This window comes from Rhipicephalus microplus, chromosome 8 (genome assembly GCF_043290135.1).
Source record: "Rhipicephalus microplus isolate Deutch F79 chromosome 8, USDA_Rmic, whole genome shotgun sequence".
NCBI lineage: Eukaryota > Metazoa > Arthropoda > Arachnida > Ixodida > Ixodidae > Rhipicephalus > Rhipicephalus microplus.
This window is the reverse complement of record NC_134707.1, coordinates 111503120-111575208: the sequence shown is the minus strand read 5'-3', so window position 1 is coordinate 111575208 and position 72089 is coordinate 111503120. Positions and strand designations below refer to the sequence as shown.

Here is a 72089-nt window from a genome sequence, read left to right as displayed (position 1 = left end):
GTGGGACTGGGAAGTTTGTTACAGCGCGTACTTTCGCCGGGTCTGGCCGTACGCCGGCAGCACCAACAAGGTGACCCAATATGGTATTCTGATGAAGACCGAAGTGGCACTTGCAGGAATTGAGCTGCAGGCCGGCCTGTCGATAGAATGGTCCAAAGGCGTTCACGGTGGGTTGCAAAGGTAGGTGAGAAAATGATCACTTCGTCGAGATAACACAAACATGTCGACCATTTAAATCCTTGTAGGAGCCAAACGTGGACCCCCGTCGTTATTCGCCCAGCCGTGCCGGCGCACCTAACAGCCGCTCTACCACGCGTTCACCGTCACCGCAACGCCGCCGTTCTCCGTCACCTAAACCCCGCCGCTATCCATCAACGACTAACTATGGATCTTCCTGGACAAAAAAATAGACTGTGCAGCTTCTGGAGGTAGTGCTGCATCAAGTGCGACTGACCCAAATCCTCCGTTGACACTACCTACTAATAAAAACTTGCTAAAAGTGCATGTGGACGGTCTGTCTTTGACGGCTTTAGTTGACACTGGAGCTCAGGTGTCTATAATGAGTGCTGGTCAGTGTCGCCGCCTCAAAAGTAGTGCTCATGCCTGCCGTAACAGAAGCTGCCCGTGTCGCCGATGGTGGAACTGTAGCCATCATTGGAATGTGTCATCATCATCATCATCAGCCTGACTACGTCCACTGCAGGACAAAGGCATCTCCAATGTTCCGCCAGTTAACCCGGTCCTGTGCCTGCTGCTGCCAATTTATACCCGCAAACTTCTTAATCTCATCTGCCCACATAACCTTCTGTCTCCCCCTAACCCGCTTGCCTTCTCTGGGAATCCAGTAAGTTAACGTTAACGACCAGCGGTTATCCTGTCTACGCGCTACATGCTCGGCCCATGTCCATTTCTTCTTCTTGATTTCAGCTATGATATCCTTAACCCCAGTTTGTTCCCTAATGCACTCTGCTCTCTTCTTGTCTCTTAAGGTTACACCTACCATTTTTCTTTCCATTGCTCGCTGCGTCGTCCTCAATTTAAGCTGAACTTTCTTTGTAAGTCTCCAAGTTTCTTCTCCTTAGCTAAGTACCGGCAAGATACAGCTGTTATATACCTTCCTCTTGAGGGATAGTGGCAATCTACCTGTCATTATTTGAGTGTGCTTGCCAAATGTGCTCCACCCCATTCTTATTCTTCTAGTCACTTCAATCTCGTGGTTCGGCTCCGAAGTTATTACCTGCCCTAAGTAGACATAGTCTTTTACAACTTGAAGTGCACTATTACCTATCCCGAAGCGCTGCTCTTTTCCGAGGTTGTTGTACATTACTTTCGTTTTCTGCAGATTCACTTTAAGACCCACTTTTCTGCTCTCCTTGTTTAACCCTGTTATCATGAGTTGCAATTCGTCCCCCGAGTTACTCAGCAATGCAATGTCATCGTGAAGCGCAGGTTACTAAGGTACTCTCCATTAACTCATATTCTTAACTGTTCCCATTCTAGGCTTCTGAAAACTTCCTGTAAGCACGCGGTAAATAGCATTTGGGTAGATTGTGTCCCCCTGCCTTACACCCGTCTTGATTGGTATTTTGTTGCTTTCTTTATGAAGCACTATGGTAGCAGTTCATCGCCTGTAGATTTCTTCCAGGATGTTTATATACGCTTTATCGACACCCTGATTCCGCAGTGTCTGCATGACGGCTGATATTTCTACTAAATCAAACGCCTGCTCGTAACCTATGAAGGCTAAGTATAGTGGTTGGTTATACTCTGAGCATTTCTCTATTACCTGGTTGATAGTATGAATGTGGTCGATTGTTGAGTAGCCTGTTCGAAATCCTGCTTGTTCTTTTGGTTAATTGAATTCTAATGTTTTCTTTACTCTGTTAGCAATTACCTTTGTAAATAGCTTGTATACTACAGAGAGCAAGCTAATCGGCCTGTAATTCTTCAAGTCCTTGTCATCTCCTTTCTTGTGTATTAAGATAATGTTAGCGTTCTTCCAAGACTCTGGTACCCTTCCCGTCAGGAGACACTTCGTAAACAGAGTGGCTAGTATTTCTAACACAATCTGACCTCCATCTTTCAGCAGATCTGATGTTACCTGATCCTCACCAGCAGCTTTGCCTCTTTGCATGCTCTCCAAAGCTTTTCTGACTTCTATCATTACTGGTGGGGTGTCATCTGGGTTGCTAGTTCTTATAGTATTAAGGTCGTGGTTCTCTCGGCTACTGTATAGAGCTCTGTAAAACTCCTCCGCTATTTTAACTATCCTATTCATATTGGTAGTTATTTTGCCTTCTTTGTCCCTTAGTGCATACATCCGACTTTTGCCTATCCCAAGTTTCCTCTTCAATGCTTTGACACTTCCTCCGTTTTTCAGAGCGTGTTCAATTCTCTCCATGTTACACTTTCTTACATCGCATACCTTACGTTAATAATTCAGCTTAGAAAGCTCTGCCAGTTCTATTTTGTCTGTTGTACTTGACACTTTCATGATTTGACGCTTCTTAATTAGGTTCTTTGTTTCCTGGGAAAGCTTGCCAGTGTCCTGTCTAACTACCCTGCCTCCAACTCCACTGCACACTCCGTAATGATACTCGTCAGATTATCATTCATTGTATCTACGCTAAGGTTGGTTCCTTCACTAAGAGCCGAGTACCTGTGCTGCAGCGATACTCTGAATTCCTGTACTTTCCCTCTCAGTGCTAGCTGATTGATTGGCTTCTTGCGTATCAGTTTCTGTTGTTCCTTCTTCCAGTCTAGGCGAATTCGAGACCGCACCATTCTATGGTCACTGCATCGTACCAGTCGTCAACATCTTTATAAATGTCTCCATGAAATGAGCGTGGTGTTTGCGGCGCATAAAAAACATGCGGGAGAAAAGAATAGGCGTCGTTGGTTTGACTCGCCTGGTTGTTAGTTGAAGTTGCCATCTCGTCTTGAGAGAGGGGACCGTACTCGGGAGATAGTCCTCGCAGTCGGCGACTGCTTCTTGCCATGGGAGCTGTAGCTGTCTCCAAGTAGCTCGCTGTGTCGGCTGAAAATCTGCAGCCGAGGCGCATTTACCCAGCAACTCCACCAGTGCCGCGAACCTAATAACAGACAGCGACGAAACGACGTCTTGCTTGCCCTCAGATCAGGACGCAAAAGCCCTCTTCTTTCTTCACTTCCAAGGGATCCCACCTACAGATGATGGCTCATACCCATTACCTGTGACAATATACACAACTCCACACAACTCCACACACAAATGAAACATACACGGGAACATACAAATAGAAATAAAAAACAAATAGGAACACCAGCGAATATCAGCGCTTCTCCACATCCCCACATAGATTTCTTTCGTCCTAGATGCTGCATTATTTTTAATTTTTTGTGGAGTAGTGGTGAGTAGTGGTAGTTTCCTCTGTGTCAGTGGCACATACCTGGTAGTAGCTACCTACAACCTAGTAATAGCTGCGTGCGCTCCGTAGGCGTTTCGACACTCTCAACTTGAAATGCTCTCATTCAACGATGAGCGTGATAAGATAACTTGATAAAGCTGAAGACATCAGCGCGTTGAGCGTACCTGTAAAGTACTGTACATTGAAACGTTCGAAAATATTAGTTAAGTGCTGTAGCAGCTTCCCGTAAGCTGTTAACGTGTAGCATTTCTTCTTCTCTCTCTTGCATTAGTCCAGTAAGTGTCTCGTCAGATGTTGTCTACAATTTACGAGGATTATAAAGGTCGCCACAGCTTTCACGTGCGCCGTGTTTTTCGTACTTTGAATACGCCAATTCGAAGTGCCTTGTTCGGGAATCGGCCATGAGGTATTCGGATCATGTTCTTCTTTTCTACTATTGCTGTATTATTTACATGAAAAGATTTGTTTACCTTTGGATCTGTCACCCTCTCTCTATCTTCCTTTTAATTATTTTCTATGCACCTGAATATGTCAATGATGGGCGGATATACTTGTCGCGTAGTGCTAGAAAGAGAAGATGACCGCCGGTGGCTTGTGGCGCGTGCCACGCAGAACGTTCGGAAGCTTCTGGCTGGCTGGACGCCATGGTCTCCACTCTACTTGGGCAGCTCGCTTCCTCCCTGAGTCGTACTTTTATTAAACCAGCGACAACGGCACGTCTACGTCGGACGCCTTCACGTCGCTAGAAAATAAATGGTGCTTTCAGGGCGAATTACTCAACGCAAGTAAAGCTTCTAAAAATTCGGTGCTGCTTGCACTCGTAGCGCAAGGCTGGGACCAGCACTGGAGCAACTTTTTTGAAGAAGCTGCCTCCTAATCCCGGTCAGGATATGTCATCTGGCTTGCCACGGGCTCCGCGAGAGCTATTCGGGTAAACATCGGAGTATATGGTGTTGAGAGTCACAGGACCGGGTATCACGGGCTCTAGGTGTGCGGCTCGCTGGGCCCGAAGTTCACGAAGGAAAATGAGTGAAACGCACTCCGCTGAAGTTTCATGTATAAAGACCGAATCCTTGCCGTCCAGTGTGCCCATGATCGTACCGCCCGGCACGTTTCATATCGTTGCGCTGGACCCAATAAATGTTAATTCACACAGTCATTTGACCAATGTTACGTCATTGTGGCACGAACATGTGACTTGACTAGGGGAACGTGACTTAAGTGTTAGAGGTATTTCGCGTAATCATGTCGCATGACAATTATTTTGATTTTGATTCACGTGGCCAGTGTACGTCGTTCAGAGGGAACTGCGATAAATACTGTGAAAAACTGGATGAGCTAGACTAACTTCATAACATTCAGCGAGAAAAGAAGAAGACATCGAGATGAAGAAGTACACAGTACAGGCGCTAAACTAACAACCGTTGGGTGTATTGCACAAAGGCTGAAATAAAATCAAAGAATGTTTCCGTGATCCCCCCTATGTCTTTGGGCTATCACGTAGGTTCAAGGAGATTCCTCAAGACTACGACGTAAGTATTGTTTTTCTGTGCATGGTAAATTTGGAAAAGCATGTGCCGTGATAGATAGGAAGAATAGCCAGTAACGGAGGAATATCGTACCCGTTATTCATCGCACCCGTGATGTATCTGGTGCATCTGCTGTAGTGTACAACATCCAACCAACTTGCGAAAAAATAAATATTCGACAGAATGTGCCTGCCTTAACGAGAACTCGCCACGGTGGCTTAGCAGTTATGGTTCATGACCGTTGAGGCACAGGTCGCGAGATCGAATGCCGGCCGTGGCTGCCGCATTTGTGATGAAAGCGAAAATCCCTGAAGCCTGTGCCCGTTGAAAGATCCCGGGTGTTCAAAAAACAGGAGTCCTCCACTACGGCGTCTCTCGTAACCATATCATTGTTTTGCTACGTAAAAAACCCAATTCTTCTTATATGCGTACGGAAAGACTGCGCCAGCCTAACAGCAAATTAAAAGGCACACCCACCACTCGTTTGTCATGGCAAGTGTCGCTCCTTGGTTTCAAACCATTGTTTCATACTACGCATGCCACTTCCGACACGATCATGAAAGATGACATTGAATTACAGAGGCTTTCTACATTTGAAAAAGCCACTGCTTTGCCGGAAAGGCGAAGCAATGAACGCGATAGCAGCGAATAGAAAGGTCACGCGCAGAATTAAAAGCAGATCGAAGAATGCCCCGCATTCTTTCCGCCCAAAACGTCTTCACAGCTACAGGTGCACGTGAATAAGCGTTTCATTTGTTATTTCGCTGTGTCTGAAAAGCGCGCGCTTTTCGCAAACGGAGACTAGAATGAAAAGTAACTACAGCAGAATCGTTCCACGTAAAGCCTGAGGCCAGCCAAGGCGTACGACCTTCCCCTCATCGCTGGGCAAAGTACGCTTAGGGCATGCAGGGACGTCTGCGTAAGTAGGCGTTTGGTGTGTAGCGACACCACGGACCCGAGCTAACGGGAGAAATTTTGAATCCCTCCCACGCCTAGCCGTGGGTGGCTTTGCCGTGTCCGGGGAAAAGGGGATGTGGGGGTTGAGCTGACGCCGGGTGATTGGACCTTTAAGGCTCCCCAGCAGAGTCAACACACCCCATTGGCCCCGGCTTCACGTAGACGGCACCCCTGGGCTTTTCCTGTCGCCTTTTCCTGTCTCTCTCTCCCTACATTTTCGTCTTTATCTCTCGCTTTTTATCTGTCCTGTAATATTCTCTTTTCCGTGTACTTCCAAATTTCCTGGCTGCAAGGGTTAACCTTGTGGGGATACCCAGTCTTGGCTACTACATATTATGTTGTAGCAGCGCTGTACAGCTGGCGTTGACAGGACTTGCCCAACATCTCCTACCACGTCCCCTGGTTGAGCTTGGTGGTGGGCAGCTGGCACGGCTGCCGAACTTTGTTATGAATTTATTGTAAATGCTTTTCCTCCCCCTCCCTGATCGCTTCCTGGAAAGGTGGCGCTCCAAAGACACTTTCATCCTCAACATACCAAAAACTACCTTCCCAAAGTACCATGTTATTCATAACTGGAACGAAAAGAAGACAATACGTACTATTTCACCCTTTCTTGTGTCCAAAACTCTCACCAAAGCAATAAGTTCAGGCTATAAAGTCACAAAGATGGGAAGTGGTGATCTCTTTTTGTAGGTTCGTGACAAAGCTCAATATGAGAAGCTGTCTAAACTTGTAGCATTTGGAGAAATCCCTGTTTTTTGTGGGTTCACACAGGTCCATGAACACTTTACTCGGCGTCATTTCTGATGACGATCTTCTTCAACTCTCAGAAAGTAAACTATTACAAGGCTGGCAAGACCAGAATGTAGTCAAGGTACAGAGAATCATTATACGACGAGGCAACAAAGAAACGTCCATAAAACACATAATTCTCACCTTTGGTACTAGAGACTTAAGAGAATCAATGGAAACTGGCTATTGTAAGCTCCGTGTCAGATCATACATCCCTAATCCTCGTCGATGTTTCTATTGTCAACGTTTGGGGCACGGATCGCAGAGTTGCAGAGGGCGATCCACTTGCGCAAAGTGTGCATCCACCCAACACTTGTCAGACGACTGCACCTCAGAAGCAACTTATTGTTCAAACTGTGAAGAAAATCACCCTGCCTACTCACGTTGATTCCCCACATGAAAAAAAGAGAAACAAATAGTAGAACTCAAGTTCAAGCTCAGTCTGTCATTCCAAGAGGCACGTAAACGTTTTGCCCTTCGTTTGCCGATGTGACGCGCCGGGGCACCGCACCACCTGTCTCTGCACCCGCGAATACGGGTGCAGAAACAGTGTGGCCGCGGTCTTGCAAATAGTGCCACCGGCTGGAGTAGCCTGTGCTGCTCCGCCACCTGACAAACAGGGCCGGCAGACCACCGTGTCGGCTGAACCTCGGACCACTGCAAGCGCAGTTAGGTACGAAAGTTCCGTGAACGTGCCTATCGAGCAGGCACCATCCACCACCTCACAAGAGGCGATGGATACAAGTACGACTGCTCGGCGCCTCCGACGCCGAAGGATAGGCGCAACTTTTTGGAGCGCACCACGAATGAAAAAAAGCTAAATTACAGGGCCCCCAAAAGGCCCTGTAACCTAAGCCAACACTTTTGTACACACAGCCCCACACAACATTAAAATGACACAAATTTTACAGTGGAACGTCAGAGGACTGCTGAGAAACCTCGACGATATCCAGGATCTTTTACACGAACATACACCAAAAGTGCTATGTGTGCGAGAAACACACTTGAAACTAAAACACAATAACTTTCTACGCAATTTAGTTATCTTCCGAAAGGAATGAAGTGATGCCAATGCGCCATTCGGTGGTGTTGCCAATATAGTCATTCAAGAAATTGCATCCACACACTTACCACTACAAACATCCCTTGTAGTGGTGGCTGGTCGAGCAGCGCTTTAAATAAGCTAGTGATCATCTGCTCTCTATACAAAGCTCCACAACACCGTCTTGAAAAGCATGAATTCCAGTCCCTCAAAGACGAACTTTCAGAACCCTACCTTGTCCTAGGGGACTTCAATGCACATGGTAGCCTCTAGGGTGACTCTCGCTCCGATGCACGAGCTTGCCTGATTGAACAGTTCCTTTTTTCTTCCGGTGCGTGCCGCCTGAATCGGAAAGAGCTAACATAGTACAACATCGCTAAAAATACATACTTCACCATAGACCTCAGCATAACATCCCCGTCACTCCTGCCTCATATTAAATGGGAAGTCATTAATAATCGATACGGTAGAGACCATTTTCCAATCGTTATCAGCACATGAATAACAAATACAAGTTCTTCACAGGTTCCCAAATGGCTTACCGACAAAGCCGATTGGGGAAAATATCAAAAAATCACTATCCTAACTTGGACTGACATGGGGGTGTTAAGCATAGAAGCTGCTCAGAGCTACCTGACAGCCTTTTTGATTGATGCTGCAACTAAATGTATACCACGAATAGTCAGGCAGACGACGAGACCCATGGTGGAATAATGAGTGCCGTAATGCGTGAAAAGAACAAAATAATGCATAAAAGTTGCTTAGAGACTCGCCTACAGCCGAGACTCTTATAAACTTTTAGAAGATCAAGTCGCAAGGGAGGAGGGTGCGCCAACAGGCGAGAAGAGAAAGTTGGAATAAATTCTTAGCAGGCATTAATTTCATATACGGATCAGGCGAGAGTGTGGAACATAGTTAGTAGGGTAGCAGAACGAGAAGTACACACACTTCCTCTAGTGAACACACAAAGGCAGAGCTTGGAAGACCAGACGAACACTCTTGGGGCACACTTCCAGCAGGTATTCAGCTCATCACACTATAGTGAAGCGTTCCGACGATACAAAATTAGAATAGAAAAACAGAGATAAGAGCGCAAACCAACAACACGAGGCATACAATGAACAATTCTGTTTGGCTGAACTACAAGCCTCACTTACCTGCTTCAATAAATCTACCCCAGGTTTGAACCGTGTGGCGTATGAAATGTTAAAACACCTGCCCACTGAAACCCAGAACGCTCTCCTCTCTCTGTACAATGCGATATGTTCTTCCGGCGAGCGATCCTCAGCCTGGAAGGAAGCTATCGTTATCCCAATTTTAAAACAAGGCAAGGACCCGGCTTCAGTTTCCAGCTACAGGTCAATAGCGTTAACCAGCTGTCTTTGCATGGTCTTAGAGAAAGTGATTAACAGGCACCTGATGCATTTTTTTTAATTTAACGGCCGACTTGACCAATACCAGTATGGGTTTCAAGAAGCTCGGTCCACCACTGACCACCTTGTCCGTATCGAGGCACAAATTCGCGACGCTTTTGTTCATAAGCATTTTTTTCTCTCTGCGTTACTCGATACGGAAAAGGCATATGACACTACATGGTGCTTTGGCATATTGCGAGACCTGTCACATTTAGGTGTGCGGGGTAGAATGCTGACAATCATCGAGAGCTACATATCCAACAGGACATTCCGTGTCCGAGTTGGCACTGTCCTCTCTCGAATATTTGTCCAAGAAATAGGAGTGCCACAAGGAGGTGTATTGAGCTGCACGCTTTTCATAGTTAAAATGAATTACTTGCACCTGTCTCTCCCACGTAATATCTTTTACTGCATATATGTCGATGATGTACAGATTGGTTTCAAGTCGTCCAACATCTCAACGTGCCAACGTCAAGTTCAACCAGGCTTTAACAAGGCAACTCGATGGGCAGATGAGAATGGTTTTACACGTAACGCGCAAAAGAGCACATGCGTCTTGTTCTGCCAAAAGAGGGGCCTCCGTCCTGACCCCGACATTGAACTGCATGGCTAACCTCTGTCAATGAAGACCGAGCACAAGTTTCTTGGACTAATAATAGACACAAAACTAACCTTCATTCCACACATCAACTTTTTAAAGGCAGGTGCTTTAAAACAATGAATATTGTGAAAGTATTGTCAGGCACTAAGTAGGGCAGTGACAACAAATGTCTGATGAATTTCTATAAAAGCCTCGTACGCGCACGCCTAGATTACGCTGCTATAATCTGTCAGCCGGCAACACCATCGGCCTTGAAGATTCTCGACCCTGTCCACCATCTAGCCATTCGCCTCGCTACGAGTGCTTTCTGAACTAGCCCTGTGGAGAGCCTATACGTGGATTAGAATCAATGGTCGCTCCACCTACAAAGATGCTACCTGCCCTTTTTGTACTTTTTGAAGGTGGAGGCAAACAAAAAACACCCCTCTCATCTCACAATTAATGATTTGTCTTGTTCTGGCTTGTTCGAGAACCGTCCTTTGTTTAGGCAGCCCTACTCGCTCCGTGTAAGAGCCCTGGCCGAAGAAACAGGTGTGCCTCTTCTCGGACACAGTTTGATGGCTCCTGCAGCATATCTGCCACCGTGGCAGTGGCAGCTTAAAGACTGTGATGTCTCTTTTTTTGAAGTCACAAATCACGCACCACTTGCACACATACATACATACTTCCTAGAACTACAACATAAATACACATGCCCTGAGTTGTTTACCGATGTGTCCAAGTCCAACACTTCTGTGTCATATGCAGCGGTAGACCAATTCTTTTTCGAGGCCGGCGTTCTTTATCCTGATGCAAGCATTTTCACAGGAGAAGCTTACGCAATACTGGCGGTTGTAAAACACATCAAACAGATAAAATTACAAAAGGCGGTAATATACACAGATTCCCTAAGTGTGGTCAAAGCCCTAAAAACTCCTAAAAAACATAAGAACCCCGTGCTGGTTTCACTTTACTCACTTCTGTGCGCACTGTACACATCAAAACAGCATGTCGTTGTCTGCTGGGTTCCAGGTCACCGTGAGATACAAGGGAACGTTTTGGCCGACAAGCTGGCTGCTTCCGCCAACGACACTACTTCCAATGCATCCATACCAATCCCTGCACTTGACTTCAAACATTTTCTAAAACAAAAGCTCAGAGTGTATTGGCAGAGCACGTGGGATAGACACACAGATAATGAACTTCATGCTATTAAGCCGCTACTAGGTTATTGGCCGCCACAATCAAAATCACGACACACAGAAGTAACACTAACAAGGCTTAGAACAGTACATACACACTCTACACATTTATATCTTGTATCTACCGGCAATCCACCATATTGTGAGAGATGTGGAGAACCACTTACGGTTCTCCACATTCTCGTCCAGTGGAATGAGCTAGATGCTCTAAGAAAAAAGTACTTTTTACTGCCCTACTAAAAGCAGCTCCCACTACACCCTGGGATGCTCATCGGTAGGGATCCGCTTTTAAAACTGCAATCACTTTTCACGTTTTTAAAAGATGTTGATAGTTTTCACCCCATATTTCGAGGTTATCCGTAACATGGCCTTTGTACCGTGATCATGGCTGCGGTGGCTACATCTCTACCTTGGTTTAATTATCATGACATTTTGCCATCCACTTTCGGTGCACATATCTCATGGCACAGTCATGTTTTTATTACTTCCAAGTTCTTACCCACGTTAGCGCGAGGACTTTTAAGGTCCCTTTACAGCCACGCATCATATCATTGTTCATATATCTAGTTTTTTGAAATGGCGCTCTTTGGCCATCAATTGGCCCTTGCGCCATTAAAAAAAGCCACCAAAGTACGCTTAGAAGACTAGAGCGTGCTTCGCCACGCGATGTAACGACGCGCGCTATTTGCGCCATCTTGCTGGTAATGCTGAAAACACAATTCCCTCGGAGATACTCGTGAGCAGCGGTAAGTGCTAGAACGCTCCTGAATCTATAGGTAACATAGAACACCTGGATGGTTTCAGCGATCACCATGTGCTTCAAGTGACAATAAACATAACACCACCCACGGCAGGACTCATAACAAAGCTAATTCGAGACTACCATAAACGTAATTTTGCTGCAATAAATACGGAACTAAGAACATTTTTTCAAAACACAATGTGGTTCTCATTTCACAATAGATCTGTGGAAGAGAACTGGTTGATGTTTAAAAATGCTTTGCGCGCGTTGGTAGACAAATATGTCCCACTCGTTTCTATAACAAACAATAGATTAAACCCATGGTTTACAAAAAACGCTCAAGCAAAAGAGGAGCAGAAAGAAACGGCTGTATAATATCGCCAAGAGCCTTCGAACATCATCCTCATAGCAGAATTGCAAATGCTATCTTAAAACATATTGCTCAGATTTACGGGAAGCTAAGGACAAATATTTCTCTAATGAGCTTTTTGAACTACTTAAAAACAATCCAGCTAAGTTTTGGAAAGTAATAAGCCCCAACCACGAATCTAATGATATTTGCTTACACAGCAGCAGCAATATTTCTCTTCCAAATAGCGAGTGTTCAGCGGCTCTTAATTCATTCTTCAGTTCCGTATTCACAAATGAGGACACTTCAAGCGTACCTTACGTTTCTGATTCAAGCTACCAATACATGGAACCTATACATGTCACAATAGAGGGTTTATCATCACTCATAAATAACCTTAAGATGTCTTCTCTTGTGGCACAGATGGCATAAACTAAAAAATGTTACAAAATACAGTAAGAGTGTCAAGCAAAATTCTTCTTCGCATAATTAAGCAGTCACTCGCGACTGGCCTCCTTCCTATGGACTGGGAAATGGCAAAAATCATACCGGTATTTAAAAGTGGCAATAAATCATCATGCGAAAATTACCGACCGATCTCCTTGACATGCATTTCTTGAAAGTTACTGGAACACATTATTGTCTCACAGATCTACAGACACCTTGAAACTCAGAAGTTCTTTTTTCATAATCAGCATGGTTTTAGAAAAGGCATATCATGTGAGACACAGTTGCTTGAATTCGCTACAGACCTGCACTCTAACTTGAACAACAACCAACAAACTGACTGCTTTTTTTTACTTTTCTAAGGCGTTCGATTGCGTCGAACACTGTCGCCTTATTTAAAAACTTTCAGCTCTTAAATTAGACTGTTTCACTTTATCACGGCTCTGGAAGTTTCTTTCGGAACGTTACCAGTTCACTAGTGCAAATAACTTCTCGTCCTTCTTAACTGAAGTATCTTCTGGTGTACCACAGGGAAGCATCCTCAGTCCTTTGTTCTTTCTCATCTTTATTAACAATCTTCCACATAACGTGTCCTCCACTATAAGAATATTTGCTGACGACTGTAATGTCTATCGCACAATAGTTAATACAGACGACCATCTGGCACTTCAGCTTGATCTCGAATAAACTAGTAACTGGTGCAGTAAATGGCGAATGTCATTGAATACGTCAAAATGTAGATTAAAGTCATTTACTCGGAAATCTATACCTTCCCTACATTCATACAATATAAATAAAAACATTGTTGCAAGAGCAACACAATATAAGTATCTAGGCGTTATATTCACTACAAATCTTTCTTGGTCAGAACACATCACCTTCGTTTCAGCCAAAGGCTCCCGCTCTTTGGGTTACTTGCGACGAAGCTTAAGAAATGCTCCTTCTAATGTTCGCAAATTAGCATACCTTACCCTCGTTCGCCCTCAACTTGGGTACGCTTCCCCCATTTGGTCCCCTCACCAAAAATACCTTACTGACATGTTGGAACGAATTCAGAACAGGGCAAGCCGCTTCATTTCTAACGATTACAGCTATCAATCTAGCGTTGCACTAATCCAATTTAACCTTTCATTGCAATCATTGAGTACTTGACGTGACATGGCCTTGCTGACAATGTTTCACAAAGTCAATCATTCATCTCGAACAACACTAGCATGCTTGAAAAGACCCTACTTTACGTCACACAGGCTTCATAATCACCTTAGCTATACCCGCATTTACGGATCAACACGTTCATTCAACTGCTCTGCGCTTCCACGTGCAGTCTGATGTTGGAATTCCCTGCCGGATAGCATCGCATGTCTGATAAACAGTAATGCTTTTCGTGACGTATTGACCAGTTATCTGGCCAACGAGGTGCAAAAATGCTTGCCATTACCGCAGTGTGCTCTTTTCGTTGTAACCTTTTTTGCAGCATCTTATTGTAATGCACCGTAGTGTCACCTATATATTTCCTTATTATCTGTTTTATCTTTGCTAGTGTTTTTGATTTCTTTTTGTTTTGTATTGCTCTTATTATTATGTGATCTGCTACATGACCGCTGTTCACGAACTTTGTGTTTTTTAACTACTACGGATGTCCACTTTTTTGTACTGCCCCCTAACACAATGCCTCAACGGAGGCCTGTAAGGTATATCTAAATCAATAAATAAATAAATAAATAAATAAATAAATAAATAAATAGGTAGCTTGCCGTTTGAACGGTGACGGATGTGCCCGGGGTGGCTCAGTCATCATGATAAAACCGAAAGTTAATCCATTCTCAATCTCTATTGCCAAATACCTGATCCCATGAGTCTAACGGGTACTCTTTTTTATCACGATGACTGCCTTGCACAGTGTATGGCGCTCTAGAATGGCTGGATTTCACTGTGACCCTGCCAGGAGACCAGCAAGAGAGTATTTTAAAGAATTTATTTCAAGATTTCTCGAGGTAGTGAGAACAGACGAATGTCTACCTTTATGGGTAAAAAGGGTTGAAGCCCTACGGACCATGAAGGAATTCTAGGGCGTGATGAGTTGAAGTAATGCCTGACGGCTATAGTTATTCCTAAATTTGTTGTATGGTTCGTTGTGTATTGTAATATCTTTATCTTGGCACGTGTGTACAGTTTAAGCACAAACAAAGAAAAAAACCGGGGTGGCTCAGTGATTGACGCCTCACTTGCACGACGCAGAGGTCCCACGTTCGATTCCGCGCGCCAGAGTGTTTTTTCTGGATATTCTGGAAATCCAGACGAAAGGGTAGATATAATTGCTATCGCAATAAAACGACCCTTGGTTGCAATGCAGGATAGCCCGTGCTTTTCGGGCAGCCGAGTTTGCTCGCTTGCGCTGGCCGTGGCGCGAGACAGTGCGGGATAGCAGCGCTGACAAAGAAATGAATACACGAAAGTGCTTGGCGTTGGAAACGCGTTTGCGGGGGTTATCAGAAAAAAAAAATTCGCAAGCATTTCCCCGAGGGTGAACATGGTTAAGTGCGAATGCACGGGGTGATGCTATGAGTGGTATTTATTAATTCGCTCTATTATATTTATTAATCACACTATTGTGCCTTTATGGTGTAATGGTTCCTGGGAATCACAATTTGATCACACGGGGGAGTTTACGTTGACTCACTGGCGAATGCCAACGAATTTTAACTTTACTCCCCCTCATATCATCACCCCGTGCATTCGCACTTAACCATGTTCACCCTCGGGGAAATGCTTGAGAGTTTTATTACTGATGGTGATGAGTAAAGTGTAAATAATGAATTTAAGTGGTATTTGTCGTGAAGCATTTGTACAAAGATACATTATATACGAAGTATTATTTATTTACACTTCACGACGCGTCTGGACGAGCAAAGTCCAGGGCTCGCGCCCTCTCCCGCGCGGCACGTTCACTGGCTGGAACGGCTTCGGGAACGTCCACTCGCCGTTGACGATTTCGAGCGGCGTCTTGACGCCGGCCTTCATCGCCCTTCTCCGCCTGACGCTTGCGTTGTCGTTCCGCTTCTTGGGCCGCGTTCGCGGCTCGATGCTGACGCCTCATCTCGGCCTCGCTAGGACGCAGCTCATCATCCGCTGCACGCTTCGCCCGCTTGTCCTCGGCCTCGCGAGCGCGCAGTTCTGCATCCGCTGCACGCTTCGCCCGCTTGCACTCGGCCTCGCGAGCACGCAGTTCGGCATCTGCTGCACGCTTCGCCCGCTTACGTTCGGTTTCACGAGCCCTTCGAAGTGCCGCCTTGTCTTCCAACGTCGGCGAAACCACCGCGGTACCGTCACCTCCAACGACGGGTACAGTGCTGGCATTCGGTTGTACTGCATTCGTTGTTGATGGTAGCGTTGCCTCCGGGACATCCATCGCACAACCCGCTCTCGACGGGAGACTGAGAGAGAAGGCGGGCGCGCGAGAGAGAGGGGTGCGCGCGCAGCTGCAGCGAGCGAGTAGAGCGGAGGAGCGAGCGTAGGGGGAGGGTGTATAAGGCACGTTACTGACACCGATATCAGCGTCGCGTCCGTGGCTTATTCGGTAGAGCGTCACGCTGCGGCCCGCCAAGTCCTCTTTCTTTTTAAGATAGAGAGAAGACTGCGGACGCCGCCGACGGCGGTGGATGATTTGGGGTCGCTTATAAAGTGTATTCACACTTAAAACACCGCGTGCAAGCGCCGCCACTCACTGAACATTTTAGCAGTGCAGCGACGTCAGCGTGATTGTCGTGCACTAATTTTGCCAACTTAGCACGTGCCTCCCACAGACGTGGGCGTATGTCCTCTTTCGCACAGGTTCTTTCGTTCCACCTGCAGCATAGAAATTTCCACTCTTGAAGGCAAGCAGGGTGTACACGCCGCACTTTCGTGCCACTCGTTTTGCTTCTACCAAGTATTAAAGATAAATACAGGGACAGGTGGTCACCAGGGGCGCTCGCATTGTGGTGGCAATAGGTGGCAACGCGCCTCTGAATGGCCAAGTCGTGAGCGCGCTGAAATTCAATACAGAACATTGTAGCCGCGTGGTGATATAACTTTTACTTCTGCGTGCGTGTGTGCATAGCGTGCGCGATAAAGCTGATAGATTAATCGTGCCGCTAGACGTGAATACTGCTCCTCGGCATGAGCAAACATGGTGGGCGTGCCCGATCTTCGCCACGGGCTTCTGTTAATCAAACTGATGGAGGCGGGAACTTGGATGCAAGCTCATTGATTCCGAGGAGCCTCTAGTTTAACTCGTGACTGTGACGCTGCCGGTGTGAATGTCAAGCGTTTGATGCGGTGAATGCTAAGCAGCAGCTTCTTTACATATAAAATAAATGGCGAGCTTACACTACTTCTGCAAGGCTGAAGCCACAGAGGAGTTTGTGATAACGTTGCTTCTCGCAGGTTATTAAGTTAGTCGTCCCCTCATGTGCGTGGTCGGCTACGAAGAGAAGACCACATTAGCTTTGTCTTAATTTTATTGTACTAATTGGCTGAGACCTAACGTTCATTACACTAAGCTGTCTTGCCTTCATTGATTAGGCATAATTAAAAGGCCATTTTCTCGAGAGCAATTACCATGGCCACGATTAAACGTAACTCTGATTAGCAGAATACTAAATCTCATCATATTGCCACGTTCCATTTCTCAAGCTTTGTTATCGCCGCAAAACACTACACAATTCTCAGCGCAAAACGCGCGTGCAGTTTTTGAGAAGCTTCCAGGCTTCAGTAGATCATTTCGATAAGATCACACCCACGCTGCAAACTGTAAAGATAATTCCGGAACCCACGCCACCGCTAGCGTTAACGCTAGAACATTTGATGGCAAGAGTATAAATGCCGACGCACTTCGCCGCTTGACAGTAGTTGATCCACGGCCGACGCTCCGTTCACTGCAATCTGTGGAAAACTTCTACTGTAATCGGACTTTCCGTTCGCCGGGCACAGGTTCGCTCAAATAAACTGTTAAATCCCAACACAAAGTATCCTGTCTTCGGCCACGTCACGACCTCGTGGCAATATCAGTAAAGGCTGATTAGCATGGTTTTGCTTAGCCTGCTCATGATCAACGCCGTGTTATTTATCATATTTTAGTTAGCTCCTCAACTTGCGTGCTTTAGTTAGCCCGATTCTAGCTTTAAACGGCTTCATTACACGGTTTTTTCAAGATGTGGCTTAATTACCTCAGCCTTACCAGGACTTGGCGTAATTAGCTTGGTCATAGCATGTCCTTACCTACCAACGTCCATCCGAAATACCGTCCTTCCGAAAAAAAAACACAGCATATCCACGAAGTGAATAATGATAGGTGCGGCGAAGCTTCGGAAGGTTAACGATATAAACTGTGAATCGTCTGCCTGTCTGTCTGCCTTTCTGTCCATTCGTCCGTCCGTCCCTCTGTCCGTCCGGCCGTCTGTTTAATTGTGCGTCCTCATGTCCATCCATCTACAGCTGCTTAGTGAGTCTTTAGCTAGGTGGTCGCGTCCCACGAGCCAGAAGAGACAGACCCACGGCTGTAGGAGCTTCGCCCCTAACAGCTCTTTTACCCGCCGCACGTGCTCGGGTGCTAGCGGGCGATGACAACAAAGACGACGCACACCAGCCGAGCAGTGCGCTAGTATGTACAGGCTGACCATGATGATTAACAGGTGGCCTCGCGTTTAGCTGCGGTCGCGATGTTGTAAAACGCTCGGCCGGTACCTATCTCGGAGGCCACCTCGTTGATTATTCCGAAACAGACTTAGTGCCGGCAATAAATGCTTCAAAAGTTTTTAAACACCCCGCTCTTCGAAAAAATATTACCACACCAGGAACTGTTTCTGACACTTTTATTGCATGTGAGCACTTCTTCACTCAGTGAAAGGACATACAAATGAAAGAGATGGCCCTGCTTTGAAAACACCGCCCAACTTAGTTGATCGTCCTTGACGCAATGACTGGTTCCATGGTATATAATCAATGAAACGCAGCGCGCTGAGGAGTTGACTTGACTTTTTGGTACTGTTGGCTTGTTCTTGAGGGGCCAGAGCTCGGAAAGATGCCGAGTTTCGCGAAACTCGGGCGATCCTGCATACCGCCCCTGATCTCTGCACTTCCGCCCAATGTATCTGCCTTCGCGACTGTGGACTTCACCTGCTCTGAAAACGTTACGAGTAGCTGTTCTAATGGTGCACGCGCAGTCAGACTACATGTATGCATTTCATTTTACACAATAAACCCAACACTTGTAAGTTCAGAGCCTGTCCTTTGCTTTAGGGGTGAAGCTCTTGAAGTCATGGAGCTATCCACGAATGTCTGTGACCGGTTTGTAAGCACCTAGTTTTATGACTCGCTCAGCAGGTGGCGCTTGTGTAAGTGACAGACAGACAAACATACGCACGGATGGACAGACAGGCAGAGATTTGAACTAACGGACGGACAGACACAGACTGACAGTGGATGGACGCGTGGATGAACGCGTGGTTGGACGGAAGCATGGACGCACGGACGAACGCTTCGGCCCACTCATCGTCATTCACGCCATGGATATGTTGTGATCTTTTTCTTGTTTCCGTGTCTATCTTTTTGCGTTGATTTACTAAGAATTTAGAGGAAGCATGCTTCGTGACTAGTAATATGTGATTTTGGCAAGAACGGGTCGCGTCAATAGTCTAACGTGACTCTACGCCACATCTAAATTGTAAATTCGGCGGAAACATATCCTGTGACAAGTGTGGCGGGACTTAGGGTTACATGACTAGGGTTAGGTAAGCTTAGCGGTGGCATGTAACATCACTAGTCCAACGTAACATTGACAGCAATATAACAGTTATACCATGCATATCCAACTAGCCCAACTTTCGATTCTGTAGGCAATATAATATATGATCAGTGTACGTGAATCGGGCAGGAACATGTCGCACAAAGACTGTTAAATCTAATTTGTAGCACCACAAGCTGGACAAATCAGTAGTGCATGTGTTGTGGGAGCGAAGCAGAAGATGAGGAGGAAGACATACAGAGAGCGTGATGGTTCATGACAATCAACGTTTCTGTTTACACTACTGTTGATTGAGTGATATGTGGGTTTGCACGTCTCAAAACCACGATGAGAGACGCACGCCGTGGTGGAGGGCTCCCAAAACTTCGACCACCTGGGGTTTTTTGACGTGCACCCAAATTTGAGCACATAGGCATACAGCATTTTCGCCTCCATCGAAAATGCAGCCGCCGTAGCCGGAATTCGATCCCGTGACCTGCGGGTAAGTAGCGGAAAACCTTAACAACTATAGAGCAGTGCGGCAAGGGTGTTACCACTACTGGCGCTACGAAAAGCTTGAACAGCTCTCCTGATAGAACATAACTTACTAGACTGAGAGATGGTACAGGGATGCCCTATAAGATGAAGGCAGAGGTATATCGAGAGTGGGGCAATTGCTGTTTTCCCGAAGCTTATGTCAACCTTCCCCGCTTTTTTCCACCTCCTATTGAAGATTGGGATGTATGTGCGGAACACTGTGAACATATTTAACAGTATTTCTGCTGTGATGGGGATCTCTTTATGATAGTAACTGCTAAATAGAAAAGGGTCAGTACACACACCCCTCCCGGCACGCCAGTTTTAACTGGATTCACCCTTGGCTCAAGATACTAACCATGACGCACAGCACTCTGTCGAAGCTTACAGACTCTTTAAAGATCTCCAGCGAGACAGGAAAAGGCTAGAGAGGGCCTCATTTTATTGAAAGACGCCCTTTTGGCACGTATAGTTGAGTACCTTCAGCCCATTATGAACCGTGGCCGGACGGGGCTGTTATGCACACGCAATGGAAGTCCTTGTCGCAGTAGCCCGTGCGTTTAGGGTCGGCTAGACTGCACCTATTTTTTGCAGACGAAAACCATTCCCCGCTCACAAGAGAGTTCAGGAGGACCTGCGGCAAGTGGCAGAACTGACTTAACACAGTGGCAACATGTTTGGCGTCACAAATTGTCAGTCGGAGCAAAGCAAGACCCCTGTGCATGGAGAACGCAATTCGAGGTCCAGGAAATTGCCGGTTATGCATCCCATCAGGTCGCTTTATATGTCCTTTTGTTGATAATTTCCATCGCCGTTACTGTCATATTCGGCAAGTGACAGCAGGCATTGAATCACTGATACGGCATCACACGCGCACCCACAAAACACATATTCATCGCACCATAGATACAAAGGCAAGGAATCTCTACCTACAATCAGCCTATATTTAAATGAATGAAAGAGCGCATTAAGGCCTCTTTTCTTTTTCTTGAACACATTATTAAAATTATTTTGTGACATTATTGCCAGAGGACGCTTACGGGGTGTTCCTTGTAGCAAGTGTAATATAAACGTCAAGCAAGTAAAGTGGACGAAAAGACAGCTTGTCGCTCCCAGAGACCTGCGACCTCCGAATTTGAAAGTAGCAGTTTCAGTCTCTGCCAATCGCGAAATTTCTTTTCATCCGCTTTACTTTCTCCACACATATGTCACGTGTACACTTAATACAAATGACACCCTTTATCGAAGTAAACAGCGTGAAAAACGAAGACAGAGAAAAGGAAGGACAAAAGCCAAGCACTGCGGCTGGTCTTGTGCGTTTCCTTTACTCTGTCTTTGTTTTAGTGAGGTTTACATCAACCAGCTATGCATCATTAACAACTTGCCCAGTTTCAATACTACTACGCCCTTGATATCTTCATCGACAATATTGTGTGTAAGTTCTCGTAATTCCGTCCATATAAAACATCCTGTCTGAGTAAGCGTGACTGCGATTGCTAAAGGGTCAGTATATCACCTGGCTCAGCCACTAATACGCGCGGGCTCTCTTGAAAATTCGCAAAGATAAGGTGAGGAGCTGGGCCGAAGAATAGAAACAAGTTATTGTGCACTGGACCTCCTGAAGAGTTAAAGTGGCGAAATAAAACTGGTCAACGTTTGCTCAAAATCGTGTTGGGACAAAGCTGATGCTGGCCGCACGGAGCCAAACAGAGACATATGGACGATGTATAAACAAGGTCGTGTACTACTCATAATTCCTACACCGGCTGAAGTGCCATGCGTTGCATCTTACAGAGATACTAGCACCAAAGTTTCTTTTAGTAAATGTTGGAGAAAAAACTCTATGCTAAACCCTATGACATAGCCTTACGAGTGCAATATGTCAATTTTGCGAAAATCGTAGTTCTTTCCGAGTACAGTTGTTTAATAGCGTACTGTCACAAAATTTTGTGGCCGAGATGGCCTGCGTAATTAATTCCCTGTGAACACGCGTACACCGTCTACGAAATATCGACAGCGAATGTAGCTTCGAGGGAATTTTAAATGATTTCTGAACTTTTAGTGAGTGATCGACTACATCACGCTATTGACCCCCTCAAAGGGACCCTTGTGGACCTCCTACTTCCCTCACGTGACCCGCGACAGCAAGTTGAAATGGCCTTATAGCCACCATTTTTGTTTGGTCGCGTTTCCTCCCAGCAGATTATCACGCAGCGGCTGCTCGTTTATCCATAGCTGCGGCGCACGAGTGTTGTGTTTGATGATATTGCTGGCCCGGTTATTGGTCACAGAAAATTCTTGGTGTGAAGCACGCGGAAGAGCATCACACTTCAGTATGCGGACATAGTCGAGCGTTGCACCCGCTAGGCGGTGATAGCTGCACCTTGTACCTTGTCGTTTTGGACACCAAAATTTACACTGGTCGGTATTAACGAGCGTGTAATTATTTATCGATGACGCGCTGCTGAAATTGCTGTGTCGTGTTATCACTAACAGGCCCCAAGGAACACACTGGAACAAAAAGAAACGCGAGGCCAACACATTTGTGTCAGTATCCCTTTACAATGCAGATGAACTAGTAAAGGCGAAACCGCGGAGACGTGATGGCAAAGCAGGATAGTCTGACAGCTAGAGGAGAACTTGGAGTCATCACTACTTTTCTTCTCCTTCTAATTTTCGGTTGCTCCTGTACCCTACGTCACAAAGGGGTATGACTTCCTCGTCACGTGCTCGCGTAAGGCATCGTGACGTTTTCACGGCCGCTGCGAATTGGACTCTATTCACATCGCACAAGCATCAGTTTGGATGTTTTGATGCATGACGCCATTACAACTAGCCAGAGTGCTGTGTGAAGTCACCAGAACTAGTACTTCAGTGTGACGTCAAGCGAGTGTGGATGTTGGAGGGTTCGCTTTATTATAAAGATAAAATGTCTTATCAGCATTTGCTGAGGTACGCACTTGCTCATAACTACCTGTGTATACAAGATAGTTGTGTGGCAATGTAAACACACCTCCGAACAAAGGTGTCGCTACCCCTTTAAAGCCATTCGCCCCCGCGGAAAGCCGTCCGTTCCATAGATGTAGCACTACTTTCATGCATGTTGCCCTGCTACGTTACGTGGAAGATATGAGATGGGTTCATGTAAAGTAAATAATAAAGAATACCCAAAACGGCGTGAGGGCAGCGTGCAAATGAAAGTCGCTTAGTGCCGTTCCAGGCAGGGACTCACCTCGAGGCTTGTGGGCTTCCTCGCAAACGACGGCCGTTGCCCATCCTGAAATGAAATTTCCTTTTGAAAATATACTTTCACTGAAATAATAACAATGCATGCTGAAGAAATCAAATACCTTCCCTAAGAAATCATCGTTTCGCCTTCACATTGATGTTTTCTCCTTTTAGTTTTTGACCATTTTTATAGCAACTGCTATTTTGTTTTCGCTCTTTTTGTGCTGTGAATTTCGTTTTTGCCTTTCCAACATATAATTCATGTAAAAGTGTTTTATTATGCATCATTCTTTAGCATTCTGTACTGATCGTTTATTTTTCGTCTTTAAAACAGGTTCGAAAGTTCTTTATTATTTTTTCTTATTTTCATTTATTTATTCTTCCAATTTAGTGTTTCCAATATTCTTTTTTTATCGCCACTTGTCTGCCTTGTAATAAATCAATAAAATATCTATAGGAAGGTCCCTCTGACAGTGTCTCTTAAGGGCATTATCCTGTAATATTTATTAACCATGTCACTTGTATTTTCATGGTGTTACAATCAAACTCAAACTTCAGAACATTTCGTAGAAGTCCATCATCAAATGGAAAAAAAAAACGCCCGGCTTGCGTGGAAGGCGCAGCACAGTCACGGCGAAAGCAAAAAGAGCAGTCTTTTTGGCTAACTGCTGCAAGCACACTTGCTTGACACCAACTACGGCATTATTAATAAATTTTTGGGTAGTAGGCTGGCAATCGCTATGCTATTTCTCGTCATTCTTCTCAGAAGCATGGTATCCGGTAAACACTTTCAATGAATTTTATGCCAATCGTTCATGCAGTGGGTGACCACGATGAGGAATTATGCCTGATGTGGGTATGGGCCACAGTTAATAGGTGAACAAGAACAAGCTTTTGTAATGGGTTGGAGCATTGGACGACCCAGTCGTTACGATATTCGCAATTCCCGACGACTTGTTGTTCTTTCGCTGTATTAATATTCTTTATAGGTCGCATTAACGCGATTGCTTTCCTGAAATCAAGCCTGCCTACGGCAATTTTGCCAACAAGTCACAAGCACCGACGTGCTCCAGCACTCTTGTCATCGCGACTAAGCCCGGTACGACCGCATGAATTAGCCACACTTGAAATCGCCCATGTGCACAATATTACGGTCAGGATCTAGCAAGGTAGCCAAATTTTTGAAGAAGCTGGTGCGCCGTGGTGCATCGCTAAAAGAATGCGGGACTAGTTCTTGTAAGATTGCTGAATAACCTGCCTTGGTATTATCACGCCCAAGGCAGTACCCATATGCGCCTTGATCGCATTTACGTTTCAGCACCACTTATTTCCCGCGACGTTTCATGCAAAACGGAGTCCATTTCCCTTTTTAGATCACTCCATTGTTGTGGGGCAGATAGGTAGCAACATTTGATGTAACTTCAGACCTCAGTGGCACATTGGAAACCTAACTGTTCATTTGTAAGCCGCCAGGAGTTTACTGCACACATCCGCATAGCACTGAAGAACTGTATTCTGGCAAAAGTGTCTTTAGTCGCCTCTTGCGAATTATTCAAACAAAAACTTTAAGCGACAGCTATAGAAATTGGATCTGTGAGGGACTTTTACAGAAATGTAGAACTAAAAATGCTAAATCAAAATCTTCAAAGCCTAGATGAATTCGAGCGTGAGGCTCCTGGTCGCTCCACAGCAGAAATCGTTAATGCCAAAATCGCACTCCAAAGGTATGACGCTTTACGTTACAGAGGTGCCCGTGTACGATCCCACAATACCCGTATTTTGCATTCAGAGGAGCCCACACGTCAAGCTTTACTCGATGAATATCGCAATGATAAATCAAACTTATACCAGGCTATATCACTCGGGAGGATTATTGGTCATTAATTTAAGTGAAATTATATCAGCATATAAAGCTTATTATTACAAAGAATTGTTCAGCCCCTCTTTGGAAAATGAAAATCAACATCTGGTGACGCAGTTTTTATCATTCGTGACTTCTCTAACTGACGAGGAATGTGAAATTATTAGTGGGCCATTCACTATACAAATAATAGAGTCTGCCTTTGAACAGTTACCATTGTCAAAAACGCCAGGACCCGATGGAATATCCGGCGAGTTTTACAAGACATTTAAATCATTACTGTATCTGTACTACTCGAGATTTTCGAGCGGAGTTTTAATCTAGAGACGCTTCCTCGCTGTTTTACTGAAGGCAACGCTGTTTTCATCCCAAAATACTGAGAGAAAAAAAACTTCGTCGCGTTGACGGCTACCGACCAATTACATAACGCAACGTTCACTACAAAAGTTTTGCAAAGGTACTTTCAAACAGACATCAATTTGCAATGTCGATACTCTTTGGTACCCATCAGACCTGCAGTCTATAAGGTCGATCAATACAAACTAACATAGACGTTGCTCGCACAGTATTGAAACATTGTTCACACTCATATGAACAACTGGCATTACTACAATAGACTTAGCGAAAACATTTGATCGGGTTCGCTATTCTTTTCTGTATTCTCTTCTCAAACATACCAACGCTGCCTCCACTATATTTAAAGGTGTGAAACTAGGCTAAAAAGAATGCTCAACCTGTTTATTAGTTAATGGCTGTCTTTCAAAGCCCGTCTTTCTTAACTCGTCTGTGAAACAGGGCTGTTTGTTGTCGCCAATGCTTTTTGTTCTTTACTTGTAACTACTCTGCTGAAGTGAAATTCGATCTAGTAACGTCCACTGTTTAGGTGCTTATAGGAATGAGGTAAAGGTAGTGGCGTATGCGGATAACCTAGCGTTCCTTTTTACAGATATTTCCAGTATGCAAATGGTGGCGTCAACAATCAGGGAATTCGGAAAAGTTTCAGAGGCACGAATGAACTTTGCTAAAAGCTCGGGACTGTGGTTTGGCCCATGGACATATAAACCAACCCCTTCCCAGGGTATACAATGATGTTATGTTCCGCCTAAATACCTACACTCTTAAAAAAAATGGAGTGACGTACTCTCCATTTAGGGAGAAACGGCGATGTCCCCAATGTTCGTCTTCAGAATGAGCAAAATTGCTCTATCCGCCACGGAGAAACGTGTTCCTCCATCGTCAAAATAAGCATGGCGGACGCCAAGCCAGTGAAGCGAGCGCTAGATTTAGGCCTATCAACGACATCGAATCTCGACAAATAAACAGCATGCGCGACTGGGCAACGTAAAAACGATACCGTTCAGCATTATATGAAATTATATCGAAAATAAGACGAAGCGGCCAGACCCGTGGTGACAAGAACCACGCGTAACAACAACGCTGATCGCGCATTTCACTCGCCCGTGCATTTACACGGCATGCAGTCACAAGAATACCGGAAATACTGCAAAATGATTGTCACACAACAAGTAAACGTAAGGCTGTCTATTTCTCAAAGCATCAGCCAGTGTAGCGGCGTTGTGCGCGTGTTTACGAGGGCAATTGGCGATGACAACTTTTGTCGACAACGAGCTGTCGAGAAGAACGGTCCCACTTTCGCGTTTCAGCTCACCTTCATTCATGCGGCTCATAATCCTTCGCAAATTTGCACTTCACACACACACGGTCGCACAGGGCATCATCGCTGCTTTCGCAGACACAATTTTCTCTAAACGTGTACGCTCCATGTGAATAACTTATTGCAGCAGAAATGCACCAGCACATGCATGGGTGACTACATAGATAAATGTACGTCGTTATGTATACGATGTGGATCTCTGATAGCACTATACCCTTGAAGTAGAAAGTAGCTAGCGCCACCTGGAGAATAGTTACATTACTGAAAGGAGTAATTCACTAGATGGATGTTTCACAGTATAACATCACCACCACAGCCATGAAGTAAAATGGTAACTCGCGCCACCTAGAGGAAAATATTGATACTAAAAAAATTCACGATGCAAAAAAAGGGATAAGGTTTTACAGAGAATGCTTATTTAACAAAGATTACAAACAAAGTTGGGTGTTATTTTGCGTCTTACAACGTTGACAGCAGTTTACTCGACCTGTTGTATATATATGTACCACACACAATTAACCACACTCAGTGATAGTTTCATACATGTGAATACACAAAATTCAACACTCAATAGAAGTTGCATACACGTTAATACACATTATTTAAACACGATAATACAACATCGCACACGTATACAACATAAATACATCGAACAGCCAAGCACAGCCACCAACGCACTATATAAGTACTCGAAGCGTTCCGGTTTATATAGGCAGGAATTACGACTGCCATAAAGGTGCCGGTGGGGCGCATGTTTTGTGTCTATTATTCTTGTTTAATGAATATGTTAAGGGTAAGTTGATATCACTTCTGCCATTATTCTGCAAGCGGCACATACTTTTTAATTAAAAAGTGATTTGTACTACATGGTGTAATTACGGAGCTGTTACATCATGTTCACGCAACCGATGGGTGAGCGCTTTATTTGAGGATAAACTATCTAGTGGATCGAGTTAATGTGCGTACTTTGAGATATGCACAGAACTAACGACATGAGCACACATCAAAGCGTTACACTAAAAGCATCTATATGCGTACATTCATGGTTTTATTTGGCCGCTATGCGTCAGGTCGTTATCGTGAGTGAAAATGACTCACTCCCACGTACCTCGCGTGAATCCAAGCTGCAAATAGTCGCCCGCAACTCGCTACGTCGAGTGTTGCAGATTGATTCAGAGCGCTGGCTAGGCATAAAAAGCGATGTAATATCATCCGCCAGCAGTGCCGATCATTTATCGAACGACTTGCGGCGCGCAGAAGGTGCTTGAAAAGCGGTACTGTGTTACTTCGACTGTGCTTCGTCATTGTTAATTGAGAGAATTGCGAAAGTAATCGCAAAATTGTGTTACCTAGAAATGAAGGGCACACCTGTAAGAACAAATAGACGCACAGCTATAGGCGTGCGTAAGGTTTTCATTCATGGAGAACGGGGGCGAAGGTTCGTCGCAGCGTCCCTCCCCCTATTATGTCAATGTATGAGGCTGACTTTGCACCCCCCACTGAGTCGCAGCGCCCCCGTCCCTACTACCCTACTACATAAACATATGGTGTTGACTTTTGCATCCCCCCCTTTTGCGTGACAAGGGAGTGGGCACCACCCCCTTCTGAACCGCCCCCTCCCCCTGGGCGCATGCCCACGCGTACAGCTAAAACTATATCTGATTGGGCAATAATACCTTACCAGAGTGTTGCACAGATTTTGCTAAGCTAATGAGATTTCAGTGAGAGAAACCAATGGGCTGTAAGATTACCGTACAAGACTGGGAGCACATTGATGATTTTGCACAATTAAGGCAAAGGAAGGCAGCTAGTAATGCGATTCTCCTTGGTCTTAAGGTCTGAAAAAACAATCCTGTACCGAAACCATTTTTTTATATATTGGGAGAAGTGGTGGGGCAGGTGATTGCACGCTGAAGAGTTACCACTTTGAAAAATTAATACTGGCTTATTTTCATGTTTGTATGAATAACAATGCTATACATGAAATAATTAAAAATTAATAATATTCAATTGATTATGTTAACTTACACCTAAAACTAGACGTGGAAGTGCTGACCGTGCTTGAATTATTGAATTAACTAGGAAAGCAGAAATTTAAGGGCTCATATTTTTTATTAGACACAATTAGACACAATATTAGTTCTCAATATTATTTGTTAAGTCAGGAAATTTGTAAAATCCTGAGAGAAATTTTTTGGTCCTTGTATATTTATAACTGTAACGCAGTTTTTATTTTTTTCGCTGCAGTGCATTATTTACGAGCTCATTGCGGCAATGGCAGCAATAGCAGGAATGCGAAACTGCAACCGAAACAGCCATACGCGATCAGCTGGAAAGCAACGTCGATTAGCTGACTGCCATTAGGGATTCGTTTTTTTCGACAAATTAACGGTTACTGCCGCCTTAATAGCTTCCGTCGCTGTGCAAATCTCCGGTCAACGATTCAGACAGTTCAGCGGTCATCGATCACGACAAAGTGAAACTGACATCACGATAACAGCAAACAAACATACCAACTTGCTGCGCGTCGAGAGTTTCACGATTACTATTGTGTGCCTGTGTTTCGTTCACAGTTTGGAGCTGGTACATCTGTGGCTGTGTGTGCTGTCCCTGTTTTCAGTGTGGTTCGCCGATCGCTTTGCTGCTCGAGCGCCGCAAGTGGAACATATGACACACATACTTCATTGATTGTGGCAATCCTAAACTGCAGCCGGAGCAGTATTATGCGGTCAGCTGACTGTCATGAGTGACGTGCTTGTTCCAGCAAATCGGCTGTCACAGCCACCTTAGTTATTGCCGTTACTGCACCCATCTTCGCTCAACGATTGCGTCAGCTTGCTGGCACGAATACACTCGACGGTCATCGATCACGACGAAATAAAAGTATATGCACGTCATCACGACAGCAGCCGAAAAACATATAGACTTGCTGTACGTCGAGGGCGAGTGCAATTTTGTGGTTACTGTTGCGAGTTTCTGCGCGCCGGTAACAGATTCGTGCTGTTATTTTGGCTGGTTTGTGTGCCGTTCGCGTCATCAGCATACGTGAACTGCTCTGCTACTCAAAGTGTATGTATATAGCGAGCTATACCTGAAGAGCTGTATTGATGCTGAGTGCACTGTAACTATATGCGATTTGCAGCGTGATCCAAGTTGAGCAGAAAAAAGAAATCACAATGCCAGTCACGCCGTGCCCAAGGTGCACATTCTGGGGAACTTCAGTCAAACGGGTCGTTAACCACATGAGAGTCCACAGCATCGAGCCAGATTTTCACGTGTTGTGTGGAATAGACGGCTGTGCGGCATCATTTCGGCGTTACTTCGCCTACAAGAAACACGTGTATCGAGTGCACAGAAATGCTGCTGGCATTATAGTCAACGAACTTGCACCTGACTGCGACTCAAGCGAACAAGCTGAAGATATTTCTATTCCCATTGTTACAAACTTGTCAGAGGCACACAGTCATGATGCTGCCTCAAACATTTGTTTCATCACCAAAATCAAGAAACAGCTGCCAATGTTCTATATCAAAATAACTGAAAAGCTAAAACTGGCATCCAGCACCACTGATGAAATTTTTTGCATCGTGAAATCTCTGATACAAGATGTCATTGATGGTTTGATGCAAAGGACAGTGAAGCTCCTTATGGAAGGAAGTGTGGTACCAGGCACAGCGGAAAATGTGGTGCGTCCGCTGCATGCTACAGATATAGTGAGGAACATGTTTTCTGATTTGGAAAGCACCCACATGAGAAAAAAGTATATATCAGAACACTTTAATTACACCGAGGTTAATCAAGTTCCACTGCAGACTGCCAATTACAGAGACATCGAATGCTACGTTCCTATCTCAAAGCTGCTTGTGAACTTCCTGAAATTTGAAGACTTGTTGGAATGCATTTCACAGCCTACTGCGAAGCCTCGAGAACTGTTGTGCGACTTCACCGATGGTGATGCATTCAGCAGGTACGACCACCTTACTCGCGACAGCAGTAACAACACGATATTTGTGCTGTTGTATACTGATGAACTGGAGCTTGTAAATCCACTTGGTGCTGCAGCTGCACGGCACAAAATTTTAGCTGTCTACTTCTCTGTTTTGAATCTGCATCCCTGACACCGCTCAAAACTCTGCTCAATTCACCTGCTTCTGGCTGTGGAATACCGCGTCGTGTTACGACATGGCATGGAAAAGGTGCTGCAGCCACTCTTGCAAGACTTAAATTTGATACAACAAAATGGAGTGCATTCTGGGAATCTGCACTTTAATGTTGCAATCGTGGCTTTCATTGGAGACAACCTTTCAATGCACCGCTTAGCAGGCCTTCAGTGCAGCTTTAGCAGAGGCAGAGTCTGCCGTTACTGCTTAGCATCGCACAAACAACTGTGAATGCTGCACAGATTGGATGACTGCGTCGAAAGAACAAGTGAAACATACAAGAGCCATCTAGAAGCATTTGCACTTGGCCCAACTGTGAATGGGCCCATATACGGCATCGCAAGTGCTTCACCACTGCAAACTCTTGAGAACTTTGACATCACAGAACAACTTCCTCCCGATGCCATGCATGACATACTCGAAGGCGGTATGGAGTGTGCCATTCGACATGTTCTGGGTAGCTTAGTTGGTGACCGAGTGATCCGTAAACAGGATCTTGAAAGGATATCATCATTCAAGTATGGCTTTCATGACAAAAAAGCCACACCTCTTGCCGTTACGATTGCATTTCTTAATGGCAAAGCCTCCATGAGGGGATCAGCTAGCCAGAAATGGTGCTTGTTTCGTCTGCTTCCCCAGATATATGCTGAAGTTGTTCCTGAAGGCAATTCTCACTGGGAGGTGTACTTGGCATACAGACACATTGCTGACATTATTTTGGCAGAGAAAATCCCAAGGAGCTGTGTGCCATATCTACAGGTGAAGGTGGAGGAGTTTCTCGAGCTGTATACAGTGCAGTACCCAAATGCAGCAGTGACACCAAAACTGCACTTCTTGCTACACTATCCAAAGTATATTGGCACGAGGCATCATTGACATTCGGAACGGTACAGCCGAGGTCATGATTACAAATTTCACCAATGAGCATCGTCACCTTTTCCGGGGCACTGCGGTCGCCTACGCTGAAGCCTTGGAGGACGTCATTGAGTGTTTTGCCTGTGAAGACAGTAGCCGCAATGGACAAACCGTAATAGATGTTGACATGAACAGTGCACTGCCAGAAGAGAACCAGAGGGCCTTGCGAGAGCTATTGTTTGAATTCAGGGCGTGCTTTGCTCAGTCGTCTAAAGTGAGTCAGACGCCAATTACACAGCACAGGATAATCACTTACGACGACGCAAGACCTATTCACCAACAGCCATACCGCGTCTCGCCGACAGAACGCGCAGCTATCAAGCAGCAAGTGAAAGAAATGATCGACGACGGCGTTATCCAGCCTTCGAACAGTCCCTGGTCCTCACCGGTCGTTCTGGTTAAGAAGAAGGACGGTACGCTTCGCTTCTGTGTAGATTACAGAAAGCTCAACAACGTCACGAAAAAAGATGTTTATCCGCTGCCGCGTATTGATGACTCGCTTGACCGACTACGACGAGCGAAGTACTTTTCTTCCCTGGATTTAAAGAGTGGCTACTGGCAAATTGAGGTTGATGAGCGCGACCGCGAAAAAACCGCCTTTGTCACGCCGGATGGCCTCTACGAATTTCGGGTGCTACCGTTCGGACTCTGCTCTGCGCCAGCTACCTTCCAACGCATGATGGACACTGTGTTGACTGACTTAAAATGGCAAAGCTGCCTTGTGTACTTGGATGATGTGGTCGTGTTTTCAACCAGCTTCTCCGAACATCTGAAGCGACTACGACAAGTACTTGAGGCGATTCGGACGGCTAACCTTACGTTAAAGCCGCAAAAATGCCATTTCGGTTACGAAGAACTAAAGTTCCTTGGACATGTCGTAAGCGCAGAAGGCGTCCGTCCTGACCCTGAGAAAACCGCCGCTGTCGCAGCCTTCCCGACTCCTGCCGATAAGAAAAGTGTGCGGCGGTTTCTTGGTCTATGCGCGTACTACCGGCGCTTTATAGGCAATTTTTCGAAAATTGCCGAACCATTAACTAGACTCACTAGAGACGATACGCCGTTCGTTTGGAGTGCTGAACAAGAATCAGCATTCACAGAGCTTCGGCTTCGCCTGGCATCACCACCTGTTCTTGGACATTTCGACGAGGAAGCCGAAACAGAAATTCATACCGACGCCAGTAACGTCGGTCTGGGCGCGGTACTCGTCCAACGGCAGGAGGGAATTGAAAAGGTTATCGCCTACGCAAGCCGAACCCTAACACGCCCGGAGTCAAACTACAGTACCACGGAGAAGGAGTGCCTTGCTGTCGTGTGGGCAATTGCTAAGTTTCGACCTTACCTTTACGGCCGTCCATTCAGAGTAGTGACGGATCATCACTCGCTGTGCTGGCTTGCGAACCTCAGAGACCCCTCCGGACGACTGGCAAGGTGGAGCCTACGTCTGCAGGAGTACGACGTCACTATCGTGTACAAGTCCGGTCGTGCACACGAAGATGCGGACACGTTGTCACGCGCGCCAGTTGAGCCTGCCGCTCAGAGCTTCGAAGAGGACTGCCCTTTCCTTGGCTCCGTAAGCGTAACAGACTTGGCTTTACGGCAGCGAGCAGATGCTCAATTGCGACCTATCATTGAACATCTAGAGGGCCGCAACGTATCACTGCCCCAGCATATAACTCGCGGATTGTCATCCTTCTGCTTACGACAGGGCGTGTTGTACAAGAAGAACGCAGCCGCCAGCAACAAAACTTACCTGTTGGTCGTCCCCGCAGAGCTGCGTGAGGAAATTCTATTTGCCTGCCACAACGAGCCTCCATCGGGCCATCTGGGCATCACCCGAACCATCGCTAGGGTACGAAAGTCTTACTACTGGCCGAAACTTGCCGCCTGCGTTAAACAGTACGTTCAAGCCTGCCGCGAATGCCAGCGCCGAAAATCCCCATCTGTTAAGCCTGCGGGATTACTTCACCCTATCGAGCCACCCAGAACACCCTTCGATCAAGTCGGCATGGACCTCCTGGGTCCGTTTCCCTTGTCATCTTCCGGCAACAAGTGGATAATCGTCGCTACAGATTATCTAACCCGCTATGCTGAAACTAAGGCGCTTCCTAAAAGCACGGCTTGTGAAGTTGCTCAGTTTTTCATCGAGAGAATTGTATTACGCCACGGTGCTCCATCCTGTGTCATCACAGACCGAGGAACAGCGTTTACAGCAAGGCTCCTTGAACAAGTTTTTCACTTAAGTTACTCCACGCATCGCAAGACAACAGCGTATCACCCTCAGACAAATGGACTGACCGAGCGGCTTAACAAAACGATGACTGATATGCTGTCTATGTACATAGACGTACAGCACAAGACGTGGGATGAAATACTGCCTTACGTAACATTCGCGTATAATACCGCTACGCAAGAGACCACACGATTCACTCCGTTTCGTCTTCTATACGGTCGGGACGTTCAGACGATGTTGGACGCAATGCTCCCATGCGACATTGACAACATCGAGAATCTCGACGAAGATGCTGAGTGTTTCGTGCAACGAGCCGAGGAAGCACGTCAACTAGCCCGCGTAAACATCAAGAAACAACAAGGCGTCGATGCACAGCGCTACAACCGCTGCCACAGACAAGTCGATTATAAACCAGGTGACCAGGTGTTGGTTTGGACCCCTGTGCGCTGCAAAGGTCTCTCTGAGAAGCTTCTGAGTCGGTATTTTGGCCCGTACAAAGTGCTACGACAAGTGAGCGACGTCAATTACGAAGTCCTTCCGGACGGAAGCCAACCACCCCGACGCCGACAGCTACGACCCGAGATTGTGCACGTGGTGCGGTTAAAACCGTACCACACACTGTGACAATGTTTTTTTTTTACGATACACGCTTCGTTTAGCATCGAGGCGATGCTCTTCAGGGAGGAGGGGCAGTGCCGCGCGCTTGATCTGCCAGCGCAAAAGAGGCAGACGAAGTGGCAGTTCCCCTCGTGCCATTGTTCTTTTTTTGGCTGCGCTGAGCCGACCGCTCTTCGGACTTTTGTGAGGACGCCTTAAAAACGTCTCCTGTCTCTTTAACGTGACAATATTCTTAAGTATGGCCCACCGCGCCGCTACTGAGGCATGCGATTTGAGGCTAAACATTCTTATTTTAAGAGCATTGCATCCAAGACGAAGAACTTCAAGAACATCTGTCTTACACTTGCAACACGTCACCAGCTTCTTCAGGCATATGAGCTGTCGGGCAACATGTTGAACTCAGATCTTGAAAAACTGGAGCAAAGCAGCTTAATCTAGGAGATCTTCCAGAACAACAGCAGTTGGCTCTTCGTAAAGTGTCTGAAGAGGAGTTCATCTCCACAGCTACAACCGCTAGCGTCAGTGGTTACTGTTATCGCACAGGTGACACGTTTGTCCACAGTGTGCAGGATGGTGAGCCGCAGTTCATGCAAATTAAAAGAGTCCTTGTTGTTAGCCGTTCATTAATGCTTCTATGTAAGCCCCTTGAAACTCTGCAATGTAGTGAACACAGATCCTCTAGCATTGTCAAGCCATCTGCTGCCTTAGTTGTAATAATTCCCGATCACAAACAGGGTTTCTACCCGCGTGACCTTTATTCCAGCCATGGATTTTGTGAAGTTGTTACGCACTATGCTGTTCTCTAGACTAGCTTTGGCAAACTTATTTTACAAGCTTCACGGATAGGGGCCAAGGTTGCCTGCATATTTTTGGCTTACGAGTTAACTTACTATTTTTCTGCCTATTTTTTCTCTTATATATTATATTGTGCCTATTTTTTCTTCTTGTTCACTCACACATCTTGGTTACGCTGTAACCAAGTGCCAACCTTCTGACAGAGTAACAACTAAAAAGTGTCATGCAACAGAAGCTACAATGCACAGTTAGGAGTACAGTACTTCAGTGTCTTCACACCTTGCTAGCTAATAACTGCACTGATGCAAACTTCAGTGTAGATTATCATTAGGTGTGAGGCATTCTTTCAACAGGTTCGTTAAGCTGTGTTTCTGCAATTCTAATATGAAGATTCTATATGCAGAAATTTGTCATTATTGTACATGTGACACTATGCTTGGTTGTCAGTCTCTACTCACTGCTTTTAGGTTTACTGTTTTCTTTCATGTTTATTGATAAGCATGGGCACTGTCAGGGGGCTGCGAAAGGCGCACTTGCCCCCTTCAAGCCACACACTTACCCCTCACTCAAAATACACCACCAATTTTTCTCTCCCTCTGCTGCAATGCAGCAGAAGTTTGCACCCCACAAAATCCTGCCAGCTTCCATGATCTTAAGTGTGCTTTTGTGAGGTGATAGTATATTGGCTATAGATTTTGTTTTTGTACAGTAATTCACCACTTTATTAGCTAGTACAAAATGACAAGCTTTTTTTATGTGGTAACTTAAGCTTGTTCATAATCTGTAAAAGCACTGCATGCATTGTACAGCCACATATAAACCATCGTGTACTGCAAAGCCAATGTAGAGCTCCATGTTGAACTCGGATCTTACGACAACTGGAGTTCAGCAGCTCAGTGTAGGAGATCTTCCATAGGAGCAGCAGTCAGCTCTTCAGAAAGTGACTGAAGAAATTACCCCAGAGTTAACAGTTTTGTACACAGCATGCTCAATCACACATCACAGCTGGTTCATGCAAATTGAAAGAGTCCTTGTCATTTATTTATTAGTGCTCATATGAAAGCCCCTGAAAACCCTGGAATGCAGTGAACAAAGATCCTCTTAAAATGTCAAAGTAGTTGATGACTTTAGACTAATTATTCTGGGTGACATACAGGATTTCTACCCACTTGATGTTTACTCGAGTTGTGAAGTTTGTGAGGTTGTGACACATTGCAGTATTTTTAGAATAGCTTTAACAAGGCTGACTTCACCAGTCCTGCTGACATTTTCTCTTTATTCTTTATTCGTCAGATCCCCGCAGTACCCGAAGGCGTTATAGCAGGGGGTTACATCAATAAATGACGTACATCTCCGTTCACACACACAATACAACTTTGTTCACACATAAATAACTGAAATACATTTTCGTTCACACATATAGTAGAATTTTGTTCACACATCAATACATCTTCGTTCAGGTTACAACACTGGTTTACAGCAGTGAATAAAATATACCTTCGTTCCCACTATGTACTTGCATTTCAGTTAGCCTGTTCCACTGTTTAATCGTTCTAGGAAAAAATGAATTGGCATACATGTTCGTTTTAGCTGAGTATTCCCGAATTTTGCAACTATGATCAAAACGTTTTGAAGTGTAATGAGGGTTGAGTAGGTAATTTCTCTATTAATTCCAGTTTTATTGTAGTAAATGCAGTAAAGAAATTTTAATCTCTGCTTCTGGCGGCGGTCAGAAAGACACTCCCGTCCTAGCTCAGCCTTCATTGCAGTGCAGCTCTCCCCACTTCTGTACCGTCCCAAGACGAACCTGGCAGCACGATTTTGTAATTCTTCCAGAGCAGCAATGAAGGTTACCTCGACGGGGTCCCACACGACACAACCGTATTCTAAGATAGGTCTGATACAAGTAGCTTATGCCATACGTTTTAAATTCACATGCGAATATCGCAGGTTTCTTTGAATGAAATTTAAGGCCTTACCAGCTTTGGCTATGAGAGTGTCAACCTGAGGCCTCCATAAACATTCAGATGATAGTATTATACCTAGGTACTTATATGTACTCTCTTGTTTCAACTGTACATTGTTCAGATGGTACTGTGACTGAAATGGTTTCATCTTTTTGGTAAATGAAATATGTACACACTTTGTTTTATTCGAATTCATTTTCCATTTGGTACACCAGCTATAAATGAGCGATAAGTCTTTCTGAAGTTCTAGTACATCGTTGTGATCAAACATTTTTCTGTACACAACACAGTCATCCGCAAACAACCGTATAGAAGATGAAATTCCTGCAGAGATATAATTAACATAAATTAAAAACAATAGCAGACCCAGGACGGAGCCCTGTGGGACCCCTGAGGTAACATCGGCGTATTCGGAGCATTTTCCATTCAGTACTACGGTTTGTGTTCTTTGGGAAAGGTAACATTCGATCCACTTAAAAACAGTCTCATCAATGTTCAGGGTGGTAAGCTTAAACAGTAAGAGTGAATGTGACACCGTGTCAAACGCTTTCCGAAAATCCAAGAACACACCGTCAACCTGTCCTACAGTATCTACGCCCGATACTACACCATGATAAAATTCGACTAATTGTGTTGTGCAAGACAGCCCTCTGCGAAATCCATGCTGCTCGTTGATTAGTACCTTACGCTTGTTTTAATGAGTTATTTTTTTGTATAAAATATGTTCGAGGATTTTACACGGGATAGACGTAAGCGATATTGGTCTATAATTACCAACGTCTTTTTTGGACCCACCTTTATGTATCGGTACCACGTGCGCAATTTTCCAGTCATGTGGTAAGGTACCTGTCGCTAAAGATCTTTCAAAAATTGCATAAAGATACATAGAAATTGGCCCCGCACAACGCTTGAGTACACGCGGAGAAATTCCATCTGGACCACTAGATTTACTCTCATCAACGTCCTTCAATAGTTTTTCAATTCCATTAACACTAAGCTCGACAGGAAGCATAGGCGAAATGCTCATAATAGTTTGATGATAATTACAGCTGTACTTGGGTAAAAATACCGAGTGGAAAAAGTTGTTTAGGCATGCAGCCTTATCCTCGTCATTCGTAATTACCATGCCATTATAATTTAACTCCTGTATTCCAAAGGAATCTGAGCCACACTGTTTCAAGTACTTCCAAGACATTTTAGGATTTGATTTCATTTTGTTGCTCAGCTCAGTGAAGTAATCATCTTTAGCTTTTTCTATCTTTAGCTTATATTCGTATGTAATCGACTTCAGTTTTTCAAAGTGAGCAACTGATTTGCTTTTCTTGAATGCGCCTAATGCGCTCTTCCTTTTGTTGATAAGTTTTAATATATGTGCTGTTACCTATGGTTGTTTGTGCTTTTTTAGCCGTGATGAATGAACACTGGGGATATGTCTATTTGTTAACTCGGAAAGTATATTCTTAAATTTGTCCCACATATCATGCACATTGCCCTCCTCAAAAAGACATTCGAAAACAGGGAACGAATTACGAAGTTTTTCAGAAATTGCATCGTAGTCACCCTTGTCATAAAAGTAGATCCTTCTACTCGTAGGTAACTTCGCACACACTTTTTTTCTTTCGGATACAAGCAACAACAGCAAGATGATCACTAATTCCTGGAATCACAGTCACGTCATTTACGAAATTTGGCGAGTTACAAAACAACAAGTCTAACACAGCGTCATTGCGAGTAGGGGTGGTAACGTACTGCGTCAAACCAAACGTGTTGACGATATTTTTCATCGCAAGGTTCATGCGCCCGCTTATACTTATACAGGAACCATTACCCCAGGATAAGCCAGGTAGATTAAAATCCCCCCTAGGAGTATTGTCTGGGCTGACGCTTCAGAAAGAATTTCATCTAATGTTTTCATTATGCTACTATCTGAGCTCGGTGAGCGATAAACCACTCCGACCACAAACGCGAAGTTATCACGCGGTATTATCTTGCACCATACAGACTCCAGTGCATCGCACTTATAATCAACTTCAAATGACTGTAAACAAGAACAAACAAGTAAAAAATGCCACCACCTGCTGTGAGCCTATCGTTGCGATAGACAACGTAATTTTGCGGAAACACCTCACTATCAGCAATCGAGGGCTTTAGCCAAGATTCTGTACCAAGGACTATGTGTTAACACTCTCAAATAAGCCCAAGAGCTCAGCAACTTTGTTAACTCCGCTTCGGCAGTTCACGATGACGGCAACAAGTTCTTGACATCGGTATTTCTCCTTTTTTCTAGTTTGTCATTGTCTGCGTACTGGGACGACCTCTTCTTTTTCGTCATCCCACCTTAAGGCCCTGCCGTTAATAATCAGTTTGTCAAAATTCAGCTTCACTTTATTGTTCTTATCCTCTCTTTTTGTCTTAGCATATTCCCACAGCTTATTCCTGATACTTCTTTTCTCATGTGAGTAATCTTTGCTAACGTTGTACTGGGAATTCTTGAATCTTTTGGCATTGAGAAGCACTGCCTGACGCTCTTTGCACAATGAGAATTTAACAATAATTGGCCTCTTCTTATTCTTATTATAGCGTCCTAAGCGATGTGCCCTTTTCACAGATTCAAGTTCCATTCGAAGGCTCGTTTTGCAAATATTCTTTATTATAGCTTCGGATTCATCCCAGGATTCTGAGGTTTTATCATCAACGCCATAGAACACAAAATTTTTCCGGCGACTTCTGTTTTCGAGGTCATTTGTTTTCTTTTGCAGATCTTTCACCTGTTGCATGAGTTGCCATATTATAGCTGCCTTCCGTTACAATCTTGCTGATGTCCCTTATCTGGTTCTGAGTTTGGCCAAGATTATCTTTTACTCCCATCAGTATGTTCTCATTTTTTTCGAACCTGGATTCAATGACGTTTAATTTTGAAATTAAAGTTTCCTGCTCACTCTGCAAACATTTCAGCACTTCCATCTCCGGTGTCTTAGCAGGACCTTGGTTCAGTTCAACATCCCGCGCGAGTATTGACAACAAAGTCAAATACAGCACTCTGTTAGAAAATAATCGGAATCTCTTCAGACGCGCCGTATGCATCATGATAAAATTGCCATATTCATTCTAAAAGGTCCAGTCAAGGACACACGAAAGATGTGTAGACACCGCACAAATGTCTACACTTTCTTCTTGTGTCCATGTTTGCATTCTCTGTCTTTTAGAGTAATTACTTAGTAACTAGCTCAGCTTTCCTGTTATGTGCCATATTGTGTACATCTTTTTGCGAGTGAATATCATAAATAGAACCTTTGTATGCCTACTTTTATTGCTTTGTTCCTTGGGGTATCTTCGTCGTACTCTCAACAGATGCGTAATACGTTTTTCACAAAGAATAACTGAAACATTAAAAACAAACAGTGCGAAAGCGTTTGTTATTCAAAGAAATTTCCCACCTTACAATTGCAGGGATCATTCTAAAAACAAAATGGTAGATTGAATGAACACTTACATCTTTTGAATTTGAATGTTTTCTGTTCAATGGATCATGCCTTTTACCCTAAACAAAAAAAATTTATAGTCGAACCCCTTTATACGATACATGCGTTGAATAGTAATTCTCTTATATTAGGTGTCTCATATGAGCAGTGTACAAAGCATGCATTTTCCTATTAACACTTATTTTGATTGGGGCACGCTGGTGTTCCTTATGGCAGTCAGTCTTACATCAGTGTCTCTAATGGATCAATTCAGCAGTGCAGTAAAATCTCATTAATTCAAACTATAACCTTGTTCAAATTAGGCAGAGAGAGAGAGAGAAGAAACTTAATTGAAGTGTCCCTGCTTGGGTTAAAGGTGACGGGGTGCCGGGAGACGGCTGCTCTATAACTCCCTTTCTCAGCAGCGGCCAGACCTTGGATCCTGGCAGCGTCTTTAGCCAGCCGGATAGCCCACCTCTATAGCTGGTCCTCCGGGCACGTGCTGAACAGCAAAGCCTCCCACTGCTCGGCCGTGGTGATTGTGAATATAGAGTTCGTGCTGTGTTTAACTGAGTGAGTAGCAGTGGGGCAGGCCCATATAATATGGTCGAGCTCAGCGTTAGGCACACCACACGCTTTGCATTGTGGCGTGTGAACAGCGGGGTAAATATGGCTGTACAGTGACGGACAGGGGAAAGTGCATGTCTGTAATAGACGCCAAGTAGTGGACTGCTGCTTACTAAGGCACTTGTCTGGTGGTGGGTATTTAAGTCTGGCCTTGTGGCAATACATACATTAGGATTTCTCCAAAGGTAACCATTCTATCCCTCGCATTGTCGCAAAACGAGGAGACCGTCTTTCGCTCAGCCGCGTCAGGTTGCGAGGGGTGGTGCTCTGTTGGATGACGCGCCCGGTGGACGAGAGCTCTGGACAATACATAAAAAGTGAAGACATTCCAGAAAAACCCGGGACGATTGGCAACCTTGATTGCACTGCAGTGAAACATAGCTCACCCTTATTGAGACCCCTGCGCATGATTATGGCTGTTCTTTTGACATGTGCATGTTATGAATATCTGACACAACCTTAATGAAAACCTTTATTTATTTATTTATTTATTTATGCATACTGCCAGTCCCAATGGGGGGGACTATTGCAGGAGGGCAACTAAAAGATACTATAGATACACTTACATTGAAAAAGTGAAAATGTATGACTACAGATCTTATACGATATTACATGGATTATATGGGAGCATAAACAATGTAATGAAAAACATTTAAAACACAGATTTGGTACATAATAGACGGTTATTATTAACATGCAAGAAATATCACTAATAAACATGAAAGACTTTTCCATGCGAACGACACTGATATACTTATCATGATCAAAAAGGCACTCAAGAATTGAGCAAAAAAAACCATCAATTTAACTATGGGTGGCACGAATATCATTATTAAGCAACATCAAAAATGTATTCAAATCTTTACTAATAAATATACAACCGGGTAATCTATTCCATTCTCTAAGTGACTGTGGGAAGAAAGAATACCTGAAGCAGTTGCTGTTGAAACGGTATTTCTGTAAAGTTAATGGATGTTTATGGCGTGACTGTCTAGTTTCCAAAATTGATATGAACCTAGAGCTGTCGATGTTTAGCTGTTTATGAATGAGTTGGAAGAGCATTTTTAAACGTGAGAGTTGAGCGCGATTTCGCAATGTTAGTAACCCAGCTTTTGCGATTAATTCAGTAGGTGAATCGAGCAAACTGTATTTGTTGTAAATAAATCTAACCGCCTTTCTTTGTACACTTTCTAGCTTTTTAATTAAGTTATTTGTGGCCGGGAACCAGACTAAGTTAGCGTATTCTATTGTAGGTTGAATGAAGGTTTTATAGGCTAAGAGTTTTGTTTGAGGTGGTGCGGATTGTAGTCGTCTTTTAAGAAAAAATATTCTTTTTAAGGCTGAGAATGTAACGTAATTAACATGTGCCTCCCATCTAAGGTCACTAGAAATGACTAGTCCAAGATACTTATGCTGTTTCAGGGAAGTTAGTTGCGTGCCGCCAATGGTGTAGGCCAAATTTGAAATGTTTTGTCTACGGGTTATTCTTAACAAGGCTGATTTTTTTACGTTTAATGTCATCTGCCATTTCGTGCACCAATCTGACACTGATAATAGAGCATTGCTGAGAACCATATGATCTGAAGGTGAGTTAATTTCTTTGTAAATAATACAATCGTCTGCGAAAAGCTTTATGTTCGTCCCGATGGATTGAGGCAAATCGTTGATAAAAATCAGAAATAGAATAGGAGCTAGGACGCCGCCCTGTGGTACACCTGAGGTAACTTCCGTTAGTTCCGATGTTTGTTGGTGTATTTTCACAAACTGCGTCCGCTTGGTTAGATATGCTCTAATCCAGTTTGTGATTGGTCCTTTACCTATTGTCACCTGCAATTTTTCCATGAGCTTTTGATGCGAAACCCGGTCAAATGCTTTAGAAAAGTCGAGTGAGATGAGGTCGATCTGCTTTTGATGGTCAATGGCCGATGACAATTCATGTATTAATTCGGTAAGCTGCGTAACGGTGGAAAGACCTTTACGAAACCCGTGCTGAGATGGTGTCAAAATGTTCTCGTTTTCAAGGTAAGTAGTTATATGTTTAAGAATAATATGCTCAAATATTTTACAGATTGTGCTTGTTAAGGATATGGGGCGATAATTAGCGACGTCAGCTTCACTACCCGATTTGAGAATTGGTATGACCTGTGCTATTTTCCAGTCATTGGGCAGTGAAGATTTTGTTAGGGACATGTTAAATATAATAAACAGATATTTAGTTACCCATTCGGTGTAACGTGTGAGGAACTCATTAGGTATATTATCAGGCCCTGGTTGTTTCTTGATCTTCGTTTTTAGCAAAAGGTCAAATATACCTGCTTCATTTATACGGAGAGGTTCAATGGGGTTTACTCCATGAATTTCGAGAGGCGGTGGGATATCGTTATCTGTAGTGAAAACTGAGTGGAAGTATTTATTGAACAGATTAGCTCGGTCTCTACTTTCTTCTGGAGACATTGTACTATATTTTTTTTATTTTTTGGATTTAGGTAGTTCCAGAATTTTTGAGGTGCATCATTAAGAAAATTAGGTAGAGTATAAAAAAAGTAATGATTATTAGCTGCTTTAATTTGAGACTTCATTGAACTGATGGCTTCCGCAAGGTTTTTACCAGTTATGGGATTCGATGTTTGTTTGAAAGACTTTCTTAGGCGCTTTACTTTATGTTTAGCATGAATAATGTCGCGGTTTATCCATGGATTGAATTGTCTTTCTTTCTTTGTTTTAGAAGGTATATAGTGAGAGACGCAATACGAAACAATTTCTTTAAATTTCTGCCACAGCGTTTCGATATCAACATCCGGATTATCGGCAAGCTGCTCGAATGAGCTAAATTCGTATGATAAGTGGTCCAGTACACTAGTGTCATCAGCGTTGCTGAAATCAAGAAATGACAAAACTGAATTTGAATTCATGATACGTTCATGCAAGGGAATCGAACACAATACTATCTTGTGATCTGATATACCATCAGTTAGCTCAATGATGGCCTCATCTGCAGGAAAGTGGTCACTAATAAAAACTAGGTCAAGTATATTTGAGGAACACCCTTGTACACGAGTGGGCTCTTTAACAATTTGGGAGAGGTTGAATGTCAGCATAGTATCAATAATAATGTCAGACGAAGATGATTGATGGTTCATGGTGAGCCAGTCGATATCAGGGAGGTTAAAATCGCCAACAAGTATAAGTCTACATGCAAGAGCGTGAATGTGCAGGTATTTATACAGGGAATGCATTGCTTCCGAGTGTGACGAGGGGCTCCGATAAAGGCAACCAATTACCATTGGACAGGCAGTCAAGTGCATTTTACAAAAAACTGCTTCCACCCCATCGACATCGGGAAGGGCCGTGAAGGCGATATCTTTTCTTATTAGGATGGCCACACCTCCCCCCCGTGTAGCTCTGTCTTTACGTAAGATTACATAGTTGGGTGGCGTTATTTCGAAGTCCCTGACGTCACTTGACAGCCACGTTTCGGTGAGTGCGACAAAGTCGGGATCTGTGCTGAGTAAAAATGATTCTAGGCAGGTTGTCTTTAGAAGAATGCTGCGAACGTTTATGTTTGCGAACTTTACTTGGTGCGTGACTGAGTGTTGCGTGGTCGCAACGCGCGCACATGGGATTCTTCGTTTTTTTTGCTGAGGGTTGCGCTTAACAGGCCGAATGCAGTTTACATCATCGTCCCATTCAAACACTTCGTTGTTGATTTTTAATTTGTCAAACACAAGATTTATCTTGTCACCTTCTAGTTTCCTTGCCTTAGCTGCTTGCCACAGTTTTTTTCTGATGTCGCGTACACGGCGAGTGAAATCTTCCACCGCGATCTTTAATATCTTTAATTTATAGCAATTCTTCAGTATGGTAGTCTTTTCCCGGAAATCTAAAAGCTTTAGTATTATCGGCCGTGCTTTGTTGGCAGAAGGTCTTCCTAGTCTATGTATCCGTTCGATAGCCACGGGTTCTAATTCGAGTACCTTCTTTATTACATCTTCATTAACCATTTCAGCAAGGTCCCTGTCATTTTCTTTGCCGTTCTCTGGAATTCCATACAGTATTAGATTTGACCGTCGCGAACGGTTTTCAAGGTCATCTATCCTGTTTTCCATAGCAGAAAGTGATTGCTGTAATTTGTTTACCGCGGTTACACATGAGGAAACCCTCTCATCAAGAGCGGCTACTTTTTCCAGTGTGGATTCTATGGCAGTGAGCCGGTCATTCTTAATTTTCTTGACATCATCAGCAATTTGTTGAATCTGTTTAAGGAGGAGGGTTAGGTCTGGTCCAGGTCCAGGGTTAGTTTCAACGTCTCCACAAAGTAACAGTAATTTCTTAATATGAGACAGCATTTCAGTCAATATTAAGCAGAGCAGCCCTGGGCACGGCAGTGCAACTAGACAAAGGTTATTTGAGCGAAAGCATTTGCCGTAATGTTTTCTCACCTGGACGATGAAAACAAACGGATTAGCCGTCATGCCAGTGATGCTGCCGTGCCCTATGGCGTCTGGATGGTCGCGAGCCGGCTTTATACTCCAGTGACTTGCTTGTAGCGCCGTCGCTCCTTCGTCGAGGCCCGCCAGAGCACCAACTGCTGTCGATGAAGGGGGCGTAGTCCAGATATCGCTAAGGTGCGCATGTGCGGTTGACAGGTTGACAGGCAGGAGGATAGCCGGTTGCAAGGCGTTGATCGCAGCTTGCCAGCCCAGTACATCGCACTCTGCCGGTATTAACAGAAGGGTAGCGACGAGCTGGACGATGAAAACAAACGGATTAGCCGTCATGCCAGTGATGCTGCCGTGCCCTATGGCGTCTGGATGGTTACGATCCGGCTTTATACTCCAGTGAATTGCTTGTAGCGCCGTCGCTCCTCCGTCGAGGCCCGCCAGAGCACCAACTGCTGTCGATGAAGGGGGCGTAGTCCAGATATCGCTCAGGTGCGCATGTGCGGTTGACACGTTGACAGGCAGAAGGATAGCCGGTTGCAAGGCGTTGATCGCAGCTTGCCAGCCCAGTACATCGCACTCTGCCGGTATTAGCAGAAGGGTAGCGACGAGCTGGACGATGAAAACAAACGGATTAGCCGTCATGCCAGTGATGCTGCCGTGCCCTAGAAGATATAGTGTATGAAAAGACAACTTGTCCTCTCACCAGCGAATTGTCTTTTCAACCACTTTTTTTATTTGCCCTTCTATATCTAATTTATTAAAACACACCCAAAAGCAGTACAATTAATAACTCATATACCTTTCTAGGTTCTATTATCAGCTGGTTTTCATTAAGATTTTGTCAAATAAAGAGAAACGAGTCCTAAGAATTATATTGCTTCATTTATACAAATGTATTTAGGCAGTTATTGGAGCAAAGATGCATCACGTCAGAGAGTGGCCATATTGACAGCTTCACTTTGGATCAATTTTGAGAAGGCATTTATGGATGGCTGTGATGTATCCTTTTAACGTGTGATGCATAACAACAACAACAAAAAACAACACTGCAAGTGCTATTTGATTTGCTGTATTTCTTTAACATTCATGGTACACATTCCAAAACGTGGGTGTGCTCTTGTAACCAAGACATTTCCTGGAAGAAACAAAAGAAAAGCATTACAAAAGGCCATATTCAATTGCAAAAGAATCCAAAAAAATGAAAATAGACAAAATGATATCTATTTTCAAACGAAGGATGGTGCAGGATGGTGTCTTTGAAGGTGATCATATTGGACAGAGATCTGTCTGGATTAATAAAATTGATAGAAACAAAATAAGTTCTCCAACCGCATTTAGTGCAAAGTTTCTAATGTTAGAATTAAAAACTAAAATTTGGAGGTCAGTTCTCGGTTGTTAATTTTAACATGAGAAACTTTGGACTATAAGCAGTTGTACAACCTTTTTTATACACGTGCATGTTGCAACAAAACAATACTACAAAGTGGCACATTTTTGCATGGCACAGTTTGCATACTTAAAACTGCATTAGAATGAAAGTTATGCAATGCACACGAAAACTTAATTGTGTGCAAGACATCTTGTAAAAAGACCACTGTAGCCTTCACAGTCTTCCGCTTTATGAACCAAGTTGCCACTGTGATGACAAGAACAACAATAAAAACTCACGCACGTGCGTAAAGTACGCTTAGAGCACCCCCCCCCCCCCTGTTGCATCCGAAAAAAAAAAACGCCCCTGCTACAGTTGTCACACTAAGACACGTCTGTGTGACTCGGCAAGATTGATTGAACGAAACTATCGGTCACTTTGCTTAATGAGTCCGATCAGGATCCAATTTCTCAGCAGTGATAGGCTCACTTCCGCAGCTAGCGTAAGAAAGCCAATTGCTACGGTTAAATTCGATCGTGATCATAGTGACCGTGCAGCACCGGTATTTTGAATAACGTACGCAAAGACAGCGGTGTATTATCAGACGTGAATGCGATCAAATCTGACCGTGCAGCCACGCATAGAAACAACATAACCGTCAAATGTAGCTTGCAGCTTAGATCGTTTAAGTTATATAATGCTGTCCACATGCACTCTTAAAAAAAACAGAATATTGCTGACAGGAGTAGGCCAGGGCGTACCGATTATCAACCAGAAAATGAACTTGCCTGTTTTGCGATCACCTGTCTTGATCGGCGTCAACATCGCACACAGATCGTGAAGAGGCGTTGCTCACTGAATCGTAAAAATGACGGCGCTCAACAGCAGTGTCTCAGCAGAGGACCGCCTTTTGAAACCGCAGAAGATAGGGAGTTGTACACAGCTTATAAAATCAATAAATCACGATGCAAAGCTTGCACGATGCACGATACATAACTCAGCTTACGCACGCGAACGAGAAACTGGAGAAACAGTGACGTCTGGGGCAGGAAAGTTACTCCATCTCTATTTGCCGCAAGAGGGCGCGACACGTGATGTTTGCGAGAAGGAGAAACTCGCCAGCCTCGAGAAGGAACGAAGGCCATTTCTCCTTTCTCGCTCCCTTTTTTTTTAGAGTGTAAGCGTTTTACGAGATGCATAATGATCAAGTGCACATTATTGAAAAGTGCGTGTACCTGTCCTAGAACGCTATGCCCAGACGTTTATTCCTCATAACCTTTCTTTCTTTGGCAGAGCTAAAGCATGCAACCTGTTTCTGGCAACAAAAATATCCTACGTTCTGCAAATGCTATGATGTTCGAGTGTGTACATACAAAATTTAAACGTATATTTGCAACTTTTATTTGGTAATGAACCTATGAACCAATGAGACGAGACAACAGTTTTAGACCTGTCTGTGTAGGGTGTTCTTGGGTTGGTACACCTCTTTATTAGACAACTGGTGTGGCGCTTTTCCTATTTTCGTGACTATACTCCTCCACTGCTTCAAATATTTTTGCAAGTGAATTTCGCCGATGTTTTATCAAACGTAGTCGTAATTACTAATTTCGCATCGCCTGCCTATCTGCAAGGGTTCTTGCGTGAAGTATGCGAATCAGTGCGTTTGCTGACAGCCAACTTTTCCAATAAATACTTTTTAAACTCAATAAAAGACCTATATTATGCTGTATTGAATGTGCTATTACCAGCCCCACTTTACCACCCACTATATTTTGGATTTTCTGGTCATGATGAGCTATTACGTGTGACAAATATGCCTATTTCAGCAATAAACAAGACTTTTTTGTACAAAGTGCATACAGCAACAATACCTGCAAATACCTGGTTAAAAAACAAAGGCATACTTGTATCTTCAATCAACTGCCGTTTCTGTGAAGTTCCGGAAACAATGAAACACTGCTTTTTCAGTTGTAAGGACGCCGTCCTTTTTGGGCCGTCCTGCACAGGGCTTTTAAAAAACGACTGCATTTCAATTCTTATACCATCCGTTATCTTCTCCCACCCCAATGCAATGACATGCCAGTTGACATGCTGTTGTGTATGGGCATGCATAGCTTGTAAAAAGTCGCAAGCTGAACAGGCTTGCGGAACCAATCGTGTCTTCACTATGCCACTTTGTGGAAATGACAGTGTGGCTAAGGGAATTTTACGACCAACTGCAATTTCAGTCAGACTGGTATACCTAGTTCATGAAGTGTGCTACTCAAATGCCCATTTAGACATTGTGTTGGGTGAGATTTACATTGTAACGTTCATTGCACACTTTTTGACTTGACATTATGTATGTTGTACGCTATGTATATGCGTAACCTACATTTGTAATAAATACCAATATAAGAAAAAATGAACCGGCGTGGCCCAGTGGTGAAATACTGGGCGGGCACGCAGTGGACCTGGATTCGAGCCCCACCGTATCATTGATACACGGTTTTCTTTTTTAATTTCGAGTGATGTGGTTGCGGACACTGGCGGCGGCTGCGGCGGACAACTACAGTACTGCGCGTGACCCTAGTTGTGATCTCATAACAGCTTTCGCTGTAAAACACGCATGTTAAACAGACCTGTTACTACGCCTTTCTATAAACAAGAAGGGACAGAGAAGGAAGACTTCAAGGCTTTAGGTGTGTGTGTATGAGGTCCTGCTTCGCTGCTAGTGATGGAGGTTTTCAATTTTTATCTTGTCCAGAGAAAAGAAATGGCAGTAATGCATTGTTTTGAGATGGTATCTGCGCCACTGGAACACTTCTCGCATTTTGGGTGGGAATACCACGGTAATTAGTATACACCCTTTTTGTACTTTCAAAGGCAGTTAGTCATGTTGCTTTCCATCACGTCACCGAATGTATAAACTTCGAAGAAATTGTTACACTTATATCAAGACCACTTCCTTCGCTGTTGAATTTAGATTGTTTAAATGTACACAAAAATAGGCAGGCTGCAATAAAAATGAACCCTCATAATTAGTCATCAATTTTACGTATATTCAAATTCAGGATAAGTAAACAGGGAAGTGGGAAAACAGATAAAACATTACCAATGATTACAATAAAGCTATGTTATGCTAGCGACATGTGTATTACGCAATCGCTAAAAGAATAGCCAGGGTATACTTTGAAATAAAACTGAACTAGGCGCCATGTAGCTCTTCTATTATTCACAATAAATGGCTTATTTTAACGATGCATTGGATTAAAAGGTGATGTTCAAGCGTCATATAACGAAGATATTAAAAATAAAAGACATTAAGGCAGCTTCACACTATGACAAGAATGACTTTCTGCGCCTACCCAGCCAGACCGTAGCCACTTGTAGCTAAGTTGTGTAAACTGCACATTTGGACCTAAACGCTGAATGTGAGATTGTCGAGGGAAAAAACAGGACGTCCTTGAAAGCTACATTTTCTTTTTAGAAGACGTAGCAAGACCTCGTAGAAACCATCACTGATGTCGTCATACTGCTTCAGTGTCCACTACGTCTATACAAAATGCTTGCTAAGGCGTTCTCAGTGCTCTAAAAACTTCGAACACGACGATTCGTTGTTGGGTTTCCCCATTTCCTGCATGATTGTGTAAGGCGTGCATTACAAAACTAGCAATTCGATGTAAATTGGTCATTTCATGTAACGTTTGTTATTCCACTTTTGACAAAGTTAAGAAAGAATACGAGCGAGTGAGTAAAAACTTTATTGAGAATGTCCGGTGCTATTTAGTGGGGTGGGGCTACAAGCACCCCAGCCTAGGTGATGGCCTCCAGTCCTTGGACATAGGCGCCTTCCTGGGCGTGCCGGACTGCCCACAGTTGATCGGCGAGGTCGCGGCTGAGCAGAGCCGCCTCCCATCGCGCCTCGCGGTTCGAGACTGCCATGTCTACCCAGTTCATGAGGGAGTGGTGCATGCTACCGGTGCGCTCCCACAACATGTGCTGCAGCGTCGCCCTTGCTCCACGCACTTTATAGTCATCGGATGTATAAATGTCTGGGTAACAGAGGCGTAGGATCACTGGGTTCGGGTACGTGTGAGTCTGTAATTGTCTTCAGGCAACTTCCTGTTTTTTGTTTAGTTTTTCGTGGGGTGGTGGATATTTGCATCTGCTGAAACTGTAGTGTTGACTGATATCTCTGAAAGTTGTTATGCTATCTCCCCACGTCTACTCCCGCACTGTGGACGAGACGTGGTGAATTTATTACTGACAAAAATAAATGAATAGTTTATCTGCTATTCTGTACGGCATGGTGGGGCAGCCTTCATCAGAGTTAACGTAGTTTCAGGAACCATTTTTCAACATGGCATACAACTGGGAAACAATGAATTTCTGAGCTTACGCACAAATGCTCTCGGGTGAGGTGGGGCTGGTCTCCAATGAGTGAAAATCTTGTACCCTTGCTACATTGGCAAACATACGCATCGTGCATGAACAGAGGCATCAGGGCAACAGGGGAACGACCCCTCATAGCTCAAGGCGTGGTAATTTAGCCTCTCATTATGCCAAAAAGGGCAGCGGCTCTCCCATCCACGAAGGAGGCTTATTCGTTGGCGAAAGCCACTTTATGATCCCGTTATAACGTATGGTGCCGATTGCCACTCTGCGGAGCCCTGTGGTGAACTGGTCGATTTATATAACATGGTTCACCGGGTAAAACGCTTCAGTATAAATGATACATAAATGAATTAGAACAGTAAGTAAATAGGTAATAAGAAAAAAGACCTCTTCAGAATGAACGATACAAAGAATTAAAACAGTAGGTAAATAGGTATATAATAAAAATAAACCATGTACGAGTCAGCCGGAATTGACCCATTGCGATGTCATGCAATCCAAAAGGATTTTTTCGCTAACGCCATTGTACAAATTAATAAGCAAGCATATAAATTTCCAGTGATTTCATTGGGATTTCACAGGGCGGTATACTGACTGTAGGTGAGATACATGTCACTAAGTTCGCGGTCCTGTTTTGATCCAAAACCTTGTTGAAGAAGAGTGGCTTCTAGGTCTGTAAAAGAAATACTAGGTTTGTGGACATGTTCAAATAGGCGAAGGTGCAATATAACTTTTCGTGTGTGACCTGTGGTTGTTGAATATCGTACGGGAAAGTGTCTCTGACAGACCGGTATGACGATCATTGCGGTTAGAACTTCATCTGCTGATCTCCTGTAAAAAAAAAACAGTATGGCAATTCAACTTCCTGCCCAGCCTGCAGGCAGCTCTATGGCTCAGTTCTAAAGTTGAATTGGTTAGGATAGCGTGCCACTTGTCATTTTTCGCACACATGACAAAAGGTGGTTCTGTGAGCAAAAGCTTCAGGTGATCATAAAATATGAGAACTAATTTGCTTCCCGTAGACAATGTGGTCCCACCCAGAAAGCTTATGCTGGGACCACAGTAGGTGCACAAACATTCACAAATGGAATACGTGAAATTCAAGTAACGATAACGCTATCTTTCTAGCAAATGCATCCGATGTACAAACTGGCGCCGTCAAAAGTTTGATGTGATGCAGTGACAACTCTCCACCGGGCAAAGTGTAGGTTACGAGTGAACGCATCACGAAGAGCGGGGCGCCCTACGCGAACTTCGCGCTGTCTTGCTGGTTCGCAGAATTCACGCTGGTATTGCCCCGAAATAGGTGTATGGCCAGCTCTAAGTGGTTTATGTGAATAGCTTGCCGTGCGCTGCTGTGGCCGAATGGTTAGCGCTGTGCACTGCGGACCAAGAGGTCGCCCGTTCAATTCCGGGCGTCGAAATATATTTTAGGTGTGAAGCAGCAATGCTCAATCCCACCTTTCGTGTGAGACGCCGTCACCTCTAGTTACCGCTCCTCCTGCAAGAGGCAATTCTTACGGAATGTTTTGAAGAATTCACTATGAGGCACTGCCATGGTTCACGCGCCATAAAGCCAGGTTGCGCGCTGTAGTTGCGTGCCTTCGTTCGGTGACACCCGATGGAAGCGCATCGGTATGAGTGGTGAACAGCTGTCTGACTCATCTGTGGCGGCTGCTTGGCGTGCTCGAGCCGCTGCCGCAAAACGGCGTCAAGTTGACCCTCAAGTTCGTGCAAGGGTAGCTGAAGCTCGCTCGACAAAAACGCCGCCACGCCGCTTCTCGGGAGACGAAGGCTCACGCGGCTGCGGCATAACGTGAAAAGAGAAAAGCGGGGGTGACGCCTCTTCACCAAGAACAAGAAAAAACTACACTTTAACCACGATTTACCAACAAACGTGGGGTACCAAGTGAAACGCGCTTGCTGGAGCCGCCCTTCAACCCTAGCTCCTCCGCACACCCATAAGGGTTCCCTCTGTCGAAGGCAATGCTCAGCTCATCAACCTACTTGAGATGATCGCCAATGTCATTAGACCATTGATCGCCGGTCGAGAGACACCAGCAGCACTAGCCGCAGAACAGCTTTTGGGGGCGCTCGTCGCAGTTCTCGACGGCGTTCACTAAAGCAGTATGAACAGTTGAAAGCCCCGCTCCTTCGTGCTGCAGTGGGATGTCCGATCATTACGTGTATATAGATTTCCACGTGGATATATATATATATATATATATATATATATATATATAAAGAACACAAGCGAGTACACGTACGAAAGAGCAATACTTTTATGCCAACGTTTCAGCCGTGGCACGGCCTTCGTCAGGGAAGGCCGTGCCACGGCTGAAACGTTGGCATAAAAGTATTGCTCTTTCGTACGTGTACTCGCTTGTGTTCTTTATACGTACCAGACCCCTTGAACTTCCTGCTGAATATATATATATATATATATATATATATATATATATATATATATATATATATATATATATATATTGTATGTGTGTGTTTGTGTTTTTTTTCCTGTTTTTCTTAACTTTCCTCTTACCTCTCCATCTTTCTTGCCTTATTCCCTCTGTGCCTACCCTTCCCGAAAAAGCAGACAAGAGTTGTGCCTGAATAAATGGCAGTTTTCAGCCGGTTTCCTCCCTGTTTCCTCTGTCATCGTGTTCTCTATGTACTCAAACGAAATAATAATAAATATACATATACAGGGCATGATAGCGTCGCCAAGAAGAAGTTGAAAGTTCAATATAATGCTATCGCAATGACAGAAACTTTGCAAACACTAGACCTTCGCGATCAAGAGTAGAACCACGAAAGTGTAATCAGGCCCACTGCATATTGCCTTGTCAGCTAAAAGTCTCGCTTTTGTTGTCGGTGGATCCCTCACCCGTTCCGTAAATTGCGCCCGCAACATTGGCTGTTTCAAGCTATCCTTCATGAGTACCGCGGGAAGAATACAAAAAAGAACTAAGAAACAGTAGAGGCAAGCAAAGTATGGACAATATTTTTATTATTAAACGTAATGCGAAGGTGACAGGTTGGGTGCCTTCATGCCTCTTACATTTTCATTCACATTATTTTCTTTACATTTCCATTACAAATACAAGTAATACCATTCCAGTACATTATTTGGCTCAAATGTTTGTTAGCTTTCATTATTGAAACGAGCTCTATGATTTACACTTCTTTCGTAACGGCAAGTACAACTTTGAAGACGAAATTTCACGTCTTGGTCATTTCAATCAAATACAAAAAGTATTTGTCGCCGTGTGGTGGTGGAGTTTAGTACTTAACCTTTAAAAAGTGCTGTTTATGTTGTACAGTCATTAGCTTATTATGATTATGTTGTCAAAATATAAATATTATTGCAAACTTCTTCCTGTCTTTGAAGGGGCACTGCAGCAATGTTTCGGCATGATCAGAAAGCACAGCTAATTCATAGTAGGGCCTTTTCAGAGCCCATGAGCCCATCATTGTGCAGCACGTGGCCTGCAATTTGCGAAAAATACTCAGTCAGCTAGAAATCGCTTGTTCTCCTCTCGATAAATGATGTCATAAATACAAAAGATTTCAGCCGTACGTCCGAAGAAAAGAAGAGAAAAAAGGAGGAAGTTTATTTCCAGTCAGCGTCAGCTTTAATAAGTTGTAACTACCTAAAGCGCACTATTTGTATAAGGCCCTGCAGCATCTAAGTAGTCTTCGAATGGCTCATTAAAGGACTTTATTGCCTCACGAATTGAGTCCCGCAAATTTCTTCGAAATCAATCATGATCCATCAGAGTGGCAGGCACTTACATTCATTAAGCGTTTCCTCTCTGTTTTGAAATCAGCGAGTGCTCTGAAGGCTACTTAGAGGGAGATGACAAGAAAAATACGTCCGTTCATCAGCGCAAGTGAAGAGTTTGAGCACCTTTTTCTTTTTTTTCTTCGGACGTACGGCTGAAATCCTTTGTATTTATGACATCATTGATCCAGAGGAAAACAACCGATTTCTAGGTGACTGAGCATTTTTCGCAAATTGCAGGCCACGTGCTGCACTATGTTTGGCTTATGGGCTCTGAAAAAGCCCATACGCGATGGTTTCAATCCATGTCGCTTATCTTTAGATCCAACCAGTTTCAATACGTTACCAGTAACTGCACTTTACCGATAACGCGTTACTTTTTTCAGCAACTTAGTAACGTTCTGATTACCATTTAGGAACTGCTTACAACAAAAAAACGTGTTGAAGTTCTTATTTTTCGGTACGTGAAATGTAACTTACTCGTTACTTTTTGTGTGAATCATTACTGTTGCTTAGAAGTGTGGCAGCTTGGGCTAGTTGGTATGGCATGACGATAGTTATAGCGCGAGAACAAAACGACGACACAGAGACTTTCGTGTCCTTCTTGTCTCTGTGTCGTCGTTTTGTTCTCGCGCTATAACTATCGTCATTACTGTTGCGTTACACAATACTCCTTCCTTACTTAAGTACATTGTCAAAGTCCGCCTCGACGTTTTCTCGACGCTGCGGCACATGCTCTTAACCCACCAAAAATTTATAAGCGGCCCCACCTGGGCTTCCTTTGAAACACGGGGGCAAATCACCGAAATTTCTTCAAAGAATCTGCCTGTAGCACCTCATTTGCTAAGCAATTTCAAGTTGTCGTATATTGTCGATGAACTTGCCCTCAAATCTGTCAACAAGCGAGCTGTTGAGGTTTGCCTTGCTTGCCGACATAAAACATAAAAACTCTGTGTGCATCAGCCCTACTGAGGTCCCACACAACGTACTTCTTCGGAAATGCCTTGCTGACATCATCGCTGACAGAAGGTGAGCAGCTGTCTACCTACCGTTGGTAATGCATGACATGGCGCTGAATGGGCTCAAGAAAAACCTTCCGCGCGCTCAGCATTTCTTCGTTAGAGTAAATACATGAGTACTTTAGAGTGCGTTCGTTGAGCGCGTACTTAGTGTACGCACGCGCGTATTCAACAAAAAGCGGTGGAAGCTGTCTGATGAAATTCTCACTTATTTATTTATTTTGTTTTGCATACGCAGATACACAAAGACAAAGAAAAAACAGGGAGAGAGCAAGCTGGCAACTGCCACCTGGAGGGGCACAATGCCTGCTCACTCTTTCGGAACGAGGTAAGATACAGAGAAAAGAGAGATAGGAGGGAAGAAAAAGAAAAAAAAAAGAGAGGGATGTAAAAAAATGACGACGACCTAAGCGGGTATAAGTAAAGAAATAATAAAAAACCGTCTATAAACGGGTGGCCAGGTCTGTTCGGTTTATAATTCTAAGTAGAGCACAGTGGGCCTGGTCTTGTCGGGAATCACAACTTCTCGGAAAGAGGTAATCATACAAGGTCGTGCATAAAATCCTAGGAATTTATATTCCTTAATCAGCAAAGCCCGCTGCGTAGGAAATGTGGGACAGTGCAGTACAAGATGCTCAAGTGATTCCCAGGAGCCACAAGATGCGCACAACGGACTGTCCACACACCCTTGACGGTGTAATCGTGTACCCACCAGCACAGTGCCCACTTGTTTGTACAACAGTGCTCTGGAACGACGAGACAAGCCACGGCCAAGAATACGCAGAGGGAATGAAGCGTTCGCCACACGCTGGCCTGGGTGCTCCTTTAGGATGTGTCAGCGTAAAAGGCAGACGAGTGTTGTCCATAATACATAGAATTTCTGGATAGTCACAGTCATCATGGTTGTATGACAAATCAAGGTGACCCGCTTCTTCATCGCCCGCAATGCCCACGTACAAAGGTAACCACTGTGCAGCTAGACATACTTCAGGTGACAGAATATTGTTGACGAATTGAATGAAGCTGCATAGAATAGGGCTGTCGGGCTCCTTGTTGGTGAGCCTGCTAAGGGCACCACGAGAGTTGGTGAGTTTGACAACCTTCGACGCTGGTAACCCTTCTTGTACTTCTTGTACGTACTTAAGGGCGACATCAATCGTTGCTAGCTCGTCTGACACCTACGATGAGGGGAGTGGTATACTAAACAACCGCTTGATATCGATTTGGGGGCAGAAGAAAGCTGCAGAAGCACTCAGGCGATCGATTCGTACAGAAGTTTTCTTAAACACTTTTAAATATTCTTCACTTTCAAATAGGTGTGAATGGGCAAATACTTAAGTTCCGAAACAGGTTGGTCACACTTTTTGCGTATTACTGGAATTGACAGATGCGTTGGGAAGGCACATGAGCTGCGCTCTCTCGATGTTCGCCACTAATAGTTCTGCCGGAATCGCCAGCAATGCCATTGAACAAAGCTGCCATTTTAACCATCCGAGAAAATGGGCGCTGGAACAGCCTGTTAACGAGTGTCTTGCCATTTTGGACTTCGTTCATACGCTCAATAAGATGTAGCTCTCTCTGGTCAGCTAGCAGCCTTAGCGGCAACTGGTGTGTTTCAGTCAGTATATTGGGATGGATTGTACTTCACAAGGTAAGGCAAACAGTACTCGCCGGGCAACAGAATGATCCCGTTCAAGCTGAGGTATTAAAGTAGGCGGTATATTGAAGGCTGGCGAAGCATAAATTATGCATGAGAGTAGCGATTATTGGTAATCCTGTAGAGCCGCCTTCTGATCAACGCCATCACGCCTAGCAATCGAGGCGGCTAAATACTTGAACCGGGACAGCGATTTTTGCTTCACAGTTTTATTAGCAGAGCGCCAAGAAAGGCCATCAACGATGATTACACCCAGTTAGCGATGTTCGTTTACCCAGTGTATCGGTGTGTCTCCGAGGGAAAGCCTCCTAAGGCTTCTACGAATGCGTTTCCTAGGCTTATTCACGACCGTGGCTGACTTCTTGGGTGAAATCTGGAGGCTAACTTTTACCAAGTATTCTGAAGTTGCATTTAGAGCTCGCTGCATTATACCAAGAAGTTGTGGACCATGGTGTGACGAACCGCTGACCCAGAATGCGATTTCACCAGCATAAATCGCCTATGACTATAGAAAAGTCGCATTTTTGAGGTAATCAGCATGGAAGTCCAGCAAGTACGCTGTTGAGAGAAGTGGTGACAAGACGCTGCCTTGCGCGATGTCACATTTAACAGCGCGAGGTTCACTCTGTACTTCTATAATGCGCACTTTCATTCTGCGCTCAGACAGAAAATCACGGACAAAGTGTAACAGATGACCTGAAATTCAACCAAGAAAGACAAACAAGATACAGCACCCTTGCTGCAGGCTGACTGTTCTTATTGTGCTTCGTACCCTCTACTTGATAGCCTAGTCTACGCGCGCTCCTGCACCCCAGAGGCACTATTATTCTCACACTCGGCCACGATTGCGACGTAATATGACCACCAGCTGGAATCGTCTCTGGCGGGTGGCATTGAGTTTGCCGCGGTGGTCTGTCTTTTTTACGCCAAGACATGTCTTGACGAGGTGCCGAAGACTCAGGTGGCCGACTTTGGCTGCCTCGCGGAGGTTGGCAGCAGCCGCGCTGTGACTGGCTGTGGGAATTCGCCCCACACTCCAGTGGGCGCGACTGGCTAAGTAGATGTGGTCGTTGCAGGTTTTGACACTCTGGCGCTGGCATTGGGCGCAATGCTGCAGGTACTGAATGCGGATGGCATTGTTTGATGCGAGAAGGTCCTAACCCTCGGTGTCTCTTTCGTCGCACTGTGCACGGAATCGGAGATTCACGACAGACGTCTCTTTGGGAATAGCGAACACACGAGCAGGCGTTTACTGACTGCGGTGCCCAGAACAATGGCTGACACTGGTCAGCGCTGGTCTCGTTATGGCTAGACATTACTACTTTCTGTAGAGGAAGACTGTAAGCCGTGGTGTTACAGGCATTTTTACACTCTCAGGCAAAATGACACGAAAAGGAAGTAACGGAGCCCAATAGGCATGCGCGATGAACGTATAGACCATTGAAGAGCAACCACAGAGGGAAGCGTGCCGTGCGAAACCACTTAGTCTCCAACCACGCTCCAAAGGAATAAACCGTCCAGGGATTGCAGGAAGCGCGAAAAGCGTTGCCAAGGTGACTAGCCGTCTTTCTTCTCCTCTGCTGGCTCAGTCTTTCCCCGTATTGCGCTGGCGATGGTTCGCGTTGCGTCGTGCTCAGAGTGCTCGACCACGACCGCCTGGATTCGACGATCTAGGAATTACGACGTGGTGCATGTGCGTACACTTAGATGAGCATGGGCTGCTGCTTTTCCGTTTCGCTGCACCCATGAAGTCTGGAGCAAGTCTCCACACGTCACGACGTCGCGCTCTATATCTCTGGCTTCAAGGTAATCACGACCAACACACGACAGCAAGAGTTCGGAAGGCCAGTATGGCGGCTGAGAAGACAGCAGGCCTATCGGACATATACTTCAGTCTGACTCAGGGAGGGCAGAAATCAGCGGTGGATTCTTAAGCAACTAGGTTATGTTTCTTTATTCCACTGTACTTGTCGCGTGTACGATACGGATTGCGCTTGCCGGCAACGGGCTCGGTCTTGTTATATATCGAAACCACGAAATGCATCGCGAAGGTCAGCTTCGCCGTCTGCAGTTCGCCTGTGCTTTGCGACAACCTTCAAATCGCCGCCATTGCCGTCGGCCTCCCATACACTTGTTGATCTAGTGCTCACCTGTCTTCGCCACCGTGACGAGCTCCGGGATGCTCATATTGGGCTGAGGCCTTGTCGCTGTGCTGGGAGTCGTCGAAAACACGTTTCGGGTTCTCGTAAACAGCTTGATTGTAGTATGTCGCGCGCTGTGTGTGCACCGGCACGGGCTGTCGGGGCTTCCGCTAGCGTCGGAACTCACTGAAAATTGGTCGCCATTACAGTTGGCTTTGCCGTCAGTCGGTCGCAAGCAGCTCGGCGCCATCCAATGGCCGCGGCGGCGGACTCGCGTTTGCGTGCTGCACTTGCTTGAGTTTGTGGAAAAGGGTCGCATTACCGTCGATTTCTTCGGCGATAGCTCCAAACCAGCTCGGCGATGTTCGTGGCGGCGGCCAAGCGTACGCTCGCTCTCCTGTGCGAAGTTCGCTGGCGGCAGACACTCCGCGTGCAGCGCCGTGTGTGGTCTCACGTTCGCTTGCTCGAGCTGAACGACGTCGCTCGCTTAGGACTCGCCGAATTGTTAGTGGCACTGGGGTTCGAGGAGTTCTGGCTGCGGCCGCCGCTCCTAAGCTGTTGCGCTACGGGGATCGAAATGAGTCTTTGACGATGTATGACATCACAGTGAAATTATTAGCACGTCTTATCTCACGTATGTTTTCATTATACCTCGCACGTATTTCTCATATGCATTTGTATTCATCCTCTGTCACGTGTGACTCACTATTTCACATACTTATTGTGCAACCATGGACACACACCGTGCTGAACACTGTGTGCGCTGGCGTCTGCGATGCCTGTAATCCATCTTTTTCGTCAGAGCAGCTTCAGAAGGACTGTGCGAGATGCGAAAGTAAAGTTATTTGTGCGTCATATTTTAACAATTGTTGTTATATCAACGTGCACGTACTTGTAAAATGCGTGCATCTTCATCTTCTGTCACGTGTGTCTAACTATTTTTACTATATTATTGTACGTGCAGCCGTGGGAACACAACAGGCAGAAGGCTGCGTGGCTGGCGTCTTAAATGCCTGTCATCTATCGCTTCCGTCTGAGGAGCTCCACAAGGAGTGAACAAGATTTGAGAACGAGACTGGACTAGCACATTTCACCACGAATTCACTTAAAAGAATGAAGAATATTCATGTGCATGCAGAAAAATAAAAGATTTCGATGGCTCACTTTTGTATTTCGTTGCTGCTATGCCTGGGAAAGCAACTACACATAGGTGGCTAACTACTTTTTCGCGTGTTCTTTTCTGCGCTATTTGTTGCTCACGGCGCAGAAAAAAGGGCGAAAAAAAGTATTAGGCCTGGCGGAAAATTAACAATGTTCGAACTGTGGACAAAAAGTTCATCTGATTGGAGTATTTGAGTGGATCAACCGTTCGTACGGCAAGGTACAACTGTGAGGACTAGCGCTTGCCCGGTAAGGCGTAAATGTGGGGATTACCAGTTGCCCGATAAGGTGCAATTGTGAAGACGAAGTGTTTGTCCTCTGAGATGAATTGTGGGACAAACGGTTACTCACTAAGGTGTAAATGTGAGGATTTATTGTTAGTCTCTTGAGCTCGTCTGCGGGGACTCACTGTTAGACCCGGTGCCGTTAGTCCTGAAAAGAATTGATGGTTGTGGCAGCCCCATTAGTCTCCAGAAGGACGAACCACACTCCCTTTTACCACCATTTCGCCTTAGAGTGTAGAGAGGGAGGATGCGTTGTGTCGTGGCTCATCCGGCAGGACAGAGGCCACGTATCCAGATGGGGCCGAGCTCTGAGGTGGCGTCACCAACTGATAAGGCTCGAGGGCGATCTTCTTATTTGTTTTCGGGCTGCAAGACTAAAATGAGGCATTGAGCTGGCGCCCCACGTGGGCTTATAGTGTGTGATTAGCACGTTGGCAAATGACTCAGTTACGCCGTGCCCTTCCTGTCTCAGTCGACGAGAGCTGTCGGGGTGGTAGGTGGCTGAGGTGCACTCAGGAGGTGGTGAGCCTCACATCTCCCATTCGCGGTGGGAAACTGGTCGGCCGGAAGGAGGTCGCAAGTGTCGGAAAGTCGACGAAAAGCCGCCGTAAGCCCTTCACACCAATGTGTCCAGGATAGCTGTTGCACACCTTCGTAACTGCACCATGTTTTGGCGGCGCCACGAAGGCGATCGATGGCAATTATCTATTTCCAGGCTTCCAGCAAGGCATGGACAGTGCCCAGCGAGTTGACGTCCTCAATCCATCTCAAGACGTCGTCTTTGATGCCGCGGAACTCCGGTATCACCCATAAAGGTGTCGACGGTGAAGCGGGTGGCGAGAACCCTGAGTGTGCCTACTCCAAGCAGCCCAGTTGCCCCGAGAGCTCCGTGAAGGAACACAGGGAGCTTGCGATTGTTTTCGGGTAGACTGGCTTCAAGTTTTTGCGACGCGGCTGCAGCCAACATGGCATTAATCATGCACAAAGTTGTGGCTGGTGGCAGCAAGAAATTGGACGCTAGCAAGGCGTCAGTCGTGACGCGCAGTTAGGCAATGGCGCTCTGCAGCTCCGTGGTGCTGTCGGCTGATTCAGTTGGAGAGACAGAGCTGGAATCCGCGAAGGATGCAGTGACTCCAGTCATCATGATGGTAGAATGATGGAACTAGGACGAATGGATGGTGTCCCTTGGAGATCCAACATTGCACAGAATCAGGCCAATTGGATCCATACCAATGGAAGTGCCAACGGTGTTCCCAGGCAAGCGTACTCCGTGTAATCTCGTGTCGTGAGCTAGTACTGTGGCGTTAATGAAGTGATGGTGAGCTACCGAGCAGGCCTGGACGCCGTCCGAGGACGGTGCTTGAAGCGCCAAAAGGTTACCAGGTTTAGAGGAGGCATGTTGGCGTCTCTTGGTAAGAGGAGCCCGTGCGTCAGAATGGCGCGAAGTGTCGCGTCGGCGGACAGGTTCTCCAGAACCACAATGGAGGCCTGGACGCCGTGCGCTCGTGGTGGAATACACTTGCCCGGACGGTCACCTTGCGGAATCCATAAGCGAGGAAACTTGATGGTGTTCCTCGGTCGGACGCGTGACCTCAAGCTTACAGTTGTGTCACCAATGCCTTTCGACGACTGCGCCATTGTCATGAAGAAAGACAAATATGAAACAGCACCCCTGCTGCAGACAGGCTGTTCTCGATCTTCGTCTTTCTCTCCTTCTCGCCTACACTTTAAGGCAATATTACCCGAAAAAGGAGTAATGGAGCCCGATAGGTGCACGCTATGTACGAATAGACATTTGAGGGGTAACCACAGAGAGTTGTGTGCCGCGTGCAAATCACTTAGTCTCCAAAGAAATGAACCGCCCGGGAGATGCGGGCCATGCGCAGTGTTGTCAAGGGCATTAGCCTTTCTCCTCTCTCCCGGCTCAGTCTTCCCCCGAATTTTACTGGTTATGGTCGACGTTGTGTAGTACTCGAAGAGCTCGAAAATCTAGGAATTACGCCGTCTGGGTTTTTGTGTGTACGCTTGGGTGATCGTGTGCTGCTGCTTTTACGTTTCCCCGCACCCATAAAGTCTGGAGCAGGCCTCCACACGTCACCACGCCAGGCTCTGTCAAGATGGTCATAACCAACTCACTACGCCACTGGTTAAGAATGAAGTCCAACATGGCGGCCGCGAAAAGAGCAGACCTATCGGATATATTATTTTAGTCTTACTCAGGGCAGGAATTAGCGCTCGAATCTTTTTTAAGTTGGCGATCATTCTCTATTCAGCCGCCCCGCCATGGTGGTTTAGTGGCTAAGATACTCGGCTGCTGACCAGCAGGTCGCGGAATTGAATCCCGGCTGCGGCGGCTGCATTTCCGATGGGTATGGAAATGTTGTAGGCCCGTGTGCTCAGATTTGGGTGCACGTTAAGAACCCCAGGTGGTAGAAATTTCCGGAGCCCTTCACTACGGCGTCTGTCATATTATTATGGTTGTTTTGGGACGTTAAACTCACAAATCAATCATCAATCAGGACATCCAAGAACCATACATAAACATACTGGAAAATATCAACAATGAACCCACAGCCACTATAGTTCTCCATAATGAAAGTGACGGATTCCCAATAAGCATGATTGTAAGGCAGGGAGAGAAGATCTTTCCAATGCTATCCACCAAGTGTTTACAAGAGGTTTTCAGGGCTCCAGACTGGGAACAGTTACAAATATGAGTTAATGAATAGAGTCTTAGGAACTTGCAATTTTCTGATGACATTACTTTGATGAGTAACTCAGGGGGCAAATTACGACTCATGTTTACTGAATGAGACATGGAAAGCATAAAAGTAGGTCTAAAAGTAATATGCACAAAACTAAAATAATGTGCAATAGTCGCGGCAGAAAACAGCACGTTGCGATAGGTGAAGAGGCACTGGAAGTTGTAAAGGAATAAGTCTACTTAGAAGAAGTAGTAACCGCAGAGCCACATAACGAGAGTGAAATAACCACAAGATAAAGGATGGAGTGGATCACATTCAGCGAGCATTCTCAAATCTTAAATGGTATTTGCCACTCACCCTCAAAAAGACGGTATATATTGGCTGCATCTTCCCAGTGTTTACCTATGGAGCAGAAACTTGGAGGCTTACAAATATGGTTCAGCTCAAATTGAGGGCCACGCCGCGAGCGATGGAAAGGAAAATGATAGGTGTAACCTTAACAAACAAGAAGAGAGCAGAGAGGATCAGAAAACAAACCGCACTTATAGATATCATAGTTGAAATCGAGAAGAAATAGACATGGGTCGGGCACATAGCACAGGCAGGATAACCACTGTTTATGAGGCGTTCCTAGAAAAGGCAAGCGCACGAAGGGGAGACAGAAAGTAGGTGGGGCGATGAGACTAAAACTTTGCTGGACGTAGTGACGAAGAGCCTAACACCGGGTTGATTGTTGGATTATGGGATTGGCCTTTGCCCAGAAGTGGTCGTTGTCAAGGTGATCATGGTAATGATGATTTTATTTGCGTATTTTTCAATTTTTTGGTCACGCACAAGATAACATTTTTTCACTTTCCACCAACAACGTCGACACCGGCAACAAAGCCGGAATTTCCTGGAAATGAGCTTTATAACGCTCTCGCGTTAAAAAAAGGGGAAGAACAGCAGAATATGAGACGCAGCGAGCTGATTTAGGGCTCCTCTTTCTGCGCAGCGGGAAATCTGTGGGCGCTGCTTTTGCTCTTTGTAACTTCTGAAGCCTCTCACGTGAGTAACGCGGATCGGTATATTAACGAAGCCGAACACCTGTGCCGTAAAATCCAAGAGACATCTTCAGCGGGGTTAGCGCGCGTTACTTGTCATACCATGCCTGCATGGCTTCCGCATACGCAATATGTACGCAACTATGAAAGCTGTTCCCAAACTTAAACTTTTCTTCGCTAGCGAGCCTGGCGGCAACGAAGTCCACGAAAAGGCAAGAAACGAGACGAACGAGCAGTCGCTATCCGACCACGAGACCAACCTTCGTGCATTATAAACAGATCACTTTATCTGATTGGTCGTAAACTCCTGATGCCTGGAATATTCAAGTCTACATACTGCGTAGTTAAACTGAAGACCATTCGGTGCTGGCATGGTTTTGCTTATATATCTATAAAAAAACAAGCTGGACGTAAACGAGTATTCCTAATAAGTCACAACAGGCTTCCATGAAAGTCGGAAAGATCGCATAAGTTATTTCACGAGAGTCAAGAAAATTGTCGTCAGCTTCGTTGCCAAGGTACAGCCGAGAAACAATCTCACGCAAGTTTTTCTTTTAAGCGAATACGTACTGATAATACCGCAAAGCACTTAGAATGTTAAAGAGCACGTTACTTTGTCTACAATTTATGTCTTTTTATTAACGCTATTATGTATAACAGTTTATTGCTGGTTATCAGCCTCTTCAAGCGCAGTAGGAAATCACATCAGCACGAATTGTGACTTAAGTGATGAATTAATTTTGTACATAGTTGGCACACATACATAAAGGAATATTACTCCCCAAGATACGATCGTGACGTCTTTCACTAATTTAATTTTTCATGACCTGCTTTCGAATATAACTTCCACAAGTTTATTATATAAGTCTACGTGTTTATAAGTCCCACGTGTTTTTTGTTTGTTTGTTTGTTTGTTTAGATCATTTGTGTAGACTTGTTGATCCACTTGTTCTGCGTGGCCGTCGGGTGGCTGTAGGGTGCATAGAGTTCGCAATTATCGATTACTGGGCACACTGGCAGGGTGATCGTTTACGACCATGGAAATGCCGGGTGGTACACGGATTTGTTCAGTCTTCGTTTTGATGGCTTCAAATACGCTCGTCAATTTTTTTATTGTAGTGTCTAACCACGATTGTTTCGGAAAAAAGAAAAAAATCTTTGTTAGGTTTGAGACCCTATTTTATGTGGTGAGCCTAAAAATGTAGAGGTGATAATCTAGAAACGCTGATCATTTTCTAAACATGATCTCGCGATAAAGCGAATGCAGGCCACACGGGGCTGAAAGAACAAAGTTTAGACAAATTCATGTATTACCCATCATTCCTACGCTGACTGAAGCACCGTGTGTTTCAGATCCTACAGACACTAGCGTCAGACTTCGCTCTAGTGCATCTATTGGAAACTCTGTGTTGGGGTTTTCTACTAGCAGTGGGCATTTTGCAACTGTACTTGCAGTTGTTGCTCTAAGAGCGTTTACAAATGTCTTCAGATGCGCCACTGCTCCACAGCACGCTATCACTTTTCTTCGTGTTCCGTGCAGGCCTGGCGTTTCTTTATTAGCCCTCGGTCCATATTCCAGATAAACGTAAAATACCATGTATTTCAATCTTGTTGATCTTCCTGTTTTCTCATTGGCTGTGTTTCGCTCTCTCTTGTAGGCACGGTGATAGAACCCACAGTTGATAGAATTAGAATACGCGTCTTGACACTGTTTGATTTTTCACCATATTGCTCTCTTTTATTCAGATAATACCTTTCAAACTACCGGTTAATTTCACTCAGACGCATTCCTTCTAAACTATGAAAAATTTTTTTGTTTTCATTCTTTTGCATGGTTCTGATTTAAAATATTGCTTTGCGCCTCCACTACAAGCTATTCGCGAATCATAATTATGTGAAGCCGAACTGGTTGTTTGCTCCCAAACTTGATGTGATTTCTAATCCCTGTTTATAACAAATTGCATTTTTAGAGCTTTTCAGAAGCACTCGACTATTGGGCATCCCATTAGCTGCTTCTCTGGAAAGTGCGCCTGTTGACCTTTGACCATCAAGTGCTCTCTTCGCCAGATGCATTCCTTATTATTCTCTCCCTATTTGTATCACTCTATAACGCTAGTTTAAAGAAAACTGCCATCACATTTGGCGTCGCCCAATGGATGGTACTCGGCTCTTTACGCATTCGTATTTGCATAAACAGAACACCATTGGGTGCTCCCTTCTCTGATGATGCTTACCTTGGAATAGCCTTCACTCACTTTACCTCTTGGTGCAATTGATGACTGGTGTACCACACAGGTCATATAACTTAACATAACGATGTGCCAAAGAATGCGCACGTTTGGACGATCATGTATGTCCTGTATGTACTAATTCGCACTACTTGTCTAAAAAGTATAACTTCCTATTGGGCTAGCTTGTTACACAATTATTTTGCATTCACGTTATGTAAAACTGCTTTTGGGGAATCTCGCATTTTGTACGCATTAGAAATAGCAAACTAAATGATCTCAATCGTTCGTCATAATTTCGCAAAGGCAACTTATCATTAAGCTTATTCGTGGACAAAACATTGATTTTCTCAAAGCTGGCGTATGATGCGTTTTTCTAGGATCCATACCAAGAAAACAAAATTCATTCGCTAGAAGTAGCTGGATATTCATCAGTGGTTTCCCTTTTTCTGGTTATACAAGACAGCGTGAGCATCTTTGAAGAAATCAAGCGTTACCATATGATCACTTGTATGTCATCGTCAGTTATTTCATTTGAGTATCTCTAACGGCATATTTCATCATCCTGAGATGGGCAACAAGGTTATTTTGCCACGCGTTAGATTGTTTCATGCATCTTAGCTTACGTACAGAAAGTATGTATAAACACCTCCGGCAAAGCTGCTGCTTTTTTTAGTATTGCTTTCCATGCACACCAGTGGGCTCAAATCACCTTTTTACTTCTTGTATCTTTTGTGTAAAGCCACTAGCAGTTCAAGAATGTCTTAGGTAAAATTTAATACTCAGTATATTTTTTATGTATATTCTATGTTTCATAAATTCTTTTTCTCGTGTAATCACTTTTCTTGCTGATGGCCTGGGTCCTGATGGCACTTTATGTAATAAAAAATATGTGATCAAATGGGTTACTAGTAAACTGAGAATGCCCACCGCATTTGCTTAACCTATTTTAAGCACATTTTATTCTCATTCGCACGATTCGCCTTTCATGTGACTGTATAATATTGCCACGTTCCTTCCTGCCCCGCCGCAGTGGTCTAGTGGCTGAGGTATTCGGCCGTTGACCAGCCGGTCGCGGGATCGAGTCCCGGCTGCGGCGGCTGCATTTGCGAAAAAAGCGAAAATGTTGTAGGTCCGTGTGCTCAGATTTGCGTGCACGTTAAAGAACCCCAGGTGGTCAAAATTTCCGGAGCCCTCCATCACGGCGTCTGTCATAATCATATGGTTGGTTTGGGAAGTTAAACCCCACATATCAACGTTTCTTCCTCAATTTTTCCTATGAACCCGTTACGCTGTACATGATTCTGAGCATAAAACGTGCCTGCATTGTTCGAGAAGCGTCGGGACTGTAGTAGATCTTTTGAATAAGAATATGCCCACATCGCAAAATTACAGAATATTCTGTAATATATATGGCCGCTAGCAATAATGCTAAATTGTTCGACAGAATTTGTATAAATGTCTACAAAGATCACCAATTATCAGTTTTTGATCAACGGTCGATGCTCTGCTCACCGCTATCAATGTCTTGCTGTAATTTCACCTTCTTACGAGGCCTCAAGTTCGCCAAATTACAAGTATAATCTGAACTTCCAGTGTGCTCCATTCATCCGCGTCACGACCCCGAGACAATATTACAGAAAACTCCCACACATAGCGCCAAGAACATTTGTATAGATGGTGATGTTAGAGAAAGAAAAGTGGACGGAGAGATAACTTTGAATTGGCAGGTACCTGGAAACTTCCAATAACGCGTGTGATGGTTATTTACTGACTGAGCTACCACAGCGACTCTTTCTCCGTCTTTTTTATAAGGTACATATGTGCATTTAAACGTGGAAGCATGAGCGGACGCGTCTAAGTTATCTCGTTGTCCACTTTTCTTTATTCACATTTGCATTACATATACATCTCACTCCATCATCTGCACATCCCTTGTCTGTTTTGTCTGTTAGTTCTGATATCAATTTGTCCAAAAAAGAGAAGCGAGCACTTAAATCTTCTAAATTCTCATTTATGTGTTATTGAAGGCGTTTGCGGATGTAGTTTGAAACAGATCGGTAATGTATCGTTTGCCGTGTAAATACAACGTGAAAAATAGGCAGATCCTGCGCACTGTGTAAATCAATGATATGTGAAGTACGAATGAAGAAGGTAATTATGTAACTTTACAATTAGCACAATGTTATGAGGCAGACGTAAATTATGCTGTACATGACTTCCAGTGCATGATTATGGTTTGTGGACGTGTCATTTAACTTCGCTGTCTAATCACATCACATGATACTGAATTTGGTATATGTGGATGTAGCGAAACGACCATCAGCACACTATGAGCGTGGCATATAGTCATGTTTTACGTGACATGCCTGTCATGATTATTAATATTGGACATGTCATTTACCTTCGTCGTCTATTCGCGTCATGTGATACCAGATATCAATCGTCTAGAGAAACGGCCGCGAGCACACTATGAGCTTAGCATGTAGTCATATTTTACATGGCATTCATGTCATGAGGATCATGTTTGGACGTGCCATTTATCTTCATCGTCCATTAACGTCATGTAATACCAAAGTTGGTATATTTGAAGCTAGCGAAATGACCACGAACGCATCATGAGCGTGGTATGTTGTCATGTTTTATATGACACGCATGTCATGAGTATCATGTTTGCACCACTTATATACCTTAGTCATCCATTGAAGTCAAGTAACACCAAATTTGGTACATTTGAAACGACGAATTCGGCAGGTGAAACGACTATGAGCATGGTATGAGCGTAGCATGTAGTCATGTTTTACATGACACGCTTGTCATGATTATCATGTTGTGACATGTCATTTACCTTCGTCGTCCGTGCATGTCACGTAATACCAAGTTCGGTTTATTTGAACATAGCGAAACGGCCATGAGCGCATCACTAGCATGACATGTAGTGATGTTCTGACATGACACGTATCTCGTGATCGTCATGTTTGCACCAGTCGTATACCTTCGTCATCCACTCACGTCCCGTAATACCAAATCGGGTGCATGGAAAGCTAGCGAAACGACCCCGAGCGCACCATAAGCGTGGCGTCTAGTCATGAATTACTTGACATGTATGTCATGATTTCCACGTTAGTGTCTGCCTCTTATGTTCCTATGCAGTCATGTCATACCATACCAGTTTTACAATATGTCATGTGAACGAAAAGACAGCAAGCGCAGAATGACCATGAAATGTAAACTATAACATTCATGACATGCATGTTACGACTTTCATGTTATGACTAGTCAGTTAAGTTTGTCATACAGTCATGCTTTGCCATACCCGTTTGGGTATCGTTAGGATTTCAGAAACGGCCAAGAGAGCTAAAAGTCGTAGGCGGATAGATAGATAGATAGATAGATAGATAGATAGATAGATAGATAGATAGATAGATAGATAGATAGATAGATAGATAGATAAAGACACAGTCAATGTCGCCGAAGTTCTCTAAGAAATGCTTCGCATTTAAAAACAAGTGAGTGAGATAGTCCTGTAGTTCCCTTTGCATTATTACACTAATTGGTCGTAATCACTGTCACAAACGACTGAAATTTTGCTCTCAACCGCTCGCCTCATCGTCCAAGGAAGGGCGCCTTTGTATTGGAAAGACGACATTCGGCGACTAACAACCCAGCAGAGCACCGCCGCGTCTTCTCTACACCTGTACCGAAAGGGGTACACATGTGTTCCGAGGAGAAACAAATGACTTCGAGAGGGTACGGGAGCACACGTACGCCACAATAATCTTTTCACTTCTTCGGAATCGGCAGTTGACGTGCAACCAGCGAGAAGCGCGGTAGTCGGTATCGCGAGTCTCGTGTAGGCGGCGAGAATGGAGTTCCCGCACAACGTATCGAGACGGATGCAATACTGGGCACCCTCGTCGTCTACTAAGCTGGCGAGATCTTCAGCGGCACTCCGTTGGCTACCCTACGTGTACCACGAGCTGGCCTGCTACGTATGAAACTTCTTATTGTGACTTTTTTTCAACTGTTACTTTATTACACCCAGCTTTTCAGTAATTGTAGTTGTGCGCACTGCGTCACACGTAGAAATACAAAAGCTCAAGCATGATCTTTTTCTCGTAATTTGTTTTTGGATCTCCTTCAGTTTCATCATAATGTGGATTGTATTTATTGCAAATGTGATTTATTTATATGCATAGTGCACAAAGTAATGAAGGCCACTGCGACAAGTGTACAACAGGCATTACAAAAGTTGGCAATGTCATGAAAAGAAGAATTTCATTTGCTTGTAAATGCAGGAAAATCAAGCTTCAGTGTTGACGAACCCACGCGTTCTGTGTGGAAACTTTACAATACAACAGCAGTTATATTGCGTGGTGCACGCGTACACTCCCCTTGGGGGTCAAAACAGCCACACATTACAAAAAGCACTCACGTTACGACGCGTTTTCAATCAAGATTACGTGGTGTCTGCATAGCAAGTTCGGAAACATTTCCCGCGCCTGAATACTCGTGGTTTACAGTATGCTACCTACTACCCAAAGTGTAACCATGTGCGAAAGCTTCACTTGCACAAGTCA

General features: G+C 44.6%; 1 protein-coding gene and 1 long non-coding RNA gene across 2 annotated transcripts; both read right to left on the bottom strand.

Annotated features, from left to right (window-relative positions):
• Positions 1-20156: 20156 nt before the first annotated feature.
• On the bottom strand, positions 20157-46402 carry LOC119182975 (uncharacterized). The gene is made up of 3 exons (XM_075872484.1): positions 45739-46402; positions 22995-23039; positions 20157-20396 (listed from the first exon to the last, which is right to left on the bottom strand). The coding sequence occupies exons 1-3, from the start codon at positions 46381-46383 to the stop codon at positions 20253-20255; spliced, it is 834 nt and encodes a 277-aa protein (XP_075728599.1). The 5' UTR covers positions 46384-46402; the 3' UTR covers positions 20157-20252.
• A 392-nt stretch (positions 46403-46794) lies between these two features.
• LOC142768726 (uncharacterized) lies at positions 46795-48036 on the bottom strand. Its single transcript, XR_012885414.1, has 2 exons — positions 47899-48036; positions 46795-46876 (listed from the first exon to the last, which is right to left on the bottom strand). It is a non-coding gene; the product is annotated as an uncharacterized LOC142768726 (long non-coding RNA).
• Between the last annotated feature and the right edge of the window lie 24053 nt (positions 48037-72089).

What these genes read in the sequence shown, in the direction of transcription:
- LOC119182975 (XM_075872484.1), bottom strand. Translation starts at nt 46,383, where the DNA reads ATGACGGCTAATCCGTTTGTTTTCATCGTCCAGCTCGTCGCTACCCTT. An exon ending in CGTTTGTTTTCATCGTCCAG is followed by an intron (nt 23,040 to 45,738) that starts GTGAGAAAACAT and finishes ATTTCATTTCAG; the next exon opens with GATGGGCAACGGCCGTCGTT. An exon ending in GGAAGCCCACAAGCCTCGAG is followed by an intron (nt 20,397 to 22,994) that starts GTGAGTCCCTGC and finishes CACTTGCCGCAG; the next exon opens with GTCCTCCTGAACTCTCTTGT.